At 38.9% G+C, this 72,089-nt stretch overlaps 1 protein-coding gene across 5 annotated transcripts; it reads left to right on the top strand.

Moving 5' to 3' along the window:
- The first annotated feature begins 1,129 nt into the window (after window positions 1-1,129).
- pcgf5 (polycomb group ring finger 5) lies at window positions 1,130-41,847 on the top strand. Of its 5 annotated transcripts, XM_031905859.1 has the most exons (11): window positions 1,135-1,211; window positions 16,477-16,719; window positions 23,994-24,267; window positions 26,192-26,288; window positions 26,713-26,768; window positions 26,861-26,920; window positions 28,880-29,019; window positions 31,151-31,249; window positions 32,460-32,549; window positions 36,184-36,264; window positions 38,765-41,847. In XM_031905859.1, exons 3-11 carry the CDS (start codon window positions 24,156-24,158, stop codon window positions 38,810-38,812), a joined length of 783 nt encoding a protein of 260 aa, XP_031761719.1. In that variant the 5' UTR covers window positions 1,135-1,211; window positions 16,477-16,719; window positions 23,994-24,155; the 3' UTR covers window positions 38,813-41,847. The 5 variants fall into 5 exon arrangements, with proteins under 5 accessions (XP_031761720.1, XP_031761719.1, XP_004915947.1 ...); XM_031905860.1 differs by lacking the exon at window positions 16,477-16,719 and having other exon boundaries at window positions 1,130-1,211; XM_018095838.2 differs by lacking the exon at window positions 1,135-1,211 and having other exon boundaries at window positions 16,383-16,719.
- The last annotated feature ends 30,242 nt before the right edge of the window (window positions 41,848-72,089 follow it).

Below are 72,089 nucleotides of genomic sequence, written 5' to 3' on the forward strand. Positions count from 1 at the left end.
CTGACGACAGTCTCTCAAAGATCCTCCTTTCCTTTTCCCTTAACATGCTCAGCACTAGGCAAGCAGGCTAAAGAATAAAATACAAGCATCGGCGCGCTCACTTCTGAGCGTCGACGTGTGCGTGATGACGTCATTGCGCACTGAAGCCAGAAGGGCAGCACAGGTCCCGTCGCCGATTGGTGTAAAAGTAAGGTTTTGTTTTTTTTAATTGCAGGGGCGGCAATCAAGGAGCCAAGAAGAGAAGAAAGAAGATGGCAGCGCCGTGGGACTTAGATTCTAAAGGTGCGGACAGAGGACCAACTGGACCAGCGGATTTTTTTTAATAGCGTTTCATTAGCTTTCAGGTAAGTGAATAAAACGGCAACTTAAAAAAAAAAAAAAGTGTCGCTTTTAGTAATCATTGAAGACGTTTCAGTTGAACTGAAGAAGCTGCTCGGATGAGTAGTGAAATGTCTTCAATGATTACTTAAAAAGTCCAGTTGCTTTAGATTTATTTATACTAGATATATCTCACTTTTTGTTCAGGAGCTCTGAACGAAAGCCATTACATGGTTGCTAGGCTTCAAATTACCTTAGCAACCAAGGAGTGGTTTGAGTGAGAGACAGTTATATTTATAGGAGAGGACCTGGATAGAAAAATAAGTAATAAAAAGTAACAATAACAATAAAAATTGTAGCCTCACAGAGAATTAGCTTTTTGGTTGCCGGGGTCAGTGACTCCAAGTTGGAAAGAGGCAAAAGAGGAAGGCAAGTTATTGAAATTATAAAAAATAATGAAGAACAATTAAAAAGTTGCTTAGAATTTGCCATTCTGTAACATACTAAAAATTAACTTAAAGGTGAACCACCCTTGCATAAAAATGATCAGCTAAATAATTCTCTGTAGCAAATGAAGCAAAAAAGCAACCACCACAAATGAAATACCCCTAACATGCTTGTCTGACTGCCTGAAAATTAATATACAAATAAAGGGAAAGAAAATCCTACTTATAATTAGAGTATATTTTCCCTTTAATCTCTGCCTAGAACAGGAGCTGGGACTAATGAGGATTCGTGAATACACAGCCCCCTGTGTCTTTAATGCAGTGCACGCCCACAGAGAGAGAAGTCACACAGATCCAGCCCAGCAGCATGAATTCAGTGTATTGCATGGACTCATATGGAAGCACCGTGATTCACTGTACACTTTGGGGACTTTACTTAGGATTCCGGTAAGTTACAAGATGACTTTAACCCATGCATGTTTTTATTTTGCAGTCAGTGGGCAACCAGCCAGCCTATTCCCCCATAAAAATCACTCAGTGACACATTTATTGTAATGCCTGAGCCGAGGATAAACAAGAGCATCTCTTGCCCTCATCAGGTTTCAAAACAACTGGACTGGCACTTGCACTGAGATGATTTCCTATACTCTGAGATGCACAGGCTGCAGCAGGAATTTTCCCTCTGTGGCCCTTTAGTTGTTGCTGAACAACATCCCAGCATCTTAACTGAGTTAAAGGCTGTCAGGGGGTTGCAGGGAGTTGTAGTAAAATAACAACCAACGGGCCTCCTTTAGCTAAACGAGGCAGGAATAATGTGCAGCTAAATGTACTTCAACTTCACTGTATAGTTTAATCTTGCCCCTCCCAAGGCACAGCACCCAGCCATTGAACTTTCTTGATCTGTATTGTATTCCTTTTATTAGTAAACAGGGTGCTAAGTGTGTGATTAGATTGCTGACGCACTTCACTGTGTCGGTGGCTTCCTGGGCTTATGCCGAGTTAACAGGCTGCGTATTCAATCTCCTTGTGCTGCCTGCTCCTGCTAGATTATCCCTGCATGTTTGCCTAGGCAGGGCATTCATTAGAATCATAATAAAAAGTATTTTACAGGCTTCTTTCTCATCTGCTGCAGTGTATTTCATTAGCCTGCCTATTGTTATGTAAGATGTCAGTGCTGCAAAATGGATCTGCACTCAGGCTGAAATGGCACAGGCGAGGAGGGATGCTGAGGCTCCCAATTTACACCTGTGTGCTTGGAGGCGTAGGAGTGACGTCACAATGCACGTGTTACGTGGGAGGGCTCTCGCTGACTTGGGGCTGAGTAGTTAGTAGCTACTTCACTGTTGCTACTCGTATGATTGCTGCCTGAAGGCTAGAATTAGAATCCTGAGGGGAAAGCATGTGATTTCAGACATTGCTGAATCATAGGTTAACATTTTAGTGGTCAAAGCAAGAGCACATATTAAGATAAAATAATGAGCAGGAACTGACCTCTTTATCTTGTGTGTTTGTGTTAATAGCAACCATCACCAAAGGATTTACATTTACCCCCTATTGTAAAATATAAGGATATAATAAAGTCACCAAGGAGTTCGAAATCATATAAAAGCTTTTTTTACAGGGCATGGAACTCCAAGGTGACACAGTATAGTATAATATTTATTATAATAGACAAGTTTGACACAAATGTGACACAAATGACATCACTGCACTGGTCATAACTGATAACATAATTAAGTAACATTTATAAGGACATACTTTACAATATTCATGATTTTTGTGTATTATATATATATCTTGCTTGCTGACAGCTGACATCCTACTTGAAATTTTTGGCTAAATAATGAGTCTGGCATGAATAGATGAAACGCGCACTCCAGAAGGATCACTATTTTCTGTAAAACAGTCCTTTATTTCATATCACTGAAAAGTCTGACGCGTTTTGTGCGTAAAAACAAAAGAAAAGCATCAGACTTTTTAATGATGTGAAATAAAGGACCGTTTTACTGTAAATAGTGATCTGTGGAGTGCGCCCTTCATCTATTCTTGCCAGTCTAGTAGCACCCGGACCACCAATTCGGAACGGTGAGTGACCCCTCGTCTCAGAAATTATTGGATGTTGTTTTTAAGTGAGGGGTTCAGGGTTTAAGCACCCGAACCACTAGATGTGAGTGCCTACTAATTTACACTAAATGCTCCAGAAGATTTGGGCAAACACAGAACTGAACCCAAACTATGGTTGCCACCCCTGCCGGCTTCTTTAGCCGGGCAGGGGGCGGGCGGTGATGTCACAGGGGTGGGGAAGAGGTGGAGCCGTCATGTCATGGTGGGGGTGGGGAAGAGGTGGGACAGTGACGTCACTGCGTGGGGCTATGATTCAGTGATTGGCCAATTGCCCCGTCAATCTCAGTGAGTCCTGGAAAATTGGGCAGGAGGTTTAACGGATTGTTCACCTTTAAGTTAATTAAGGTTCCGCAATTAAAGTTATAACGTTTGACCAGTTGCAGTAACCCTTACTAGCCAATCAGCAGGTAGCATTTACTGGTCACCTGTTTAATCAAGAATCTTATTGGTCGCTATAAGTTACTGCATCTGGGCAAATTTACATGTGAGAGTTATTATGTTGTAGAATGTTCTATTCTAAACAACTTTTCCATTGGTGTTTATTTATTTAAGTTTTTAAACAATTTGTCGTCTTCTTCTGCCCTTTTTCAGCTGTCAGATGAGGTCACTGACCCAAGCAGCCAAAAAACTATTGCTCTGGGAGGCTACAATTTTACTATTACTTTCTGTTATTATCTTCCTATTCCAGCCCTCTTCTATTCATCTTCCAGTCTTTCATTCAAACCACTTCCTGTGTGCTAGGGTGAACTGGAGCCTAGCACCCAGATAGCTGCTTAAATTCTGCACTGGAGAGCTGCTCAACAAGCTAAATAATTTATAAACCACCACCATTCTTAGAATGACTACATGATAATAAAAGTTAATTTAAAGGTAAACCACCCCTTCAAGGATTGTGGATTCCAATCAGGCAGGCACTCTGGACTTGACTGTATCTAAATTTTGCAAAGAGTTCTGGGATTTGGCTGCGCCGCCAACAAAACCCTGGTGCATCCCTGTTATAAACCACAGGGATCTGTTTGTGCATAGGGGGTGTGCATATGTCGGGTAACTTATATGTTAGGCAGTTAAGTGGTGGAGTGTTGGGTAGACTGTTTGTGGTATTGATCCTTTATTTAGGGAACCCCATGTCGAGTATACTGTATTTTCTACTACTTAGCATTACCACCATTTGGCACTTCCACAGCGAATCCCCCAAACGAATATATTCTTATTGTTCATCCGTCATATCGCAATTGGCCCTCTAACCTCCCAGACACCCCTTAGCAGTTGCAGGGTTTACTACTGCATTGTTTAGCCCCCTAAATGTGCCAATTTTTTTCGTTATGATTTATAATTATTCTTAGCAGTCATCTCTCATCATTTGTTGTTTGGATATTTATTCCTCTAATGGTTTTCCTTCTTGCTAGAGTCAGGGACCCTAGCAACAAGATGGCAAATGCAACAAGAAAGCCTAAACTCTAAACTAAAAAAAAAAGAAATACTTTGGAATATTAAAATCATAATCAATCTTCAGATGGATATCTGAGTGTATTGAAATGAACATCTTATTTCTTACTGAAAATTCCAAAATGCATATACAGTGACAATATACAAGTAGATATTCTCTTGAAAAAATGTATGATTTGTAAATTATATTAAAATATACAGATAAACAGCAATTAAAAGAAAAATGAGAGAAACCAGTAAAATTATGGTTTGGAGGGATGAATGCAACTCTATCCAATTGCCCCCATTATTACAAACCCAGAGCCATATAACACAAAAACACAGGACTTTGGATTTGTTACACCTCATCACCCCACTCTGGTTGGGGGAAACAATAGTTTTTTGCCTGGTGCAGACAGATATGTGCCAAAACGTGTGTTGCACATAACAAGTGTATTGCGAGACGTGCTCAATACGCGCATGCATGCCCAGTGCTTGTGGCCCATCGCCTGGCCCAACTCAAATAACAGACTCCAACACAAACAAAATAACTGGCATTGGCACAAACCCTGCATGTAGTAAAACGGATTTCTGCTAATGTTGAAAGAGTGAACTCTACTGCATTTTCTAAGCAAAGGGTGCAACACCCCAATGGATGTATTAGACCTATCTATCAATCAAAATCTAACTCCACCTCCTGCATAATGAAGTGATAGTGAAGAGCAACCTTCATTATTTCACAGACAGTACAATATAGTTAATGGATTATACTTATTTCAGTGAGATGAAGCTTATATTAAATTTTCATTTTTGCTATAGATCCCCTTTAAATGGCTCAGTGGGCAAAGTGCACTTTTGGATGCAATCGATGTGTTGTTTTCCACAAACACCATGCTTCCCCAGAATTCATGCGCCATTGTGCCTGCAATGTGGGTGTTTAAACATATACAATTCCACTGCGTCTGACTCTTCTGATTTTTAAGCCTTTAAAGGGCTATTGTTTTCGTCTCATTCATAGTTTGATAACAGTATACTTGTACAGGTATGGGATTCGTTATCCGGAAACCCGATATCCAGAAAGCTCCGAATTCCGGAAGGCCTGTCTCCCATAGACTCCATTTTAATCAAATTATTCAGATTTTTAAAATTGATTTCCTTTTTCTCTGTAAAAATAAAACAGTACCATGTATTTGATCCCAAGATATAATTTATCCTTACAGGATGCAAAATAATCCTATTGGGTTTAATTAATGTTTTATTGATTTTTTAGTAGACTTAAGGTATGAAGATCCAAATTACGGAAAGACCCCTAATCTGGAATACCCTTTGTCCCGAGCATTCTGGATAATGGGTCCTATACCTGTACATGTATGAGATCTGTTATCCAGAAACCTGTTATCCAGAAAGCTCCAAATTATTAACCAAACAATTCTAATTTTAAAAAATAATTTCCTTTTTCTCTGTAATAATAAAACAGTACCTTGTACTTGATCCCAACTAAGATATAACTAATCAATTTTCGAAGCAAAACAATCCTATTGGGTTTATTTAATATTCAAATTATTTTTTAGTAGACTTAAGGTATGGAGATTCAAATTATGGAAAGATCCTTTATCTGAAAACCCCCAGAGCCCAAGTATTCTGAATAACATGTCCCATACCAGTATGTAATTATTTAATAATCCAGCAACAATTAATTTTTCATGTCAGATGTACTATTTCTTAGAAATGGACAATAGAACCCTTATGATTCAGATACTTTTCCCAAGCAATATTGCATGTACTATATGAGCACTTTGTGGTTTCATTGATACCATACATTGATGCATGTCTTTTATTTGCTTACAGTTTTGACTATTTACTTCCCCTTTGAAACAAGAAAGGATCTCTGTTATCTACCTTCTTCCCAAACCTAGTTTAAGTTTATGATGTTTACTAGTCTCACAGGGTGCTTTGTTCACCAGAGTGCCTTAAGTGTAGAACAGTGGCAGACAAAACGCCCCTCTCTCCGAGTAATCACTCAGAATGCTACTGAATGTAAAGACGTTTATGGAGAGGTGACCTTGGTGCTCAGGGTGGAGTGTTTTGGTGCGGAGGTCCATCTGTCAGCACTCTGTGTGTGTTCAATAGGGCACTTGTCATTCAGTAAAAGTTGGTTCAATGACAAAGAGAGAGGGTTTTGTCTATCGCTGTTCCCCATCTGAGGGCAGTGGCAGACAAATATGCCCCATATGCCAGTGTATCATAGGCTGGCAAAAGTAACATAAAGCACTTTTCAGCCCTGCTAACTTTGAAAGGGAAAGGTGCCTCTGTTTGCTTCTGTGGCTTCCACTGCCTTGAATGGGAAATGCAAGGTAGCACAGATGTGAGTACTTGTGAGTATAGTCACTACCTTGCTTCTGATATTACCCAGTCAAGTGAATGGAAGCCACTGGAGGTCAATTACAAGTGCTTTCCAGCTGGCTGAAGTAAACCATGAAGAAAAGCTCCTCTTGTTACATGTTTCAAAACATTTTCTCTAGCCTTTGCAGGTTTTTTCTTGTTGTTATTGACTTACCTAAGGGAGGAGTTTCTTACTTTTACTGTCAACCTGTCGCAAAGGTAAATATAATGAATTTATTCAGTAGAATGGTTGGGTGGGGGGAAGTCATGACTGGTGAGGACATTGTCTGATGTCAGGAGTCAATAGTAGTAACAAGAAAGGTACAAATACTACCCTTTGTTTGGTCCTAACGTACTGTATTTTAAATTATTAACATGAGGTGTGGAATCTGGAATTTGACATCTCATAATAATGACAACTAATTTATAGTAAACTGGCCTTTCAAAAAATGTTATGCCCTTCGCAAAAATCCACTGACCACTTTGCATGTCCTTCTAATCTGGCCCAAATATTTAGTATAGTGAATAACTGGCCCACTGGAAACAGATAGCACTGGTCTATCTCATAAAAGGATGTATTACCCTTTAAATAATACTGACTCTACTGTATTTATAAATTAGTATTTTGAGAAAGTTCAAACGTTCAACTTTGTATTTTAAAAAGAATTTTTAAAATAATTGTGATACTGACAACTAAGTGATACAACACTGTAAATTGCTTACACATAAAAGAAAATATTCTGAAGTGACAGAAAATCGTTGACCCGAGGATGTACTTTGTGCCCTTTCCCATAATAGTCATAGCTCAGTTCCAAAGCTAAAAAGAACTAAAACCAATTTCTTGTGTTCCAGAAAGAAATCACAGTGGAAAAGTTGCAGAACTGAATGTCTGGCTTCTACTGTATTGTTTCATAAACCCTTTCAAGAGACAAAAAGATAACAGGCAGTTAAGGGTCATGGAACAGACAGAAGACAAACAGACTATTAATTAAAGACAAATGGCAACAATAAGGGCTCTGGCACACGGGGAGACTAATCTCCCCAAAATGCCATCCCACTGGCGAAAATGTAAATCGTAGTTGCCTTGAGAGGAAACTTCCACAGTTTCAGGAAATCGCGCTGCCGCGTATGCCATCCCACCGGTGATTTACATTTTCGCCGGTGGGATGGCATTTTGGGGAGATTGGTCACCCACGAACAATCTCGACTAATCTCCCCGTGTACCAGAGCCCTAATATAAAGAAAATGTGATATTGAAAACCATATAAATTAGTTCAAAGGAGGGGTCAAGAAAGAAAGTACACAAACAGTAATAGAGAACCAACAACAGAGCCTAAGGGCTCTGGCACACGGGGAGATTAGTCGCCCGTGACAAATCTACCTTGTCACGGGCAACTAATCTCCCCGAGTTGCCATGACCCGCCATCCCACCGGCGAACATGTAAGTCGCCGGCGGGATGGCACACACGGCGGCGCGATTTCCCGAAATCACCGAAAAAGCCTCGCGAGTCTTTTGTCGTGGGCGACTAATCTCCCCGTGTGCCAGAGCCCTAAAAGGGGACATGTGTGAAAATAAATACAGTGGACCTGAGAGGATCTATAGGGAGCTCCAATAAAGGGGCCATTTTTACAAATAGTATTAATTTTTAGACCAAAGTGAAACCAGCACCATTTATTATTCATAATTGCCTACAAGATTAAAGATTTTTTTAGTTTATCCTATATGTCTCCTTTAAGGTACAACAACAGATTCTCTACTGCAGGGGCAACAAAATAGCGAATGGGGAATTAGGAAGAAAACTAACACAGGTCAGTTTCCCAATAGCCAAAATAAAAGAGACACTGGAGTAGATGGTGAGCAGATCAGGGAGTAGAAGTAAGAAGTGGTTGGTGAGTCATGCTAGAACAGTTTTGGTGAAATGTTAAATATTTTGGGTACGTAAACTGCAATCGCAATTTAACCATTTTAATTTACTAGCCACTCTAGGTCCCTCAAGATAACAGGGAGTAGACAATAAGACATTACTTACCAAAGCTACCAAGTGAGGGGTTTCTGTACAGGGGGCATTTACCAACTGAGGGGGGCTGGGGGATTCCATTCTAGATGGAAAGAGTGACTAGATGGGATAGAGCTTTGTTTAAAGAAGGTGTGGAACTGTTAAGAAAAAGATAACCGAGGTTGCAGGGAGATTCACAAGAGGAAGTTATCAATCTTGAATCTTCCTCTTCATTCACAGGGAAGAAGGAGCAAAGGAGGAACTAAACATTGTTCAGCAAGAGTGGTTGATGGCAAGGAAGATGATGTTAAGCACTATCGATATCTTTTATTATTATTATTAACTTTTATTTATAAAGCGCCAACATATTCCGCAGCGCTGTACAATAATCTTGAGCGATAAACAAAGTAGACAATGGGTGTGGTGGAAAAGGGGAAGCAAAATTTATATTTTATATTTGATAGTAGGGCATATAATATAACAATTAAATGTTTTCAACAATATAAAAAGCTTGCCAGGTTTTAGGTTTAACACTGATATGCCTAAACCCGAGGTAGTAATAATATAATTATAAATATGCCCCATAATGTTACACAAAGTTTGACAGATGTCACAAAAGCATATACATCTATGCAAAGGTTGCCACCTGGCCAGTATTTGACAAGACCAGCTGGTAAATCATCAGCAAGGTGCAAGGCTGGAATTATAAAGTGAAATTTATTTTGTAATACCCTATTAATCCCTCCCTTCCCTGACCCACTCTGTTGCCAGATTACCCCTTATAAGGACATGCCCCCCTATGCCCCACCTATTTCCCTGCCCAGTTCAACCATCTCCACACATAATGATGTAATTGCCCCACCCCTGGTGACATCATTGCCCATCCCCCGACCCAAAGGCCAGTATCATTTAACAAAAAAAGTTGTCAAGCCTATTTTTTTCACATAGCCCTGTTAAACATAAGCAGAGCAAAGAGCTGATCCAATTCTGGAATGTGTCATTGTCATTGTGGGGTATTATAGGGTGCAATTTCTATGCCATTGTTAATTGTTAAAGGGTTTGACAGGTACTCCTTTTAAAAAGATTAGCATGTAAAAAGGAAGGAAAAAAGGAATAAAGACGTTAAGGATATACTGTAGGTGGTTAGATATAGAAACTACCTTTCAGTTGTTAAAATGATTAGACAACTAATCAAAAAGTCTTCCTTGTTAAGAACTTAAGATAATACTCATACAATAATTTCTTTATTACAGTTATACAATTCTTCAGCACAAATATATGCAGTGATATTTAGTTTAGACCAGAAACCCCAAATTGTGAAAATGATTGATATTGAGACCTTGAATTCTCTCAATATTTGTAATTTTCTTTAAACATACATTTATCTTGACAGCCCCCAGACTAAAATATTGTATTTAAAAAAAAAATCCTTCCATATAGCAGTGTCAGATTTATTCCACTCCAAAAGAGTGTGGGTGATGTAAGTGAAATGATTAGAAAATAAATGTCTGCTGGGAACACTGAATGAGAATTTGTTCAGACAGAAGTTTCCCAGGAGCAACAGTACAAAGTACTTGGCATAAAGGGTCACTGAATGAAGCTTTTTGTTCTTTTAAGAGCTAGGTAGCTCACACAAGGGTGTAGTGTATTCCAATTAAATAAATTCAATGTGGACATTCATAGAACTCCTTTGTTTCCACTTCTGCTTTTTATTCATCTCTTTATTTTGCATTTGGATAAACATATAAGGGGTTATTTTTGTCATGAAGGAGGGTTTTTGTTTTGTTAACAAAAATGCACTTATAAAAATAAAGTGGAGGTTAGCAAGAGAAACAATACATTGGAAATACTAACTCATTTATTCTTTTTCATTAAAGCCTGTAAAATAGTGGACATTTGGATTTTTTTTTTTAATTTGGCTGAATACTGTAATGAATACAAAACCTATACCGCATACACATATTAAAAATCAAATTACAAAATTGCATTATCTGAAAAAAAGCTCCATAGACTTTTAAAGTTACATGATTTTAAGGGGCTGATGTATTAATCTTTGAAGGACGTGATAGACAGGGAGATTAGTCGCTGCAACAAATCTCCCTTGTTACGGGCAACTAATCTCCCCGATATGCCCTCCCACCGGCTTGAATGTAAATCGCCGGTGGGATGGCATATGCGGTGCCATGATTTTCCAAAATCGAGGAAGTTGCCTTGATAGGGAATATTGGGGAGATTAGTTGTCGCGGGCGACTTATCTCCCCGTCTACCACGGCCCTGAGCAAGGGGACTAAGCAAATCATGTAAAAAAAAAAGCAGTCAGCACAATTTTTTACATTCTCAAAGTGATCCCAGTTTTTAAAAAAATGAAAATCTCATTACATATAACCTTTAACCTTTAAAAAAAAACTGATTGACCAAAAAAGCCTGGAAAGATAAGTGCTAATTTATTAAAATGATCCCCCTCTCAGCCAACTGATTCTGAATAATTCAGAAATGGTATATCATTTTTAACTAATTCTATATAGAAAGAGTTTTATTTCCAAAAGAGCTTTTATTATTTTCGTTCCCTGTATTGATTACAACCTATCATGTCCTCTGGGAAAATCTATAAACACAGCTGATTCTATGTACACAAAATGGAAAAAAATATGGATACACTTTCTCATTATTGAAACTTTATGCCACACCTATCATTGCCAGAAATAGGTTACAAAAATGTTAGGCACCTCAGTCCACCAGTGATTGTAATCGCTTACCATTTTCCCCCAGGTTGGTGCTCCTGTTAGGAGAAAACCAGCCCGGGGTAGCTGTGAGATCAATTACAATCACTGAGGGATACCCAAAGAATAACAAAATTACTTTTCTGAGAACTTTTGCAGTTTACAGTTATTTTTTTTTAATTTCATGAAGAGTGTAACAGGATTGTGCTGTGCTTTTACACATTCTGTTCTGCTGTTAAATAGTAGAGTAGAGGAATTTTAAATTGTTACTGTATATGTCCCCTTCCAAAAGTGAGCCCTTTGTCTCAATGAAAGTACAAATAATCTATGTCTGCTAAGAAATGATATACAGGTATGGGATTTGTTATCCAGAAAGCCATTAGCCAGAAAGTTTCAAATTACAGGAGGACCATCTGCCATAGACTCTATTATAAACAAATAATTCTAATTTTTGAGAATGATTTTCTTTTTCTCTGTAGTAATAAAACAGTATATTGTATTTAAAGTGGTTGTTTGAATTTGATTCAACTTTTATTATCATGTAGAGAGTAATATTCTAAGACAATTTGCTATTGGTCTCTTATTTCGTTAATTGTGTTTTTTTATTTATTTCATGTTTTGTTCAACTTGGAATTTCAGCAGTTATCTGGTTGCTAGGGTTCAAATTACATTAGCAACCAGGGAATGGTTTGAATGAGAGACTGGTATACTAATAGGAGAGGACCTGAATAGTAAAATAAGCAATAAAAAGTAACAATACTAACATTGTAGCCTCCCCACAACAGATTTTTGGCTGGGGTCACTGATCACCATTTGAAAGTTGGTAAGAGTCAGAAGAGGAGTGGCAAATAATTAAAAAACTAAAGTATAAAAGGAAGACCAATTGAAAAGTTGCTTAGAATTGGACATTCTTAAACATATGAAAAGTTAACTTAAAGGCAAACCACCCCTTCAATCCTTATTGGAAGCAAAACGATCCTACTGGGTTTAATTATTGTTCAAATGATTTTTCAGTAGGCCTACTGTATGGAGATCCAAATTACGGAAACACCCCCTTATTTGGGAAACCCCAGGTCTCAAGCATTCTGGATAACAGATCCCATACCTGGTATATCAAAAATATATGCATTTTTGATAAAAGCATCAAAAAAAGATCAAATGTCAGACCAATTCATCCTGTATTTATAATAAAATCTAATTTCACACTAGCACAACAAATAAGCGCAGTAGGAAAATAATAAGACTGCAATTGTTTAACCAATGTAGACATCTGAAGGTAATGCCATGTTGGCTTGTCACATTTTCTTTAGACAGATCCAATGAAGGGGTGATTTCAGTGCCAATGCTCCATTCACAGGCCACTAAAAATAGAATTGCTACATCGTGGTACCACAGCCTCTAGGCAATAAAGGCTGTAGAAAAAAATACCCTGAATATAACTGCTTTTACGGGATACAAGAAGGGAACATGGCAATGTACTCAATGCATTACTCAAGCTAAAAACTAGATTGGCTTTATAAGGCTGCATGTGTAGCAATACACATAGTGGGACTTGTATTACTGGAGAAGGTCTAGTGTATCGTAAAACCTCTCTTACTAGCTCCACTAACTTCATCAGAACTTGCGTGTGTTAGTCTGATGATACTATATTTATGTAAGGTTTTCTTACTGAGAGCGTGGACAATACAAATACATAGGGAAATATTTTTGTGGCAGCAGCTTCTCAAAGTGCATCCTACCCCAACAGTTTAGCTACATGATATAACAGCATGCAAGCACATATTTGCGGCACTTCTGTAACAGATCTTTTCCCTGGTTTACACCAAGGGGCCAAATTGTTATGGAAGTTGCGGAAATTAATGAAAAAGTCACAGAAAATACGCACAGTTCTAAAAGTTAGAAAAAATACAATTTTTTTCTATTTGTCACCAAACGTACATTGATAAATGGGCCCCTATTTATTGGAATCTCAGTTCTCAATTATATCTGTTTCGTGCACTCAACAAGGCTGTAAATGCATCTCCAAGCTAATCACTGCCTCTGTAAAGAGCAGGATCTAAATTGAGATAACTGTAGAAGGATAAAATGTATTCCCCACCCATATATAAAACAAGGAACAAATGCTGCACTAACCTACAGCAACCAAAAGGTGACTACTAAATTCTACTTGCTGACTGGTTGATATGTGTGACTAGACCTACAGCAATCTATGCACCTTGTGTTATGTAAACCCCCACTGTAGCTAAGCTCACTGAAACCAGCCGATGGAGGCAATCATCTTTATTTTGTTTACTACCAAGTAATTAGCAGACTTCATTGCATTAAATAGAAATGCTGGGCATGTACTACTGTGTGTCTAAACTTACACGTCAACCCAACGTCCTTTTCTATTCTCTACCCTGGTGGCTCTGATTCTGAAACAATGTAACACAAGATTGAAAGACATGTCTTGCTGGAGGAAACTGTCTTTGGCAACATTGTTTAAAAAGTAATAACCAGGAGTTACCGAATGCTGCTTTGAATAGAATGTAAATTTACAAACAAGTTTTAAAGCAACAACAGTTTTAATAAATTAGCATTGAAAAAGCCTGGGGTTAAAGAAAATTTGTGGAACACATTCTGCTTAACTTGAACTAAAGCAGTTGAAGTGCTTCAGGTTGTTCAACTACATTTACAAATGTTATTGTCCCCATATTGCCATAATATCCTTCTATCCCACAGCTGTCACAGAGGGTATTAACCTAACCCAGTGGTTCTCAACCTTCCTAATGCTGTGACCCTTTAATACAGTTCCTCATGTTGTGGTGACCCTCAACCATAAAATTACTCCTAAGACAATCAGAAATATGTGTTTTCCGATGGTCTTAGGCAACCCCTATGAAAGGTTGTTCGACCCCCAGGTTGAGAACCGCTGACCTAACCAGTACTACAGTCCCCTCCCAGTGCTATTATCCCATCTGCTACTATAAGCACCATCTCTCCCTACTATACCTGCTATCCCACAGCCACAGTCCCTTCCCAGAGGCTATTATCCCACTGCTACTATAAGCACCATCTCTCCCTACTATACCTGCTATCCCACAGCCACAGTCCCTTCCCAGAGGCTATTATCCCCCCACTGCTACTTTAGGCACCATCTCTCCCTACTATACCTGCTATCCCACAGCCACAGTCCCTTCCCAGAGGCTATTTTCCCCCCACTGCTACTATAGGCACCATCTCTTCCTACTATACCTGCTATCCCACAGCCACAGTCCCTTCCCAGAGGCTATTATCCCACTGCTACTATAGGCACCATCTCTCCCTACTATACCTGCTATCCCACAGCCACAGTCCCTTCCCAGAGGCTATTATCCCACTGCTACTATAGGCACCATCTCTCCCTACTATACCTGCTATCCCACAGCCACAGTCCCTTCCCAGAGGCTATTATCCCCCCACTGCTACTATAGGCACCATCTCTCCCTACTATACCTGCTATCCCACAGCCCCAGTCCCTTCCCAGAGGGTATTATCCCCCCACTGCTACTATAGGCACCATCTCTCCCTACTATACCTGCTCTCCCACAGTCCCTTCCCAGAGGCTATTATCCCCCCGCTGCTACTATAGGCACCATCTCTCCCTACTATACCTGCTATCCCACAGTCCCTTCCCAGAGGCTATTATCCCCACTGCTACTATAGGCACCATCTCTATCTACTATACCTGCTATCCCACAGTCACAGTTCCTTCCCAGAGGCTATTATCCCCACTGCTACTATAGGCACCATCTCTCCCTACTATACCCGCTATCCCATAGCCACAGTCCCTTCCCAGAGGCTATTATCCCCACACTGCTACTATAGGCACCATCTCTCCCTACTATACCTGCTATCCCACAGCCACAGTCCCTTCCCAGAGGCTATTATCCCTCTGCTACTATAGGCACCATCTCTCCCTACTAAACCTGCTATCCCACAGCCACAGTCCCTTCCCAGAGACTATTATCCCCACTGCTACTATAGGCACCATCTCTCCCTACTATACCTGCTATCCCACAGCCACAGCCCCTTCCCAGAGGCTATTATCCCCCCACTGCTACTATAGGCACCATCTCTCCCTACTATACCTGCAATCCCACAGCCACAGTCCCTTCCCAGAGGCTATTATCCCCCCACTGCTACTATAGGCACCATCTCTCCCTACTATACCTGCAATCCCACAGCCCCAGTCCCTTCCCAGAGGCTATTATCCCACTGCTACTATAGGCACCATCTCTCCCTACTATACCTGCTATCCCACAGCCACAGTCCCTTCCCAGAGGCTATTATCCTACAGCTACTATAGGTACCATCTCTCCCTACTATACCTGCTATCCCACACCCACAGTCCCTTCCCAGAGGCTATTATCCTACAGCTACTATAGGCACCATCTCTCCCTACTATACCTGCTATCCCACAGCCACAGTCCCTTCCCAGAGGCTATTATCATACAGCTACTATAGGCACCATCTCTCCCTACTATACCTGCTATCCCACAGCCACAGTCCCTTCCCAGAGGCTATTATCCCCCCACTGCTACTATAGGCACCATCTCTCCCTACTATACCTGCTATCCCACACCCACAGTCCCTTCCCAGAGGCTATTATCCTACAGCTACTATAGGCACCATCTCTCCCTACTATACCTGCTATCCTATAGAATCAGTCCCTTTTTGTCCTACTGCCTGACAATACTAAGGTTATGATATTGGCTGTCAATGTAAAGTATTAAGAGGATAACAGATACCAAATGCATGGGAATGGGGTATATATCCCTGAGCAGGGTAGCTTCCCTAGGAATGGCAGCGGTTGCTAAGCTGTTCCACTAGTTACTACAATAATGCTGCGCTGCTGAGTGAAGAAGTTGATGATCTCGGATGACTGTCACGCTTCCTTCATACAAGGAAGTAGTTGGCTGTGTAGTTGGGTGGAGCAATGTATGATAGTGTGTGGGGCAGCGCGGCGGGCATGATGCAGAGAGAGGGGCAGCTGAGGGAGTACCCGGGCAGTAGCCGGCACTGAATCTCTTCCTTGTGTGACAGGAGAGCGCGGCAATAGAGAGACGCCTGCGTGTGACTGCTGGGAAGCGCCAGTGTCCGCCCTCCCCGCCCACCAGCCTCCTCCTTTCTGGGAAGCTGCGAGGAACCAAAACCTCCTGTGCCCTGGGTCTGACAGGTGACAGCGTGAGCCAACCAGCGCGGCGAACCCATTGCTGCCACAGGCACCGAGCCGAGAGGGGGCGTGAGACGGAGCCGCGGCGGGAGAAGGGGTTAAGGTCCGTGCGTGTGAGTAACGGGCAGGGCCGAGGGGATGGGGGGTCGCTGGGGTCTGAAGACAAGTTGGGTTTGGAGGTGGGATATTAACTTTCCTGCCCTGTTTATACCGGAACCCCCCCACCAATTGCTTCAGGCTAGTCCTGTCCCCCAAACTCGCCAATGTGACCAGATGCCCTCAAGCTGTTACTGAATGAGGAACTTCCAACAGCGCGCCCCTGTCAGTACTCAGGGGATGGTGGGAGTGGCTAAACATTAGCTGGAGGGCCGCAGGCTGGACATGATCTGGGTATGTGGGTTCATGCAGAGCTAGCAGAAAGCTGCAGCCGGAGTCCCGGTGAAGATTTGCTCCTGAGTAGTTAGGGAGGGGGCGGGGCTACAAGTGACAGGCAGGTAATGGTGCGCAGTATATGTACATACATAGCGCTGCGACCTGCTCCCCAGTAGCATTGCATTAGCCCACATGCATAGGGGCTGGCAACACCAAACCCGAATATAAAGCTGAGCTGAGCTTTTTAAAGGGGAACTTCACCTTTCCATTAAGTTTTAGTATGTTATTGCTGAACCTATTCTAAGCAACATTTCAGTTGGTCTTCATTATTTATGTCTGTGGGTTTTGAACTAGTATTTTTATTCTCTCTGTTTCAAGCCTGCACCAAGTAAATGTTTACTTCTTGGGATCTGTAGCCCCATCAACCAAAAAATCTGATCAACTGCAATGGTTCCATTTGTTATATTTCTTTTTAATTGCTTTTTGTTTCCACTCACTTTTATTGAGTTCCTGTTACAATTTCCAGATTACTGCCTGGTTGCTAGAGTAAATAAGCCCTAGCAATCAGATAGTTACAATAATAATAAAAAATAATTCAAAAGCCATAAAAATAATTGTAAATTGTCTTTGTATACTGATGTCTACATCGCATGAAAAGCTCATTTTAAAGGTGTAGTTCACCTTTGTTATCTTTTACTATGTTATAGAAGAACCTATTCTTAACATAACTTTTTTAATAGTTAATTATAATTATTTGACTTCCTCGTCTGCCATTTTCCATCTGTCAAATGGGGGTCACTGACCCCAGTACCCAAAAGGCTATTGCTCTGTGAGGCTACAGTTTTATTGTTATTGTTACTTTTTATTACTTAATTATCTGTTATTATTTATTATCTTTCTATTCAGGCCCTCTCCTATTCATATTCCACTAATTATAAACTGCTGCTTGGTTTCTAGTGTAATAAGAGCCCTAGCAACCTGATAGCAGCTGAAATTCCAAATCAGAGAGTTGCTGAACGAAAAAGCTAAAAAAAAGACCAATTGCAAACCAATTGCAAACTGTCTCAGAATATCACTGTCTACATCATACTAAAAGCTAATTTAGAGGGAAACTACCTCTTTAAGGTGAACAACACCATTGACTATGTACTCTGTACTAACAGTATCAAGGTGGCTTTTTGACTGCTGCCACTGAAATAAAAATGCCCCTTGTGCCTAAGACGGGCAGAATAATTAAAGAGATACTGACAACAGAAATGAAACAATTTTTACATCTATCATAACATTGTCTTTGCATGAGCTTTATAATTTTGCCATAAAAGTATTTGCTGATGCTTTTCCATTCCTTATCTGATCCCCCATGTTCTTCTATGAGGGGGCTGCCATATTTGTACAGCAGCAGGCCGTTAGCATTAGAAGCTATAACTGACAGGCTGAGAAGGGACAGTCAGGCTGGCAAAACAGTCAGGTTTAGGAACTTCAAGCAACAATTACATACAAAACCAGCCCTAACAGTGAAAAAATATCAACATGACCTATAGGTAACTTTTTATGTAGATTCATAATTTGAAATGTCCTTTTTTCGTGTCAGTATCACTTTAAGGATGAGGATGTTGGAAGTCTCCTTGTAGTTCCATGACCTGTATTAAAGCACTCGGCCTTTGGGCTCATGCTCTTATATGGTCATGGAACTCCTCCACGACCTATTATAGGCTTATATTTTACATTTATTTAACTCTATAAATATATATATTTATGTGTTTCTATAAATGATCACTAAGATCATTGGTTGATTACCACCTTATTCTGTCCCTCCAAAGCTCTTAGAGCTCCTAAATAGAAACTACATCTTGCAAATTCTACCTCCCCCTATCCAAGCTATACTAGTAGGGTTTCTACCTAGTTGATATTTTACTGACCTGGCTGGTAAAAATGGTACCTGATGCTGATGTTTTTAATAGGGAAGAAAGAGAAAAATATAGGAAGCCTGGTATTTTTAGAAAAGGTGGCAACCTTATATATAAGACAGCCTTTTATTGTTATCCAACTAATCAATCCCCAGCCAATCAGACAGATGCTATGCAATTTGTCCATCCATGGTGATGTTAAAATACCATCCTTTAATGCTAGCCGAAATCTGGCTACATACATATTGAGTTTATGACCATCAGTCTGTGTAGGAAACAAATTAAAACACTGGAATAAAAGCCATGTAAAGCTCACTGCACAGCATGTGGGCCCCAGAGCTTCAGCAAGGGTTGGAAAACAAGCACTTTCAGAGATGGGCTGGCACTCACCAAATCCACTTGGGCCACTTGGTAAAAGTAAAAAAGAGCCACTTAATCATGCCCATTAGTCTGTGTGGCCAATCAGGCTTTAGTATGACTGTACTAAAGAGCACTGAGGACTATGAGATGAGTTGCAATCTGGCTTTCTGCAAGTATGGAGTCATTAGTCCCAAATCTGTAGCTACTGGGGCAAATCATATAGCATAGACTGCTGCTGTGCATTATGGCTCCTAAACCTGGCAGCCTGTTAGCACACAACAACCAAATACAGTAAAGTACAGAAATTCCCAGACTTCCAACCCAGAGAAGTGTCTTAATGGCCAAGCCTGACCCAAACTTCTTGGTGACTTTATAATATGTATAGCAGGGCTACATTAGCATATAATGATCCACAGTTATGTCACTTTAAGGGTGAAGACACACAGAGCTACTAGTAGCAGTTACTTTTTCATGGCTACTAAACTCCAGAAAATACCCTGCCATAGGCAATACTGAGAATTGCTTCTTCTAATACACATGTAGAGACAGTTATCAGTAAATGATCAGCATTGTCTATTTTAGTAGCCACGACAAGTAGCTGCTACTAGTAGCTCTGTGTGTCTTCACCCTAAGGGGTACATTTTCCCTTATCTTTTGCTAAACAGGGAACCTAAACCTACTTGGGTCTCGTGAGATAGATGACTATATTACCAATGAGCAGAAAATCCCCCTAAATAATGGACTCTTGCAAGAAGTAAACATAGAGTCATTTTATTTTCCCTGGTTGCCCTGTTTATATTGTCTACTTACTCCAGCAAACCCAGCAGCAGTTTGAAAGTCAAAATAAAATATGAATAGCAGAGACTAAAGCCTCAAAGTCACTCTGGTTGCCAGTTAGTGACCTTGACAGTCAGAAGGCTTTATTAATTCTGCCTTTTCTTGCCTGCATTTAAAAATACTATCTGGCAGCTAAACTCTATAAATTAGTTATTTTTTTCAAGCCTGATGACTGCAAAATAATGCAAATAATGTAAATAATTAAAGGGGAATTCCACCCAACACAACTTAATCTTTTTGAATAGTAAATATAATTTCAAGCAACTTTGCAATATACATCAATTAAAAATATGCAGCCTTTTCATGATTTTTAATGTAATAATATGGTTAGGAACAGTTCCCTAAGCCTGGCCCCCTGTTCCCCTGCTGATCTGGCTTATTACTTTGAGACTCATAATGTAAAAGTAGTTGTCTGTCCTCAGTGCCTGCATCACTCACAATCCCACAATTCCCTGCACATGTGATGTCAATAAGGAAAGGACCATCGCAGTGCAATGCATTGTGGGTTATGTAGTTCCAGAATGCTGTTAACTTCAAGCTCCCCGATATCACCCACCCGTAGGTGGGGATATCGGGGGAAGATCCGCTCGCTTCGCGATCTCGCCAAGCGAGCGGATCTTACCGTGTATGGGGACCTTTAGCTGTAGAGAAGTTACAATTTGTAACATAAGTGTTTTAGCCCCTGCCAGGATTTTACATGATGCAGGAAGAGAACTGTTTTGCAGCTGGATTCCAGCAAATAAAATGGTATTTATTACATTTTTTTAAAGGAACAGATTACAGCGATAGGCATATTTGTGGTTATTGTGTTGTGTGGGGCTCAACAAATTTTGGTTCAGAAGTAACCAAAAATGAGGAATGTTCAGTAATGTCAGGTTTCAGAGGGCACCTGGTCCCAAATTCTATGGAAAACAGCTTTAGGTTCTGTCATATAGGAAAACTGGGATGGAGGAAGGGGGAATGTAAACCTTGTTTGGGCATACCAGTGATTTTATTTAGATAAGATCCACAATTGAAAGGTCAGTTCATCAGTATCATACAAAAATTGTTTTCCCCATCAGAGGTGTAGGCTAATTGAACCTGCATTCCAGTTGGGGTAACAAAAGCATTTTCTCAAGATATTCCCCCCCTTATGTTGAGACACACAATTGAGTGTCCACGCTTGCTCATTATGCGCATGTGTGTGACACAGAATCAGACGGCGTGTCCCTAATCCCATGTTACATGTATGTGCATAATGAGCGAGTACTTGCTCATCATTCAATTCTATGTGTTCCCTCCCAGGGCAGGGGTGCTTAGTGCCAAGGGGAGGTTCCCAACCAGAGTGTGGGCTTTATTAGTGGGGAAAACCATTTTTGTGTGATAGGTGCCTTTTAACATATATTATTGCTAGTGGGAAAGCATTTGGAGGCAGTGGGGGTTTATTGCGGGCGACTAATCTCCTTGTGTGCCATGAGACTTATTTGTTCTGAGAGACTGCAAATTACCTAATACAAACAGGACTTCCATAACACAATGCCACAACTTGGAGCTTTATGGATTATGGGTTTCTGTATAATAGATCTTATACAGTGTTGCACTGGGTCTTAAAGTGCCCAGCAGAGAACCTGACATTCAAAGCCTTTGGTGAGACTGAGAAAGGGACTTGCCTGGGCCCATTGGGAGATCCCCTGCAACTCAGGCAGGCCAAGCCTGATCCCATGTTTGTATAGAAAGTCTAGAACTAGATTACTACGTATGCAAACAAGCTTGGAGTGCTACTGAGTGACGATAGGAATAGATGATGATAGAGTGAGGGCTCTCATTCTGTGTGGCTTTCCCTATGACATCATAGGATTCCCCTGCTCTTGTTTGGCTTCTTTAGATAAGTACTAAGTTACTAAGTATCAGTAGTAAATATTTGCCCATGTTTATGGAAAACATGAGTGCATTTATTGTAATGGGGTTTCTTGTAGAAGGCAGGTCTATAAACCTTGCAACCACATCCCCCTGCTTTGATGTGCTATCATTTGTACAGTGGCGTGTTTCTTTCTAAATATACCCGCATTACTGATTCAGTACACGTGTGAGTCTCAAAGAGTTGAAAACAAATGCAAAAATCTCCCCGGTGGCGTTTATTTTTAGCAACAGCGTATGCTTTGTAATCTGAACGACAGTGAGCCAGGAACCATGGTTATTCTGTCATTTGGATCTGTTAAAGAAGCTGCAGTCCCTTTTATCAGCCTGAATTTCTTCCAACATTGGCTTAGTATGTGTGGCAGATGGACCACTATACTTGACCATCATTTTTAGTATGTTGTAAAAGGTGTTTGCAGTAAAATCATTTATTGTATTTACCACAAGCACCACAAGTACAGAGAGATTAGTATGGAGAATAAGAAGTCTTGTAACATTCAGAGATCCAAATGCTGTAATACATTTTGTGTCCTGTGTGGCATGCATATTATGGGGCAGCTCCTGCATATTCGGCCCTAAGGCCAGGGGCACATGGAGTTAATCTTAAGTTTTCCTCCACCTGTATTTTTTACCCAGGTGTAGGAAAGCGGATCCACTGTCATGTGCCCCTATTGACAGGCAAAGCATCAGTTTTTTAGCTACGCAAAATGAATATCGGCATAGAAATGTGTAGGTATGCATCACACAGGCCAACGTTGTGCCTGTCAATGGAGCTACAGAAGGGGACACATTGGATCTGCTTTACAGTAGGGAATCATTTACATCTACCAGTGAGCACAATTACAATGTATTACCCTATAATACAGCATTCATTCACAGAGTTTCAGCATTGTTGTGGTTGCCATCATGCAGTTGCAACCGATGCATCAAAATTAATGCACTTTGGTTTGCACTTTGCCATAAAGCAATGTAATTGCTCTGAAAGTTCTCAAAGTACAGTTGCTCTCATTTCTGGTGTCCATCATGAGAGGGACATGTGGGTCAGATTCTTAAGACACAAGTGGACTTGAAGCAGGGTGCAAAGGGAACCCTGGAGCTACCACATGTGAGCAACATGTTGCTCCCCAACCCCTTGGATGTTGCTCCCAGTGGCCTCAAAGCAGGGGCTTATTTTTAAATTCCTGACTTGAAGGCAAGTTTTGGTTGAATAAAAAACAGTTGTACTGCTGAACAGAGCCTCATTTTGTCTGCCAGTCCCCATATGAGCTACCAAATAGCCAACAACGAATCCAAACCCGCACTCCCTCAGCCCTCCAACGGAAACTCACCGCTCGGTGCACCAAATAGCCCATCACAGCCCTTGTTTGGCACCCTCATGAATATTTTTCATGCTTGTGTTGCTCCCCAGCTCTTTTTACATTTGACTGTGGCTCAGGGGTAAAAAAGGTTGGGGATCCCTGACATAGTGTATATGTGGCTATAGTTCCAGGGTCCCCCTGCGTCAATAGGAGTAGCAGTGCTTGATTCAGAAATGGGAGGCAGGAAGGAATGAGTGGCACAAGCGCAAATATAATGAATGGGATTTTATACACAACTGAGTTTGGGGAAAATTACAGTATTGCAACTGAGCTTGCAGTCATAAATGGCATGCTATTCTACAGAACTAGTTAACTGTGGGTCAGTGATCCCGACAGGCCGGTACTTTAAATCAAGTACAATACTTGCTCATTGATGCAGTCCTTGGTCTGAGGGCTTGTATTCCTGTCAGTGTGATCCAATTGTTTTGCCCTAGGGCCAAACAATTGGAATAGCCCGATACTGTCCACCTTAGGTGGCATATCAAGGGAAAGATCAGCAAGGTCGCCAAATGAGCAGATCAGGTTGTACCAGCTTAGGTTTGCACCTTTTTTACATTAAGAAAATCCTTGCTTTCTGCACATTTCAGATGATCTAAAATGCTCTAGCTTTTTTTGTGTTAATTAATTGCTATATCCTTTTTTGCTCTGTGACTCCAGAATGAATATGAGCAGAGAGTTCACCAAGTACAAGTGGAGGACAATCACTACGTTGAGAAAAATGTGAGAATCCAAGAGATATAATACTGGTCTGGGAAATCAACATCCAGCAACCGGTTGCTGCCCGCATCCAGTGTTTGTCTATCGTCAGGCATCCTGTCAATGGCAACCCAAAGGAGGCGCTTTGTAAAAGAATTTAATCCTCATATCACATGCTACATCTGCAAAGGTTATCTTATTAAGCCAACCACAGTTACAGAGTGCCTGCATACATGTAAGTAGATGCCAACAAATCACAAAATCTAAACAAGCCTGTTATGAAACCATCAGTGTGCTGACGCTTGCTGGGAGGCAGACAGAGGAAGGGATCCAAGTTTTCTAGGTATTCAGATTGCTAGACTGAGTCAGCTTCTTTGAACCTTGTCTGCCTTTAAAATCTTTCCTGTCAGAGGTTCTTGAGGACTTCTCTGACTTTTCCGAAATGCCTCAGGTATGCAAGTCACAGTGAGAAGCCGAGTTACCAGATCTCAAACGTTGTTCCTTTACAAATCCTATCTAATAGCAATCCACTTGTTTGTGAGATGCCTCTTGGTCATAAAGCAGAAATTTTGGGCAAAGTCTTTTCTAAAAGAAAGAAGTGTTCTTTTCATTGGAGTATGAAAAAATCCTGTGAAAAAAATCAAAATAAATACATGAAAACTTTGAAATCCTCGAAAAAACTCCAAGACCTCTTAAACCACAAATTAAATAGTGTTGCAATTAGCCTGGGGCAGCTCAGCTCCCATTACTTCTACATGTCCATGATAGCTTTTAGATGGTATGGTTTTGTATTGTTTCTGGTGTTTTTTACACTTAATATATTATGATTTTTTTTGTTTTCAAGTAATTAGTATAATCCACAATTTTTAGTTAAAAAAATTACAATCCATGAAAATAAAAAAAAAGTCAATGTTAGTAAATGGGCCCCTTAGTGTCTCCGTCTCCATTGGCTATTCCTCTTGGTGTTTACTCTTGGTGGCTTTTTGCCACTGCTGGTAACTGGCCGCTCACTGCCAACTGAGGCAAGGTTCTCATCTTGCCTGATGGCAGGAGCGGCCCTGATAACAGGGTTAGGAGTAGATGATTGTCTCTTTGCAGTCTCCATATATGATAACTTTTTGTCAGCCTCTGATAATAAAGGAGGCTTTATAGAGTGTGAGGGCTGTGTTAAAGATGGAGTTGCAGTCCTCCAATGTTAGACTGTTTTGTTGCTAACTGGTTTCTTGATAAAGAATTATCTGGAATGCTTATGGCCTGGGTTTTTCCAGATAAGGGGTCATTATGTAATTTGCATCATTGTACCCTAAATATGCTAAATCTTAACATTAAATAAACCCAATAGGATTGTTTTACCTCCATTCTGGATTCATGCAGCTTAGTTAACATCAAGTACAATGGATTCTTTTATGATTACAGAGAAAATGGAAATCATTTAAAAAAAAATAGAATCATTTGCTTAAAATGGGCTCTATTGGATAAGCCTAATTCTGATTTTTTTTTTTTACTACATCCCATGTGTTTGCTGTCATAATAGACTCTTTCTACTACAACTAAAGCCCGCTGTACACATAAAGCAATGACCGCTGATGGATATTCAACAATAGGCTATGTTCTTTAATATAAATTGTCTGAAATGTGTGTATGTTTATATATTCTGGGCTTCCTTAGATAGCGATCAGTATGTGGAACTTTAGTTTGTATTTGTTTTCAGGCCACCTGTAACTTGCATACCTGCATATTGGAACCCAGTCAGATTTGTGAACAAATAAAACATTATACTGTAGTCTGTATGTGTAGAATCATGACAAACTGCATGCTAGTATAATAACCACAAACACAACTTAAACTCTATATTCCATGATAAAAAAAAGCTTATAGTTCACAAAAAGTAGTGTAAAAGAGGAATTTGTATTTGGAAGTGTATTTGTTTTTATAACAGGTGAAAGGTTTCATGCAGAACCATTAGTTAAGCCATCTTTTAGTATGACCACACACACAAACACATTGATTAAATGTCTGTAACTAATTGCTACTACATACATTGCTACTACATAGACAGACAAACTAGTTTGTCTGTCTGGGGTCATGCTACAGTTTAGCTTTCAAAACAAAGATATAGTGACCAAGTTTTTATTTATTTTATTTTTTTTCTATTTTAGTTTGTAAGACTTGCATTGTTCAGCATTTTGAAGAAAGCAACGACTGTCCTAAATGTGGGAACCAAGTGCATGAGACCAACCCTTTAGAGATGTTAAGGTAAGAAGTAAATGAATTTAGGGATCACACCGAGCTCCTTTTTTTCAGGAGTTATTTTATAGGGTCTCTTACAATGAATGTTTCTTATGTTTCTAAATATATTTCTGAACTGTTCCCTTCTTTGGAACATCTCCGTAGACTGAGAGAGACATAGATGATACTGGCTTTACAGGGTCCTGGTTTGACACATCCTCTGGTCAAATTTGTTTTACATTAGATAGAGTAATTTTAGGGGGTTTTAAAATAAATGGCTTACTTATCCTTTAAGGTGCCAGCCTTTGTTGTATTTCAGTGCCATATTTTCACACGCATTTATAAATATGCCCAATAAGCTGACTGCATCACGTCAGGCAGTGGTGTTATGTATAATATAGCTGTGTGTATGCACACACACACTAACACTTTTATTTTTGTTTATTAAAAGGTTAGATAACACATTGGAAGAAATTATATTCAAGTTGGTTCCAGGACTGCGGGAAGGTAGGTGTTTAATTTTGGGACACTTAATTTTGCAGTTAATGTGATGCATTTTTGTCAGTCATTGATAAAAAGTATATCTTTTATTAAAACAGGGGAACAGAATCGAGAACTGGAATTCTGGAAGAGGAAACAACCTCATGAAAATGGAGATGGTGATTTCTGTTTTGAACTGTTAATATTTCATGAAGGTTTAGTCTCTTGCTCTTCACTTTATTTTGTAGGGAACCACTGAAACCGTCAAATCACACATTACTGTTATGTGACGGCACAAAGGGGCCAAAAGGAATATTTAGATTACTGTAAAAGTCATGTAACAACAGTTAGCACAAACAGAGCAACTGGGATAAAGGGTGGAAGTGAAGATAAAATATTTTTAAAGGAGTAGTTTGAATTAAGTTTTGGTGTGATGTATTTCAAAACAATAACAATGTAACTGATCATTTTTTAATTTTTTTGTTATTAGAGTTTAATATATATAAGAGAATAGAGAATTATTTGGTTTTGACTATTACAACAATGTAGTAGAAGTGAGCTTAATAATAGACTTGTTAGGGCAGTGACACAGGGAGATAAGTCACCACACGACAAATCTCCCTTGAGCGATTGAGAGGAAACTTCCGCGACTTCGGCAAATCACGGCGCCGCGTATGCCATCCCGCCGGCGCTTTAAATTTTAGCCAGTGGGATGGCATTTCGCGCAGATTAGTCGCTCGCGACAAGGGAGATTTGTCCTGCGTCGACTAATCTCCCCGTGTGTCACAGCCCTTAAGAAGCACATGTGAGATGTAGTCTTGGAATGAATACAATTGATTTGTGCTTTATGGTTTCAAGACGCAGAACTAGCAGTGCAAAATGGGACAGAAAATGGGGAGGCCCTTTTATTAAAATTTGGCTTTGTGTAGTTTTAGACTTTTTTATCTGCCACAACTACTGTAAACTCACAAACTAAAAAAGCATGAGTGTTCCATATTTATTAAAATCAGCATAAAAACAAAATAGACGACAAAATGGGAATTCCTCGAATCATGAACTTTACATCACTTAAATAGCACAAATAGCTCCCCCAAAAATATGAAAAAAAAACCTCAAAGTAAAAGTCCTTAGGACAGCTTCTATTGACTTCTTCGTAACCTCAAGAGCTTTTATATGGCATAATTTTGCATTTGTGGTTTTGGTGCATAATAAATGGTGTTTTTAAAGTAAAAAAAAAATCATGTTTTTTGTGCAAATAATACGAATTTTGTGAAAAAAAACCCAATACAACCTTTAATAAATCTGCCCCTTAGTTTCCCCTTCTTAAAATTTTCTAAGTAAACTGGCAGCTGCGCAAATTGTTTTGAACAGGAGTAACGTACATGATGCTCTTTTTGCCAGTAGATCAGGACCAGTTCTGTGAATAGCTGGAAGAAGATCAGTCAGATGGTTAAAAAAAGGCTTTTTTTTTTTTATTAAAGAAGGCCATAATTATACTATACTGTTAAAAAGATGGGGAAGCTTAATGTTAATTTTCAATCTTTGACTATTTGTCCCTTTTAAAGTAACTCTGCAATGTTGTTCTTGTATTTACAACCCTATTAAGTTTTGCAGGGACAAGAAATGGTGCCCTAATTATAAAAGAGATATTGAAATAAAATGTCATTAGTTCAGCTTCCTGGGATTAGAGCTTTTAGTTTTTGACATTTTGCCAGCTCTCTGGAGTTCACATTGCTTGTGTTTACTTCTATACCAAAAGGCTTGGGCAAATATAAATAGAAGATAATTATTTTTTTTTTATTTTTTGTTTTAATATTTTAGCAAATCGTTAGTTAAAAAATGTTATGCTAATAAACTTAATTGCAATTATTTAAATATTGACATTGATGTTTGCAGACTGTCCTTTCAAACAAAAGCACACAGTAAAGTATGCTTTGGAGACAATATTTTTGTATTGAAAAAAGCAATATAATTGTTTTGCAGTCAACATGGATTTATTCTTAATAAACTATCCAGAAGTACAAGGTTCCTGCATGTTTTTGTGTCAGCATGTTGACAGAAAACCTTCCACTGGCATGAAAATGTGAAGAAGTTTGAGACTTCTCTGAAATCTGTCGCTAATTTTTTTTTTCTTACAGATGGAGTGAATGTGAAAAGGCCTAGAGAAGACGAAGAGGAAAATGATGATGACAGGGACTATCACAGAAGTGATCCACAAATTGCCATTTGTCTGGACTGCTTACGTAATAACAGCCAATCTGGAGACAACATAGTGAAGGTAAAAGTACATACCTATTGGAAGTTAATAATAACCATTATATAAAGTACAAGGAAAGTGTGCACTATAATTTTTTTTGAGTTCTGACTTTAGTAAACTGTGGGCTCTCTTAGAATAAGCGGCATTGCTTTAGTGAAATAATAAAACCAATTCTTTCTTAAACTTTAGTTCACCTTTAATATATGTATATATATATCCACAGTCCAGAGTGGGGAGCACACCCATATAAATTAGCGATACCTTGGTGCCAGAGCTTAGGATTTTCAGAGTAATAGAAAATGACGGCACTCAAAGGATTTGCACCTTCGATGTGCAAATCCTTTGAGTGCCGTCATTCTCTATTACTATATACTGTATATATCCAGATATATACTGTATATCCAGATACATCACAAAACAATACATTCCTGATTCCTGTTTACAGAAATAAATACAAATCCTAGCCTTTCTGAGCCCCCTGGGCCACAGTATATTTAAATTATGTATTCAAAAGATCATGCTGCTTCACCTTCTGTAGAAGAATCATTCTGTGAAACTTTCTCTATCAATGACTGTGTGAACTAGCCCACATAGGATAGACCACAAAGTGTAAAACAAAATGCACATTCATTCAACCCTATGTGCTTTGCTGTATCACAGTATTAGGATTTCCTTTAACTTGGATATAATTTTTGGCAACTGAAGCAGCTCTAAGACTTAATCATAGTTATCTATGTATATGTTTAATTCAACTGATTGGGAAACCGATACAAACTTTTTAAATGCACATTAATATGTACACATGGGTGGTCTGTGTCATCTTATCTGATGACTTCTCTCGCTTAGTTGCTATAAGGGCAGGGGTACATGGGAAGGTTAGTCGCACCGCCACAAATCTCCGTTGTCGCGGGTGACTAATCTCCCCGCAATGTCATCCTACTGGCTAGAATGTAAATACCGGTGGGATGGGATACGCGGCGCCGCGATTTGCTGAAGTCGCCGAAGTTTCTTCTCAAGGCAGCTTCGGCACAACTAATCTCCTCGTGTGTCACGGCCCTAAACCTTCACAAAACACTTAATGGAATAGTTTATAGACATTTTGTAACTTTAGATGTATAGGATTTTTTTGTTTTATATTTATATTGTTTTATGATGAGTGCTCGTATTCTTAATTAACTGGAACTTAAAAAATATAAAAATATTTGTACCTCTTTAACATGCTATACATTCCACAGTATCTGGTGTGTAAAGAAATAGTTAATTTTAAAATTAACTTTTAATATTGTGCTGACAGGTGAATTCAAAGGCAATTTGTAATTGTAGATTTGTAAGTATAATTTTATATGCCTTCATTTTGTATATTTTTGTAATTTTTTAATTATTTACATTCTTGTTGTACAGCTCTCAGACTTGGAATTTAAACTTATTTGGGGTTTATTACCCTAGCAACTAGGGGGCAGTCTTGATGACAGAATAGAACATGAGTAGTAGAGGGCCGGAAAAGAAAAACAAGCAATAACAAAACAGCAATATTGGAGTCTGACAGTCAATTGTTTAATTTGTCCAAAAAGCTTACTGATCTTTCTCCACTTGTCGGTATGCAGTTCTGCACTGAAATCCACTTTATATGCCCCTCCATGGCACCGGATGAAGCACATCAATAAGATTTTAGGAGCATATTGGCAGATTCTCGGCCTGCATTTATCCAAAAATCTGCCACACGTAGTGGGAGTTTTAAATGATTCAAGATCCATGGAAAATAAATATTCAAAACCAATTAAAAAGTTGCTTGGAATAGATCCATCTATAACACTATATATAATACTAAAACTTCATGGAATGGCGGCCCCTCCCCCTTTAACAAGAAACAGACCAAATGTTTAACATTTTGTGTATAATGCATTTTTAATTTGTAGCGTATAATCATATGACTGTTTAACTTACAATAACTGCAGTATGTAAGCCCTTCATGACTTGTGCTAATACAATATTAGCAGAATATTATAACTAATTTCAGTGTGTTTACATTTTTTGAATCCAGATTTTTGTTGGACTAAAATGAAACAGAATCCATCCTGCTGGCATCTTTTGACACTTAATTTTTTATTACATTATTACTAACTATATTTCTAATTTTTAATATTACTTTTAGGGTCTAATGAAGAAATTCATCCGTTGTTCAACTCGTGTAACTGTTGGCACTATTAAGAAGTTTCTGAGTTTAAAATTAAAACTTCCAAGCACATATGAGGTAAGTTCTCTCAATGACGCTAAATCACTTTACTAAGTTGGTTATGACTGAAAGTGAAATTAACCACTGAAAAAAGCGTAGGTTTTATAAGACATAAAGGCTTAAATAAAATTCATTGAGAAAACATTTTGCATTATAAACCTCTGTGCACATTGTCATCTCTACACTCTTATAGGCCATAGGAACAAAACTAAGTGCATAAGTGCTCTTATTATTGGGCTGATTTATTAATGCTCAAGCCTTATGGCTCAAGCAGGCAGATACTGAAACCACTTGTAAGTTCCAGGAACTCGTGTGGTTTTAGTAACTAGTTGCTAAAGCTGGAAGGAATCAGCCCTAGGTGTCTTAATAAAAAATGTTCTGTGTGCATCACAATCTGCAGTATGCATTTGTGCCAGAACTCACGTGGGCAATTCTCAGCATGTGTTTATCCGCACACACGGAGCAGATTTCAGTGCAAAACTGTTTTAGTATACAGTTCCGAGCCAAAATCTGCTGTGTGTGTGCCTGCACCGGGCCGCCACAATAGCTCCAAGTGCAGGCACATAAAGAAGCTTCTAGGAACGTAGGGGCAGATCACCCATGTTTACCAGTAGTCCTAAGTAGAAATAGTACATCTTCTAGGGCTATGTGAATCCGTGCAAGAAACACTAATGCTGATTCTTCACTTCAGTTTCTTAGCATGTTTGACTGTAGAGGCTTGTAGTAAGGATGTTTCATAAATAATTGTAATTAAAAGGATGATTTGCCATAGTATGTACCTTGGGCCAGCTCTCAGGTTGGACAGTAGAGAGGAGAATGCTTTAAAAAACTTTATAGAAATTCAATAAGAAAAATAGCAACTCTTTCTCTTATAAACTATAGTACATGCCTCAGAATTCCCTTTCTTGAAGCCCCGGCCACTCTGGCATATACCCAGTAAGAAATGAATATGAATAGACCTTCATTAATAAAAAAGGGTCCAGTACAAAATCTATATAGGTGTCAGGTTCTCTTTCATTTACCTAAAGTTTAGAAATATTTATTTTCTCCACCCCTCTCCATTAAGTTACATGGCATACAGCAACTTGGTGCCATTAGAACACCCTATTTTAATTGGAAAAGCATTACAGCTTTTACAAAATGTTGATCAAATGATATCTGTTTAAATTTCAACAGTATTCCGTGTATTTATATAAAGAATAATGTGCCATATACTTCTTTTTGCCAGCTGGATGTACTATGCAATGGTGAAATTATGGGAAAGGACCATACGATGGAGTTCATATACATGACAAGATGGCGACTGAGGGGTGAAAATGTATGCAGTTCTTTTTTTTTTAATAGTATTATTTATATTTTCCAAGTTATCATTTCAGAGATTCATATTACAGATACCAGAATGCAGGATGTATAATGTTTTTTTGGGACCTTACCTGGCTTTTCTTACTTATTGCTTAGTTGTGTCATAAATGTGGCAAGCATTAGTGTTAAATTCATTTGAATAGTCTGAACCTACAGTGTTAACATGTCATAGTCAGCACCCAGCATCCAGTCCTTATAAAAGGTATGTGGAAGCATTAATTTATATTTTCTCCATAAATACAATAGTGACTTAATATAATGAATGTTTGGAACACAGGCCGAAGCTGGTATGATAAAGATGGTGGTGTTATAAATAGGGTGACATTTCATTTAATTGATATAATTTATTGCACGCTTCAAAATATTTTGGAACGTTCCATTCTAGTATAAAATTGTCAGCCGCAAGCCATTTTCAGTTCAATTTATGTTGAAAAAGACACTTTAGGGCTCATTTACAAGCCAGGGGCGCAGGTACATATGTCCCATAGTGATGTGGGCTGTACCTCTTTCTGATCCATAACTTGCACATACAAATGATGCGCAAGTGTCTGCGCTTCAAAACAGAGCACAGAGGCCTGTGGCTATTCACACAATGCCCTACGCAAAGGCAAAGTGCAAATAAATGGCAGATTAAAACCTTTTTTTGCACTATGCATACTGTTTGAGGCATATATATATATGCTGGCAGTATTATGTTATACTAATTAAGGCTGGTGTGAATCCTGAGAAATGTGTCAGGGAATGGGTAATGAAATGGCATAGCCAGACATCTTTTTTGGCTTCTTCATTTAGGCTTATAAATCCTGGGTGATTTTGGTAGGGACTGAAGATGCATGCAGTGCAGGAGCTTCTTGGAAATCCAGTAATAGAGCTACTAGCTGGCTTATGATTACGGCTAGTTTCCTAAAGCTTCCCATACCTGGTCTGATTTTAGCTGCAGATTCTGCCCCTGTTGACTGAGCTGGCAGCTCATTGGAGCGTTTATGGGACCAAACTAACAGCCAGCTAGACCAATATCTTACTGAGAATGATGAACAAGGCAGGTTTAAAACTCCATTGGGAGAGGATAGTATTAGACTGTTGATGGGCTCCTCTCCGGATAAGTATGCATAGGCCCCTATTATTATCTGTTGGGCTATGGATAAAAAAATCAGATCAGCTTGATTCGGCCCAGCACACAGGTAGTCAAATCAGGCAGCTATTACTAGCATTAGGGTAAATTCTGAATTTCTGTGCAACTTACTTACTTGCTGAGTATGTAACTCAAGAACAACTTAACATTGTAGTAGGATAGATTTATTTAAAACTCCAGGTCCTTGAGGAGAGAGAGAGTGGATGTCCTCTCGGTTTTGAAGCAATAATTGTCAGTTGTGATCTATAACTATAGTAACAAAAAGCAAAATGGTACTCAGGGCTACAAAGGAATAAATCCTATAAAAAAATTTTTATTGTGGAGGTGCTGCAATAAAACTTTTTTTATAGGATTTATTCCTTTGTAGCCATTTTGCTTTTTGTTGCTCCAGTAGTTTTGGGAGGGTGCCGATCCCTCCAGCAGTGTGCACCGGGCGTTCAAATTTGGAGAGCTAGGGTGTGCGGAAAAGGTCTCTATTGTGCTATAACTATAGTAAGTCATCAGGATATCAGACTAATGAAAAGCCTTTAGCTGAAACTGTCCCACTATGCACAAGAATTTGTAGGAAGCATTTGAGAAGCTGGAAACCACTATGTTCAGTTGGAAGTGTCATAATCCTCATTAAAGCCATAGCTGTTTTCAGTGAGGGAGATACAGTGTCTGTAGAGACTGAATGTAAAGCATCTGTTAGATCAATTTGTAAAGCACATTGGTCAGCATGAAGGACGTCCTTGTAGCTTTTTGATTTTGGTTTTAGAGAAGGGGCCCTAACTGATAATTCATTACCGTTTTTTTTTCTAAATTTGCTTGGCTGCCTTTTGTCAAAGTAGTTCAATTCAAGGCTCAGTTTGTGGTCCAGTATTTGTTATATGCTTTTTTAGCATTTCAGCCGTAATTCCTAAATCCCTCCCTAAATGCTTTCCAGGGGAGGCATTCTGCAGGCCTAAAATGGCAATCTTTAATTTCTGGCAAATACCAGAGGAGCTGCTGTAAGATGCCATAGACACTATTTACTGGGCCTGAGGGGAATTGTTTGGGTCTCTGTGTACTTAAAATATCAGGGCCCATTTTGAATCTCAGTCCGGACCTGGCTTCTTTTACATCTATGGGACCTGTTATCCATAATGCTCGGTGCCTGTGATTTTTCAAACGAGGGATCTTTCTGTACTTTGGATCTCCATACTATAAATCTGCTGAAAAAAATAATTCATTAAATATATTAATTAAACCAATAGGATTATTTTGCTTTTAATAAGGATTAATGGTATATTAGTTTGGATTAAGTACAGCGTACTGTTTTATTATAGGAGCTTTATAATAATGTGTTTCCGTGTAGCGCATCCCATACCTGTAGTATCTATAAGAGCAAATAGGGTGATATATGTGAACTTACCAACAGGCTGAGCTCTGTTAGGTGGAGCAGATCCACAGTTTGGGAACTACTAATCTATAGCAAGGCTTGGAAATTTTTATCTGCTTACTTGTAATTGATGGTGATCTAAATCCAAAAACGTAATTGATATAACTTATTTAGAGTAGTCCTCTGAGCAATTCATTTTAAATTCTATTGTTTGTGGTTTCTATATTAGCCATTTCAGACTGCTAATACCGGGCTTTCAGCTCCTCAGGTGTCTTCGGACTGTCAGCGACTCTGTAACTGTCTAAGCACGTCATCAATCATCAAACATCAATTAATTTTTTAGTTTGGAACCCCTTTAATATATGTAGGCACTACCATTTTGCTTTCAGTAGCAGGGTAAAGGGGTACATGTTATTAGAGCTTACAAACCATTTCCCCTCTGGCTCAAATAATTAAATATCTATAAGAATGCTTCTTACTTCGCATGATACTATTGTTTATGTCAGGAAAACTGCACATGTATGTTCTCTTTGTTTGAGCACTACAATGTTGTTTTAAACACAGCAGAGGTCATTTATGACAGTTGCACCAGGTCAGATAACTAGCAAGCTGCAACAAAGACTTGGCTCTACCTTAGAACCTAACCTTCTGATCTCTTGCACCCACGAAGCTTTCCATTTTTATTCCACATATACTATACATTTCTGAACTGGCATTTGTACATGTGCACTGGGATACTGTAGCTCCTGCCGTGCACTTTACTGCAGTAAGGTGAGGGGGCAAGATGTTGGCTCATCATTCCTGTGAATGAATAACAACAAAATAGTACATTTATCATTCATCAGCAACGGTCTAGTTCCCCTTTCAAGCAGGAAATAACATTTGTGTTGTTAAATTATTAAACTTCTATTCGATTCCATTTACGTAAGTGCCGCACTATTTACATTCTATATTATGAATTAGCTCTCTTAACAAACAATGTTTATGCTGTTGTTGGGAACAGATGTTCTTGCTCTTAAACTACTTTAATTGAATACTTTAATTTCTACATGCACTTGTGGATGTCTGTTTCTGATCAGGGCATCATCTCCTTCACAGTTTCAGTATCAGAAAAGCTCGACTTCACTGCACATGTCTCTCACCGAAACTGCACGCGGAGTTTCAGAGGCATCCACAATCGTATGTATAAATTAAACCACACTTTTTTATGTTGTGAAGTCAGTTTATATTTACTGTTTATATATCATATAGTAAACAAAGAGCTATGAATATCCTGTAAATTACATGCTTATAAATATATGTTAGTGATGGCAAGTGATAATCGGTGCATAGTGATCAATCGTAATCTGTATCACATGATTCGTTGAGACTCAATTCACAGAAAATTAAATCAGATTAAGAGACTGCAAGATTCCATTAAAGGGGTGGTTAACTTTTAGTATGTTATAGAAAGGCTAATTCAAAGCAACTTTTCAATTGGTCTTCATTATTTATAGTTTTTCAATTATTTGCCTTCTTCTGACTCTTTCCAACTTTAAAATGGAAGTCACCGACCCCAGCAGACAAAAGACTATTGCTCTGCATGGTTACAGTTTTATTATTATTATTCTTATTACTTATTTTTCTATAGATGTCCTCTCCTATTCAAATACCAGCCTTTCATTCAAACCAATACCTGGTTGCTAAGGTAATTTGAACCCTAGCAACTAGATGAAATTCCAAACGGGAGTGTTGCTGAACAAAAGTGAAATAATTAAAAAAACACAAATAATAAACAATAAAGACAAATTGGAAATTGTCTCACAATTTTACTCTCTACATCATACTAAACACAAAGGTGAACAACCCCCATTTTTTTCCAAATTTTCAACTTTTTTCAACCACCAAGGCACTTCTTTTCTCTATGTGACAATCTCATAAAATGTAATTAATAACTAAATAAGGCTGCTTATCAGTGCACCCATGCTGGTCTGTGTTCCCATAGCCTTCCCTAGTCCAAAGCTTTCTCAGGTTTCCTGCATCATTGTAACTGATGTCCCAGATACCTTTATCCATAACCCAGAGGCTGAGATTCCCTCTTAAAGGAACAGTATCACCAAAAAATGAAAGAGCTTTAAAGTAATAAAAATATAATGCACTGTTGCCCTGCACTGGTAAAACTGGTGTGTTTGCTACAGTAACATTACTATAATTTATATAATAAGCTGCTGTGTAGCCCTGGGGGCAGCCATTCAAGCTGGAAAAAAGGAGAAAAGGCACAGGTTACATAGCAGATAACAGACAAGTTCTGTAGAATACAATAGTGTTTTATCTGTTATCTGCTATGTGCCTGTGCCTTTTCTCCTTTGAATGGCTGCCTCCATGGCTACATAGCAGTTTATTTATATAAATTATAGTAGACTTTCTAAAGTAAACACACTTTTACCAGTGCAGGGCAGCAGCACATTATATTTTAGTTACTTTTATACACTTTCATTTTTTGGTGTTACTGTTCCTTTAAACACAAGGGTTTCCCTGAATTCTTCCCCTACAAAAAGCTGCTGATAGTCTTCCTGTCTGGCACCAGATTGTGTCTAACTATAAGGCCGCCTCATACACCTACTGGAAATGTAGTTGGGTCAGGGCCAAGCACGTTATATTTAGTTTGGACTTCTCCTTTTCTAATGGATTCATATTTTTTGGTCAATGGGAGTTAGTGATGGGCTTTATCTTTTAAAGGAGACATTTTATATAAAGTTCATATTCAGTTATAATATTCATCCTCCCTCAAAATGTGAAATGATGCAGAAAGAAAGATGTTTTGAAAGCATTTTACCTCCTAAAACTGTCGTTATATGAGAGCTGCATACACAACCTCTCTAATCAGAAGCCAGAGTGAAATGAAAGCTGGGAGTATCTCTTCAGTCTCCCACAGGAAGTGGTTACAGCACTGACTGACGGGTTTAACCCAACAGTAGTAAAGCCTGGGGGGGGAGAGGAACAGGACTGCCTGTGACATTGCAAAGCCCCGCCCACCCTATGCATATTCACTGCACTTTAAGTAGCTCTGGTGAAGTCTATCAGGCCCAGGGGCCCCAGCCACTTGCTGAAGAGTCTAAACCCGAAGCTGGCAAAAGGTCTGGGTAGAGCACGGTATTCAAGCAGTTATGGCCATATTTGAACCCATTAAAATAAAAGCACTTCTATTTTACATTATTTTACATGTTTTAGTGCATTGTAAAAACTTATGGTATATATATCCACTTTAAGGTATGCAACATAACTTTGTGGAAAAAACAGGAAAATAAATAAATAAGGTGAACCTCCTTTTTAATTAAAATTGAAGTTATGCTATAAATTTGGTTTCAGCATTAATATTGCTTTCAATATGTACATGGCTTGTGCTTTTATCTTTAAATGTTTCACATTCCATTGGTATGCTGTTGGTTACTAACGCAGGTAGTATAATAAACACCGAATAGTGCGGCACGTACCTGTGTCACAGAGGTCTGTGTGGCGTTAGAGCAGTTGGTAGGTATCTGGATAGCAAAGGCAGGCATTTATATACTGTTATTCATAAACTATTTTTCAGACATGTGTGTTTAAATCTTAAATACTTCTATACAAATGTATGGAATGATGTGCTTATTATTTCATGTAACTTATTATTTGACCCTTCATTTTTTCAAATTTCTCTTAGTCTTACCCCATGGTATTACAGTATCGACCAAGAATTGACTTTGGTTAAGACACACAAGGGTCTGGACCACAGTAAGAAGATTTCTGCACTATATGTTTACTCATCGACAGATTGCACAATGAATGGATGTGCCTGGACTATGGACAAATACAAAGCCTTCTTTACAGCGTGAGAAGATGGATATGTTATTTCTATCAGAAATGTGATCCAGTTTGTGTTCCAAGTAGCCAAGTGCCAGTCCACAACCATCTACAGATACTATGTTTTTTTTTATTGTCGTCTAGAAGGTTCAGCCATGCATATGGAAGTGGATGGGATGCGTACAGACATTAGATTTTTTGGCGGCATACAATATTGCTATACTAGTGTATAAGTGTATTGCCTTAGATGAGACGTGCTGCAATAACTACACAAAGCTTGTCATATTAAAACACAAGGAGGATTGTAGTAAAAGTGTTGAAAGGGACACAGAATGTTTAACTAATTATCCCTCATAGAAGGATAAAATAGGGGCTGGACAGAGGCAAACATTTCCCTTTTTTTGCTCCAGGGTTTTTTGTATGTTTTTTTGTGATTTCCTTCATTAATTGTGAAGTAATTGTTTTATCTAAGGCTGATTCAGTGCCTCATGGGCACGACAGGCAAAGTATTTGCCTCAGATTTAGCTAAAAAGAGGTATATGAGCATAGAAGACAGACATTTGGGGTTAGAAACTGACACCAACAGCACTGCTTAGCAGCCAGGACATGTCCCATGACTCAGATCAGTATGGCAAATACTTAGGGGGCAATGGCAAACACAACATTTGCACCAGATCTAGTAACACAAATACTATGCCAATGTATGATTTCAAACACCAAACCCATGAATGATACCTGCTGTGTGGTTACTAGGGGCTTGAGGCTTTCCACTGAGCAATAATAAAGAAAAATCTGCACAGGTTAAGGAACTCACACTGGGTTTTGGGGGGAAAAAACTTGTTTGTTGAGGTATTTTTCCCCGAGCAGGCTCTCTAAAATAGGAAAAATTGTTAGGCACCTATAAGCCAGCAAACTTTTTCAAACTTTTTTTTTTTTTTGAGTATGCTCAGGGAAAAATACCTCAACTAACAAGGTTTTTTTCCCCCAGAACCATTCATGAGTTCTTTAACTCACAGGGGGTTTTGATTAGGTTTGAGCTTATTTACAGCCAGATGGATTTCCTTTTATGAAAAATAAGTTGGTCTTAAAGTTGCCATAAACCTTAAGATCTGCTTGTTTGGCAAGGTCACCAGACAGGCACATCTTTGCCTAACATGGTCACCTCATGCTGGTTGAAGTCAGGGGGGTTTGCTTATTTGGCCCTAGATACAAATGATTGGGTTATAACTAGTGATTGGCGTAATTCTTCGGCAGACATTGATTTGCAGCAAATTTCTGCATTTCGCCATTGGTGGATTTTTTGACACGGGACAGATTCGCTCATCACTAGTTATAATAGGCAGCAGTGCAGGCCTTCAGGAGAGGAGCACATCAACAAGCAGGTGCAGTTCTCGTCATAACAAGATTTTTAAACCTCTCCGATAGATAGTCTGCTTTTCAGCCAGATATCTATCACATTGCCCATAGTAGACGGGCAGATAAGCTGGCAACTTGGTCTAATGGGCCAAACCGTCATCTTAAATCTGTCCATGTATGGTTAGCTTCAGCAGTACAATTACCTAAAGTTAAGAAGGAATATATTTAAATATTGGTCAGGGAATCTACTTAAGGTCTTAGACAGCTCCAGTTTGTTTTATTTAAAATGTAGGGGCAATGTAATAAAAGTGGCAACATTTTTACCAGTGCAACTTTCAACCAATCAGCTTCTAGCATTGACTGGGCGGTTGTTTTAAATCAAATATCTGGTTGCAGTGGATTACTAGACCCGGTGCAAACTTTACAACTTTTTGTACATTACCTAAGTAGTGGCGGTTCTGTCTGTGACATAACTGTATAGCACTGTTTTAAATACTGACATAATGCAGGTAAGAAAAAAAGCAAATACTATTTATTTAGAGCACATTTTATCTTTTTATCTTCCCACATTAAAAACTAAGATGTCTTCCACCCTTGATTAAAAGCATTGTGCATATGTTTGGCCTCAATTATAGGATTTTGATAATGCTCCAAACTGCAAAAAACGTGCATGAAAATACCTTTTCTGTAGATTCTATATATTTGGCAGCCTGCATGGAAGTTATGTAATTGAATGTTTTGTGAAAGTTGTTATTCTTTATGCATTTACATTTTTTTCTGTGAATATTTTGCCCAAAATATTGCATAGACAATAGGAAGGTTAGATTATTAACCATTCCTCTTATTCTAGTGAAGTGTGTGCCTCGCTGTTTATATCTGTTTCAGAAGTGTGTGTGCGGTTGTGAGTATTCACTCAGCGTCTCAGTCCTCCAAATGTTTATGAAGTGTTGCTGATATATTTTCTTCACTGTATTTACAAAACTATATATATATATACTTGCCAATTGTGATTCTGTAGACTATGTTTAAGATGCCTTTGAAACATAACCAAAATGATCTAATTTTATATGATCCGCTAGGTAAAGAATAGACTTCTTGCACTACCAGACTTGGAAAAGGGACCTGATATATTAAAGTATATTTTTATAGTTTATTTTCAGTTCAGATATATTTTTAACTGAAAAAAAAAGAGATACGCTTGGTAATTCTGAGTGCAATCAGTTGCTGTAAATTGAAATTTTTATAAAAAAAAAAAAAAAACGACTTATCTGAATTCAGTATATTTTTATCAAACCTTCCTTTGTGGATCGAAAATATCTACAGCCTGAGTTTTAGAGCATGATATTTGCTGATGTATAATTATTTAAGCCTGGATTCATGTTATCGTGTGCTCTTGTTATGATATCTCTGTTTTATAAAGAAGAAAGAAAAATGAAGCAGGGTGTTAACATGCAGTGCTGGTGTTTTTGCAAGCTGCTTTGTACGCTAGTTTATCTTCTGCTTCTTTTTTCATTGTTGATATGCAGTATCTGTAAATATGTGCGAGTTTCTGCATAGTTGTGATAAAGTGTTTTCCAGTCACAAGTACTTATGACGGTAGCCATGTTATTCTTCACATAAATCTTTGGGTAGAAACCATGTGACTTTTAAATAGAGCCATATATTTTGTTGATAGTAAGCTAAAGAATGGGATAGAGACAGTTTGAGTCATTTACATTTTAGGATACCCCTTGAGAAGTACTTGTGCCCTGGGGAAAGCTGCATCCTGCTGCTTGCAGCAGATAAAAAAAATATGGCGAGGAGTCAGGAGGTACAGATGAGCCCTCTTGGCATAGGGCCGGTGGTTAGGGCAGGGCTGTTCCTCTTGACTCTCCATGTCTTTTTTGTCATTCTGACCTGAGACGACTTCTTCTTCTTCCTTCTTGGATAAAGCAATGCCAAACGCAGTCAGCACTCTATCTAAAGGGTTAGCCGAAACAGAGTGCAGTGGCCTGCAGCCATTCTGCAGGCAGAATCTATGAGTTTAATTCTAAGTTCAAAGCATTTAGAGAGCACTTAACAGAAGTTTTTTTTATAATAAAATATATTAATTTAGTTAATTTATATTTTTACAATCAAAGATTTCAGACTATGAGGGCTTATTGTTGTAAGAAGCAGCCAGCTGTAGTCCCGCTTCCAATCTCAGCCTATTTGGCTTTCAGACAAGACCCCTTTTTTCCGCTACATTGGCACCCTCTAAGTAGCATGTTTTAAGGGACGTAGTAATAGAGACAGAACGCCCAGTGGCTGCATTGAAGGAAAACTAATAGAGGGCCTGGTGGTCTTAAATTATGCACAGTTTTACTGTATGGGACCCTCAATAGAATCTACGCCACAAGTACCATTGTGCCAGTGCCGCAGATTCTACACTACTGGAAATGATTAAACAATTTTTTAGAAAACAAATATTTGGTTGTTGTTGTTATTAATATTAAATGTATGAAGTCCTACATAGATCACATGTGTGAAGTCCTACATAGATCACATGTGTGAAGTCCTACATAGATCAAATGTGTACAACATTTCTGCCCATGAATCCTACCTCCACATTCTCATTTTTGCCTGCTGGGGCTAAATATGCAACATTGTACGCAGCATGCTGTGGTGGAAAAATGTCATTTTAAATTGTGTTTTGCCTTATTTTACCCATCATTATACCTATGCCCCATTGTATTCCAGGGTCCCTAAGAGTAATGGCACGTGAAGTGATTGTGAGCAATTTGCATCCCTATAATTGCCCTCTATGAGAACTACTTGAGTGTGTGCCATAGACCTTTCTGTTTGCTTTTGGCTGTCTGTGACCTGAGATAACTAAGTAGGTGGCCAGACAGCCGGCAATAAGAGGGAAACCAAAGTAAATTGTAAATCTAGGCAAAATCTGGAGGCAATGAAACCTTTGTGGAACCTATAGAATCAATTTGCAAGAAATACACATATTAACAGTGCTGTACCCACCTTCAGGTGAAAAATACAGATTTGGCACCCTTTCACTTTGCAACTGTAAATACAAAAGTTAGGTTTATGGCTAAAACAAATTGAAAAACAGGGAAGGTTTGTAAATTGGAAGAGAAGCTGGTCTTTGTGCTGGGGCAATGAATGACAACCAGCATTCTTCCTCCACATCTGATGCTGTTTTTATGTTTTTGGGGTAGTTTTGATGTTGACTTCAACATCAAATGTCATTTCTGTTTTATACAGAGCTATTCAGACCAAATCTCAGATAAATACACTAAAATACAATAATCAACAAGAAAAGTATAAGTTCCCTTCTTAAAGCTATAAACTAAACTAATCCAGGAGAACTGCCATATTTATAATAATAAAACCCTTTCCACAGCATAGGATAAAACCTTCTTTTTTCTGGTTGTAATCAGTTCCTATTGCTGTCAGTTAAGACCTGTTAGTGAATAAGTTGCTAGAAAGATGCACGAACCAGTAACCCCCAAAACTGTATTATTCATTTTGTTTAAAATACACATTTTCCATAATTTAAACATGAATATATTTTGTGAGGAAATAGAATTCCAATTTTTGAACTGTCACAATAACTATCAGCCATTTTTTTCACTGCTGTCTAAAAGTGGCCAGACACGATAAGATGAAAGAAATTAAAAAATCACTTAAATTTTGCCTAGGACAACTCCTATTAACTTTTAACATTTGAGTTTTTCATTTTTGCTCTTATAAATTTTAAACGCTTGAGTGCCAGAAACCTTGAATCACGATAAAAAACGTGAAATGAAACTTTGATAAATCTGCCCCTTAATTGTGAAGAGTATTTTTAGTGTTAAATTTCAGGAACTTTTCAGATACAAATTGTGATAGCATTTTAGAAAAACAACATTTTGGGTATAGCCTGGAATAGTAACTTCCACTTCAGAGCTGGTGAAAACCCAAAAAATTATTCAAAATTTATTAAATGATTTTTTTTTCTCTGTAATAATAAAACAGTACCTTGTACTTGATCCCAACTAAGATATAATTACCCCTTATTGGGGGCAGAACAGCCCTATTGGGTTTATTTAATGGTTAAATGATTCCCTTTTCTCTGTAATAATAAAACAGTACCTGTACTTGATCCCAACTAAGATATAATTACCCCTTATTGGAGCCAAAACAATCCTATTGGGTTTATTTCATGGTTAAATGATTCCCTTTTCTCTGTAATAATAAAACAGTACCTGTACTTGATCCCAACTAAGATATAATTACCCCTTATTGGGGGCAGAACAGCCCTATTGGGTTTATTTAATGGTTAAATGATTCCCTTTTCTCTGTAATAATAAAACAGTACCTGTACTTGATCCCAACTAAGATATAATTACCCCTTATTGGGGGCAGAACAGCCCTATTGGGTTTATTTAATGGTTAAATGATTCCCTTTTCTCTGTAATAATAAAACAGTACCTGTACTTGATCCCAACTAAGATATAATTACCCTTATTGGAGCCAAAACAATCCTATTGGGTTTATTTCATGGTTAAATGATTCCCTTTTCTCTGTAATAATAAAACAGTACCTGTACTTGATCCCAACTAAGATATAATTACCCCTTATTGGGGGCAGAACAGCCCTATTGGGTTTATTTAATGGTTAAATGATTCCCTTTTCTCTGTAATAATAAAACAGTACCTGTACTTGATCCCAACTAAGATATAATTACCCCTTATTGGGGGCAGAACAGCCCTATTGGGTTTATTTAATGGTTAAATGATTCCCTTTTCTCTGTAATAATAAAACAGTACCTGTACTTGATCCCAACTAAGCTACAGTGAATCATTATTGGGGGCAAAACAATCCTATTGGATTTAATTCAAGTTTAAATGATTTTTTAGTAGACTTAAGAAATTACAGAAAGACTATCCGGAATTATCCGGTAAACCCCAAACATTCTAGATAACAGGTTCCTTACCTGTATTAATAAATGGGGAAGGGTATTTGCGAAATTAAATTCCACTTTTATGTGTATCTGCAAAATGAGAGAACTCAGCCTTTGCTCCTGTATGTAATTGCTTTAAGGGCAGTTTCATTGCCTGGCAATACTGGCCACTCTAAGCATGATGCCTTTCTTCAGTGTTTTTTTCCCTTCATGTTTTTTTCTGGCAATGCAGTGGTTGCAAGAGGGTGAGACACTTGGCACAGGTGTACTGCACCTACTGCAATTGCCCTCAATTTGGCAAAATGACCACATTTGCACATGCATGCCATTACAAATCAAACTCAATAGCACGCAGGATGCGACCCCTGCAGGGGCCCCTGCCACGCACCCGTATCCCCCCCGACATCCTCCCACTGGGTATTTTCCCGCTGTCCCGGCAGCCCAGTCCGACCCTAATAGCACGGAAGTCTGCCTGGGTCATTTCCAGTATTTGGGGTGCAAGTGATGTCTGTGTCCAATTCTTCAGACACAAGTGTGCTGCGTCTATTGATGCTGTGTGCAAAGGGAACCTTGTAGCTCCTGCATGGTCAGGAGTTGGTAGCTCCAGGGTTCCGCCGCCCGATTTGAGACCGGAGGCAGAAGGACTGAGTGGTGCTGAGCGCAACTATATGGAAGTGCAAGGAGAGCCTTTTCTATCTGTTAATGAAAGTGGTTTTACGGGCTACTGATTTGCGGGAACCACAGCTTGGGGACATAAATTAAACCTAATATGTTGCAAGAACACATATTTTAGTTGAAGAAGAAGACTGTACATATAAACAGTTAAGCAGGCATAGGATCTGTTATCTGGAAACCTATTATCCAGAAAGCTCCAAATTACACAAAAGCCTTCTCCCACAGACTCCATTTTAATCAAATAATTCAGATTTTTAAATGGTACAGGTATAGGACCCATTATCCAGAATGCTCGGGACCAAGGGTATTCCGGATAAGGGGTCTTTCTGTAATTTGGATCTCCATATCTTAAGTCTACTAAAAGATCAATAAAACATTAATTAAACCCAATAGAATTGTTTTGCATCCAATAAGGATTATTTATATCTTAGTTGAGATCAGTTACAGGGTACTGTTTTATTTCTACAGAGAAAAAGGCTTTCCGTAATTCGGAGTTTTCTGGATAACGGGTTTCCGGATAAGGGATCCCATACCTGTATTTCCTTTTTCTCTGTAATAATAAAACAGTACCTTGTACTTGATCCCAACTAAGATATAATTAATCCTTATTGAAGGCAAAACAATCCTATTGGTATAGGTGTATAAGGTGTGGAGATCCAAATTAGGCAAAGATCCATTATCCGTAAAACCCCTGGTCCCAATCATTCTGGATAACAGGTCCCATACCTGTTTATAATATTGCTTGCAGTCATCCATTTTTTAATAAAAAATGTGTGAAATTTATTTACAGATAAAACATTGCAACGTTTCTCCTGTGAGCTGTCCTGAATGCGTTCCAATATACTGATTATCCATCCAAATTCTGAATACTCTAAAAATACTTTTGTCAGGTAATGTAGTATCTACAACTGTATGGCTTATTTGTATATCTGTATTAAATAAATATGTAACCTGTTGTTTTAATTGTATTATTTAACTAGCGGTTTAGTGCATATATTCCTTTTGTGTTTATTTAGGATAGTGCCAATTTATAGATCCCAAAATGGGGGGTGGGGCTTACCTGAAAGTGGGAGAGGTTTGTGGTAGTTTAGGGGTGTGTCTGCCTATTGCTGGGTATGGTTTTACAGTTCTGAAACGTTGGGAAGTATAGCTGTTTGGTTGCTAATTTCTATATTCATGTGGGAGATTCCTGTGCTGTGCTTCATTTAACTGGTTTTGCTATTAGTTTTTCTGTAGCCCTAGGTTTCTCTAAAACAGAAAGCTAACCTAATGAATCTGTCATATTATGGGCTTCTGGGCTAATGTCATACCTGCATTAAACGTCTTTGCTGTGCCTGTAATCTTACAATTGTAAAGAATAATGCTGTGATTACCTTGTTCATTCTATGAAAATTTATATTTTTTAGTAGAAAAAGATGAAAATACTGAATATACAGTATATAGTTAAATCGTTTGGAAGAATCGCTGCTTTGATAATCCAATGAATCTGTATACAGTTTTTTAATGATTTACTTTATTGTTAATATTTGATATTTATGCAGTGTATCCACATTTCAGCTGGGTACGTGCGTGTGTGTGTGTGTGTGTGTGTGTGTGTGTGTGTGTGTGTGTGTGTGTGTGTGTGTGTGTGTGTGTGTGTGTGTGTGTGTGCAGCTGCACGTGATCATCTTAAAGGGGACCAGTCACCCAGACATAAAAAGCTGTATAATAAAAATCCAAATTCCTGTTTCGTTTTTTTTTTACAAATCCCAGCAGTCAATTATATATTGGCTGCCCTGCCCTTTCCATTCAGCACTTTGATTTTGGCATGCTACAAAGCTTTCCTTACTAACAAAATGGTACCTTCCTGCTTGCAGTAGTTGTGTAATTCCAAGACTACAGGAAACAAGATTAAAATAATTTATATAGTTTAAGTGAAGTTTCTTACGCTTGGCTAACCCGATAGATAAGAATTTGGAATTAGTTCTTAGGGCAGTGGCACACGGGGAGATTAGTTGCCTGCGATAAATCTTGGCTATTGCGGGCGACTAATCTTCCCAACATGCCATTCCACCAGCAAGAATGGAAATCGCCATTGGGAAGGCACGCACGTCACTTTGGTTTTCTGAAGTCGCCTGAAGTTCTGAAGTTTCAGGCGAAGTGATGCGTATACCATCCCAACAGCAATTTACATTCTTACTGGTGGGATGGCATGTTTGGGAGATTAGTCGCTCGCAATAGTGAAGATTTATCGCAGGCGACTAATGTCCCTGTGTGCCACTGCCCTTAGGGTAACAGGTCCCCTTTAAAGCATAGGTTAGTTTTAAAAGGGCAACCATATGGGAGTTTTAACCTTATAAGCAAGCATTTTGCAGGTAAAACTTAGTCCCTTTGCTCAGTACTAATCTTAAATGACTTATATAGGTCAGTCAGTGTAGGACTGGCCAGAAGGGATGACTTTGACGTAGTTGGCCAGCTTGAAGTATATTGCAATGTACGGACAAACAATCCCTCTTTTTGGGGTGGGGAGGGAAGGCATTTCTTAGTAGCTGAATGCACAGAAATGTCCTAATGTCCTATTTCTACATATTGATAATGGGTGAGTGCAGAGGATTTTTTGTTGTTGTCTATATGTATTTTGTGGTCACAGCCTCATTGCACCCCCGCCTAATGGTTTACAATTTAGTGGTTGAGCACAACTTTCCTTTTTTCTTGTGTTATAGGTTAGTTTTGCAACAATGGAACCAAATTTTTTGTATTATTCGCTGTGAAAAGCAGTATATTGAGGGTTTTATGTGACAATATTTAATATAACTTATTCGTCTAGGATCTCGTTTCAAGTGTACTATTGGAAAAGGTAAAGCTGTCACAGAATTTTCACTTGTCAGTATAAATGGCTGTAAATTTGAAGTTTGTAGTTTGCATGCATTGTTAGGACTGGTTACTAAAATTATCTCTGGCGTGTAAGTGATATAAACAATTTTCAGTAGCAGTTATATTAAAATAATGAAAAAAATTGAAAATTGTATCAAATAATTATTAAGAAGTTTAATTTTAAAGGACCGCAGAGTGCGTTAAGGGAGCGCCGGTACTGGCTCTGTGTGTGTGTATGCTGTTTGCAGATTTAAATGTGATTATGTATCAGAGGGAAAATGGCCACCGAGTGAAAGCTGCTATTTGCTTTAGGAACATGTGATGGTGCTGGCAAACGGAGGGGATATATGCAGTAATAATGATGCCATTTGGGTGGGGGAGACGTGCCCAACTGATATAAATTGTAGGCAAATAAAGGTTTTACATGTCCTTTAAGCATTAAAAATATAAATGAATGAAAATGAACACGCACCTTTGCTGAAAGACTTTCAGCAAAGGACTAAACCCAGGTCTGGATTGGGATTCAAAATAGGCCCTGCCATTTCACGTACACAGAGGTCCAAACAGCACAATAAATAGTGACAGACTGTGTAGCAGCCCCTCTGGCATTTGCCAGAATCCACAGATTGCCAGTCCGGGCCTGACTGAACCAACTGTACTGGGAAATCTTTGTACATGGTTAGAAAGTGTTTCAGGTTAAAACAAGTAAAATTAGAAAATCCAAACTAACTTCTCGATGAAGATAAAAATGGAAAGAAATGTCTTTCCTGTCTCAAAAAAAAAAGCATTAGTACTTGGACTAGTACCTGTGTGTGCTGTACTAAAGATATTAAAGGGAATCTAAAAACCGTTGCTCAACCACAACTTACTCACCACCACTCATCAGCCATTAAAATGCTAAATATTATTCCAGTAAGAATTCCCCTGATCTGTGTGACCCGGTCTCCATGGCGTTTGTACCTGCAATTGATTTTAAAAGCTTTTCTGACACCGAACAAATCAGTCCTTTATCCCCCATGTCAGATTCCAGTGTAATATAATGAAGCCACAATAATCTCTGTATGTAAGATAACAGCAAGGTGCCCAACAGGGTGCTGGGAATCAGCAATCTCATTGGTCAATTCTCTTGCACTCCCTTTTTGGTCAGTAAAATGCTCACTGGTGAGTTGTGTTTTATCTGTAATTATGTTTATGGAGAACTAGAGGGTACAGTGGGGCAGTTTTCTGCATGGTTACTAAGACCTAAAAAAGATTTAAGATTTTTTTAAATGTAACGTAATGTAAAGTGCCTTCAGTCAATTTTTAAATAAGTTCCCCACTAAGTAAGTTTGATACTGAATAACAGCATCCAAAGTATATTTTTTAAACTTTTGAAAGCATCTGCCGATACAACCACTTGAGGTAAAGGAATCTACAACTTCACCCTTTCTGCGCCTTAAGGCAGTAATCAAAATGGGCATGCAGCTGCTTTAATTTAAAGAAATCCCTCACAATTGCACCAGATGCAACACAGTTGCTTCAGACACAACACCTCCTTGCAACTGCAACTGTACTAGAATTCTGGAAAAAAAAAACCTGCATTTTAGGGAAAATGACGATTGCGTTTGAAATTGCACTTTTTTACCTAATGAGTACATGCACATTTGTGCAACCAAAGGACCCATAGAAACATGTTAATAATTCAAATATAATATTTGCAAGAGAGATGGAAAAAAGGTGGTAACAGAAGCATGAAAACATTGGGATTCTTCTTCCGGAGCAGCTTTTGGAAAAACAGTATTGTAGCTCAGATTTGTAGGCTGCTGTTTTTTTCAAACCATAGACATTTTCCATTTTCCAAACTTTAAAACACTCCATAAACACCCATTTTCCATTTGGGAAAACATATTCAATGTATCTTGAGTAATCAGACAGTGATGTATCATAATCAGCAATCTGTTTCTATTTTCCTTTTGTTTCAAATGTGCCTAGATTGTACCTACATTTTTCCTGCATCAATTACATTTTATTATGTGACACTGTAACATTTATAGGACTCCTTATTATCTTTAGCTCTGTTACTACAATGCTTGGTCATGTGACTTTTAACAGACTCTTTACAATGTTTATCTCCAGTACAACAATGCTTGGTCATGTGACATGATACAGACATTGTGACATCACAATACCAAAGAAGGGTTACACAGATCACAGGCACAGTGTGATCAGTCTATACTCAGACTCGGTGACTGGCAGAGGTGAGTACAAGTTGTGGTCAAATATGTTTAATTTATTAGAAAGTTCCTATATAAATGAGCAAGAATATGTAAACTAACCTAAATTGTATTAACAAAGATCATTCTAAAAAATGTGTATAAACAGTATAAAAATATATATAAACCTCAATTAATAAATAATAATAAGCACTTTCAATGTGAAAGAAAGTCTGTATTAACACATATCAGAATTAGTCGCTGCAGCTAAAATTACTTGATGTTTCCCAAACATGACTTTTTGTTGCAGTGTCTTGTTTTAATATACTTCAGTATAGCAATCCATATACATTTTGTATTTGTATCCATGGCAGTTGTCCGATACATTTCACTAATTTCACTGGTTACACTAGAGATATTTATATTTGTGTGCCTAATATATTTGCATTTGTATGTATTGCAGTTAAAAATCATAAAGAGTCTTATAATTATTACAAAACTGAAATTCCAGTTTTAGATTTCAATACTGTAACATTTATATGACTCGTTATGATGTTTATCTTCAATACAACAATGCTTGGTCATGTGACATGATACAGGCATTGTGACATCACAATACCCAAGAAGGGTTACACACATCACAGGCACAGTGTGATCAGTCTGCATTCAGACTTGGTGACTGGCAGAGGTGAGTACAAGTTGGGGTCAATATGTTTACTTTATATGAACAGTTTGCAAATCTGTATACACCAGCAGAGATTAATAAAAGTGTTAGAAAAGTCATTTTTAAGATCTTATTGTTGAACTGATTTCAATTTGAATTGAAAGCTGTATTAAAGCATATCAGAATTAGACATAGTGGTCCCCAAATGCCACATTTTTGTTTTGAGAAGTCTCGTTTAACTATGGTAAAACAAAGATTGTAGTGTAACAGTCCTTTCACATTATATATTTGTATTTGTATGAAATAGAGTTAATGATTATAAAGTCTTATAATTATTACAATGATAAAATCTGCTTGAAAAGCTGAACTTTATATTCAGATTGTATTACTCTTATGATTATTAACTCCAGTTCCTAAATACTTTGTCTTGTGACATCATCGTGCTTATTGTTTTTTACATAAACATATTTTAATAATCCATCCTTTTCCCCCTTTAGACTTTGGTTATACCATGGCCTCTGCTAGGCGCTTTTTCTGTTTCAGAAAACTCTTTAAACCTTTTTTTCAACTATGTAACATTCAAAATAGAAGCAAAAATATATCTAATCATAACAATGAAGCTAAGACAAGAAAGGTTTCTGGATTTTTTTCAAAACTTTGTTTTTGTAAGAAAACAAAAACATTAGAAGAAGAACCACAAACCTGCGCTGATAATGTAGAACTAAACACTGCTGTAAGCACGTGTATAACAGAGGAAGTGAGAAACGAGCTCCCCGTCCCCTGCAAAGCAGAGCAAGAAAGAAGCACAGACTTCAGTGCCTGTGCAGATGAGGAACAGGTATGTGAGCTCTCCACCCTCTGCTTAATAGAGGAAAGCCCCAAAGAGGCGGCAATTGTGGAACTAGAAGAAACCACAGAATCCGAATGCAAAGATGAAAAGGAACAGAATCTCTCAACCAAGAGCCTAGAGGAAGAGAGATCTGAGACCTGCAAGGAAAATCAAGATGATTCCACCACTTGCAAAAAGGAGGAACAGAAAACTGAACCTGATTCCCCTCTTTGCAAAATAGAGGAACATCAAAGCAAAAAGAAGAAAAAGACCAGAAAGGTGGCAAGGAAAGGAAAGAAGAATAACAAACAGACCATCAAGGTTGAATTAGAAGAAAACCCCTCCACTATCTGCCTAAAGGAGGAAAATAGCAAAAAGATGGCCAGAAAAGAGAGAAAAGCTAAGAAACGCCTTATCAAGGCAGAAATAGAGAAACGACCAGAATGGGACTCTGTGGGCTTATACAAACCCCTATATGCCTGCAGGAGTGAGCCATTCACTTACAAAACTGAGGAATGCAAACCAGAACCGGATTTCACTCCTTGGATGAATATGGAGCATGAAATCACACCCTTCTCACATGAGAGAAGGGACAAAAAGGAGGCAAGGAAAGGAAGAAAGTACAACAGACAGACTATCAAGGCCGAGGAAAAGAATAAGAGAGAAAAGATAACAGATGAATACAAATCACGCACAAGATTCTATGCTGATGAAGAGAATGAATTCTCTGATGATTCAGAGTATATTGGAGTTCCAGGCCAGCCCTTCCCTGACGGGACTGATGCCTGGATCCCTGAACTGAACCTGACACAAGAGCATAAAATGGCCCTGCGAGGCAGGGAATGTCTGGACGACAGAATCATTGATGCAGCTCAGTCCTTGCTGAAAATCCAGTTTGAGGCAGAGGGGCTTCAAAGCTGCCTCCTTTCTCAAATTGGATTTCATGCAGTTAAAGGACCATCAGTACAGATTCATTATGACAGTGTAAAGAGACATTGGTTGACAAGCTGCTTTAAAATGGATCATGTGGAGATTGCAGACAGTGCTGTGACTAAACACCATTGCACCTTACTGAGGAAGCAAATAAATGACTGCTATAGTGAACTAGTGAATGATCCTGAAGGAACTATGGAAACACTTGATGTTGATGAACAAGAAAACAATCATGACTGTGGGGTTTATGCTATTGCTAATGCATTTGAGTTCCTGTCTGGCGGAACCCCCATCTGCAAGTATGAGAGCAAGAAAATGAGAAGACATCTCATTGGTTGCTTTGAGACAAGGAAGTTTACTGAATTTCCTAAAAAAGTAGATGCCTGTGTGGTTGAATTAGAACCCAAACTAAACATTACATGGCTGGATAGAAAATGAGCTGAAACTTAATGAATCAGCTTCTGAATTTGCCAAAAGATAAGTTACTTCTACTAATTCAAAAAAGGAAGGCAATATCATAGGAAAGGCCAGCCAAACGATATATTCTCCCAGTTTGGGAGATAAACTGTTGGGAGGGAGAGGAGGCTGACATATAAAGGCTGGTGAACAGACTGACTTTCCTAAACATTTAGCAAATGGTACAATAAAAATGAGAATATATGTATTACTAATAAATGTATAACTTTTGTCTTTACTAAGGAAGTGTAATGTGTCTTTTTTTCTCACATAGTAGTAGTCCCATTTTGCTTTATGGCTGAGATTAACTATTTTCTACCATTTTGAGGTTCTGCTTGTGTTTTTAATAATTCCCAGCAGTAAGAAAGATAGGAAAGGGTTATTTTAGCACTCTGCTCTAAGAATGCTAGCAATAATGCAACAAACAGAAAGCACACATGCCCACACAGAGTTAGTCCTGAATGTGTGTTTGTAGAAGTTGCCACACTGGTTGCTGTGATGTAGAAAATGATTCCCATAGACTTGACTTAATTGGAATCTAGCGGGCAATTTTGAAAAACAGTGCAGATATTAGTCAGTTACATTTGAACATCGAATCTCTCACGTGGGTTACCAGTGTTTAATCATCTAAAAGAAAAGTTCAAGGGCTCTGGCTGCTGGGGCCTTGATATTAGGTTATCTGGGGGCCCTTGGTGAACTAGTCAAAATTACTGTACAACTGAAAATTGCTTAGAATTATATTTCCTTCATGCAATTTATGAAAATGTTTGTGCTATTTCAATATTGCAACCTATTGAGATTATTGTGCAGTTTGCTTGTCAATATTATTTGGTAATAAAGCTTAATATAGTGCTGTTTAGATGTCCAGTCAAATGCATGAAGGATTCTTGTTGGAGTGGCGGTCTGAGCACTGCTGTTCTGCCCTAGTACAAAGTGACAGTTAAAACACCCCCGTATGCCATAGGCACATAGATTTTAATTATATCATATAATCTCCATTTGTTACTGTATTTACATAGCTGCCGATAATACTTGTAACTGAAAATCTTAGCGTATGGTATTATTGGTTTGGGTGGCAAGCTATGCTCTGTGCTGCCTGGGCAGGTGTATGGGGCAGGCTGGATGAGTTAGGAGAGAATGTTGAATTATATTGGAACTGGCTAATACAGCAGGAATTCAGCAAATGAACAAAGCTGTTAGACTTCCGTAGGCAAGACTTGCGCCTCTGCCCTTTAACAAAGGTTACCTTGGTGGCAATAGCCTTCCATTACTTCCCCAAACACAACAGTATATACAGAAAACGTGCATACACTCAAGGAGACCCATGTCTGCACTTTATCTTCAATGCTACTAGCAAAACTATATCTAGAATCTGCTGATATTCACCAATTTCCAAAGATTCAGGCAGGATAGCATAAATGGTTGGGTATAATTGCTTTCAGAGATGGATGTGTCCACCTTGTTGTATTATCCAATATCTTAAGGATAAAATAGTATTAATATAGGCCACCCAATGGTGTAACTGCCTGGTGTACAGAGTGTGTGACTGCACCAGGGCTCCCTGCCAAGAGGTTGCAAGGCCCTCTGGGACTTCTAGGAGCACACAATGTAAAGATCTCAATTTGGAAGGTGATGCAAAGGGGAGAAAGTCATGTGAAGAATTGGCACTGGGGTCCTTTGGTCTATAGTCACCCAAAGAGCAATGAAATTATTATGGTGAATAAGTGTATCAAATACAATTTAATAGCAAGCTACATGTGCTGTGTAGGGATACTTCTAAAAGCAGCACTAGGCTAGATTTGTATGTAGGTTCTTATTGTATACTGTACATGTATTTATTCTATGGCACAGGGGTTGTTTGATTGCTGCAACTGAGCAGTGGTTTTCAAAAGTAACAGAGGTAGAAAACTGCACTCAGATAATATTGGCACATGAAATATCCATTAGCCTTAATGGGAGATATATGGGTTCCAGTGCACACCACCACTCTCTAGCGTTGCTATAGAAAAATCACTGGGTAATAACTTTCAGGGAAATGACAAGCTTTGTGGTTGTAGGAAAAACCGTGCCAAAATCTGGCACAACATGGTACACGGACTGTGTGGGTCAGTTGGAAAAAGATGTCCCTTATTGTGCCCCTCATGTGGTCAGTTGCCCCTACCCAAGTGTATCTCTATAAGTGTCAGTGTTGACTTTGAGACCATTTGTGTGCATTGCAAACTGTATTATCAATAAAACAATTTGCACTGTTTTATAAGTGACACTTCTATTGTCAGTAAGTTCCAGTTCAATGTCACTACAGCGTTAGTACAGCGTTAGTAACATGGACATTATCCGGAAACCCCTTATCCAGAAAGTTCTGAATTACGGAAAGGCCATCTTCCATAGACTCCATTATAAGCAAATTATTCTAATTTTTAAAAATGATTTTGTTTTTCTCTGTAATTATAAAACAGAACAGATCCCAAATAAGATATAATTAATCCTTATTGGAGGTAAAACTTAAGTTATGGAGATCCAAATTACAGAAAGATCCCTTATCCGGAATACCCAAGGTCCCGAGCATTCTGGGTAACAGGTCCAATACCTGTAGTTACTAGTATATACGGTATGTTATTTAGTACCCCATTCAATATCTAAACATACCTAGTGGGAAACTAACTTAAAGGACATGGAAAGGTTAAGTCACTTGGGGGTGCCAAAATGTTAGGCACCCCCAAGTGACTTTAATCGCTTACCTTGTACCCCGGGCTGGTGCCCCTGTTAGGGGAAAACCGCACCAGCCCGGGGTACCTGTAGCGCTTCCTCCTTCCTGCTTCGTTTTGCTGGGACCCCACGACCGGCGCCTGCGCAGTAGAGCGAAAAGCCGACTTCTCTGTTAAAGTTCCGCTATTCACTCTACTGCGCATGTGCACACGGAAGCCGGAAGGAGGAAGCGCTACAGGTACCCCGGGCTGGTGCTGTTCTCTCCCAACAGGGGCACCAGCCCGGGGTACAAGGTAAGTGATTAAAGTCACTTGGGGGTGCCTAACATTTTGGCACCCCCAAGTGACTTTGCCTTTCCTTGTCCTTTAAGACCTCAGTGAAAGCCCAATGATCAAACCCAAGCTTTCCAAAATATGGAATTTAGATATTTAAAAACTTTGAGAATTTTAGGTTTTAGTTTCCAGTTATATACGAGATTGAGTCTGTTCATCAAACAGAGATTAACTGGTGGTACAGAAATGTGATTCTTTACTTCTTGTGGCATCTTTTGTCTTAGGGTGGTAACCCCAATATCAAGGTTGCACCTGCATCCTTCTCATAAGGAACAATATCTCTGACATTCTGTGGTTACAGGGCAAATTATACCAACAAGTTGATTTTACTATTGGTCTCTGGTATATAATTATTGCATCTAAAACAAAACACAGAACATCATGTTACTGAGATAGCTTACATAACAACCCAATTTGACAGTTGCTGAAACTAAAAATAATATTTATTGCTATAAAGAAGAAGCAAATACTTTATTCCAACTATACATGGCAGTATTAAAGGACATGTAAACCCCACACACAAAAATTTAATCAGTGAACAGCCTCTTTGATATCTTTCAATACCGGCTACACAGGTTGTCCAGGGGTTAATAATAAGGCTGCAACATCTCCTTAATCACTTAGATTTCCTTCTCCTGTAACCCACTCAGCCCCCTCCCTCAGGAATTTGCTTTGGCTGTTGGCTTGTGGGCATGCTCAGTTGTTCTAAGCTCAGATTACTAAACCCGCCCCCCAGTCTAGCAGCCAGTGAAGAGATGGCATTGCTGGTTCCCATAGAAACTCAGCTCTAGCTGTCTGCTTCAATTTTTTTCTGCCAACCAACTCTACTGCGCTCAGCTCAAACAAAGCAGAACTTTTATCAAACAGTTGTGCCTGTGTGAGTCTGTATTCTTGATGAAATGTATGCTGAATAAGGGTCTGTGCAGGGCCGCTGCTGGCCAAATGGGTGCCCTAAGCAGAAATTTACTTTTGTACCCCCTCCCCCAAATATTACTGAAGTGCCCCCAATAGAAAGTGCACCCATACACAGTGCCCCAATTGCCCCCATAAACAGTGCCCCCAATTGACCCAAAGACAGTACCCTCATCGACAGTAGCCCCCACACACAGTGCCCCCAATAGAAAGTGCCCCCATACACAGTGCCCCAATTGCCCCCATAAGTGCCCCCAATTTTCCCATAGACAGTACCCCCCATAGACAGTAGCCCCCACACACAGTGCCCCCAATAGAAAGTGAACCAATACACAGTGCCCCAATTGCCCCCATAAACACTGCTCCCAAGTGCCCCCAATAGAAAGTGCCCCCATACACAGTGCCCCAATTGCCCCATAAACATTGCCCCCAATAGAAAGTGCCCCAATTGCCCCCATAAACAGTGCCCCCATACACAGTGTCTCAAATGCCCCCATAAACAGTGCCCCCAATTGCCCCCATAAACAGTACCCCCCATAGACAGTAGCCCCCACACACAGTGCCCCCAATAGAAAGTGCCCCCATACACAGTGCCCCAATTGCCCCCATAAACAGTGCCCCCAATAGAAAGTGCCCCAATAGAAGTACCCCCAATTGCCCCCATAAACAGTGCCCCCATACACAGTGTCTCAAATGCCCCCATAAACAGTGCCCCCAATTGCCCCCATAAACAGTACCCCCCATAGACAGTACCCCCCACACACAGTGCCCCCAATTGCCCCCATAGAAAGTACCCCCAACAGACCAAGTCTTCGTCAGCAGCTCCTTCTCTCTTATGTCGCGGCAAAAGGCCCTTTTATAAGGTTGCGCCTCGTCGCTGACGTGTGACGTCATACGCACGGGCGCAATCTTATAAAAGGGCCTGTCGCTGCCGCATAAGAGAGAAGGAGCTGCTGACGAAGACTTGGTATGTTGCTGCGCAGAGTGCGTACTCTGCGTATAGGGAGCGGCGGTACTGCTTCCATGACTCACTCTGTCTGCAGCCACCAATCGGGTCTAAAACCACAAATCTGAATATTATTGTTTTATTACATTATTAAAAAATATGTCTAGCAGATCCATGTTGTGTACCATTAGCAAAAACTTCCTTTTGTATGGGGGTTGCATAGGCAAGCTTGCCCATGAGAGAGCTTTGAGACTGAGATCTGAGCATCCTATATCCTTCAGTAAGTCAGAAAAAACTTCATATTGACAGTGTCTGCAATGGTTCTCAGGATCTGCTTTTGTCTGGATGAAACAATGGATCATTTCTGGGACTAATTCAATAGTCATCATCTAAAAAGAAAGTTTAGAATTGATTAAATTTAGAATTTATTAAATGATTTTTTTTTTCTCTGTAATAATAAAACAGTACCTTGTACTTGATCCCAACTAAGATATAATTACCCCTTATTGGGGGCAGAACAGCCCTATTGGGTTTATTTAATGGTTAAATGATTCCCTTTTTCTCTGTAATAATAAAACAGTACCTGTACTTGATCCCAACTAAGATATAATTACCCCTTATTGGGGGCAGAACAGCCCTATTGGGTTTATTTAATGGTTAAATGATTCCCTTTTGTGTGTAATAATAAAACAGTACCTGTACTTGATCCCAACTAAGCTACAGTGAATCATTATTGGGGGCAAAACAATCCTATTGGATTTAATTCAAGTTTAAATGATTTTTTAGTAGACTTAAGAAATTACAGAAAGACTATCCGGAATTATCCGGTAAACCCCAGGTACCAAACATTCTAGATAACAGGTTCCTTACCTGTATTAATAAATGGGGAAGGGTATTTGCGAAATTAAATTCCACTTTTATGTGTATCTGCAAAATGAGAGAACTCAGCCTTTGCTCCTGTATGTAATTGCTTTAAGGGCAGTTTCATTGCCTGGCAATACTGGCCACTCTAAGCATGATGCCTTTCTTCAGTGTTTTTTTCCCTTCATGTTTTTTTCTGGCAATGCAGTGGTTGCAAGAGGGTGAGACACTTGGCACAGGTGTACTGCACCTACTGCAATTGCCCTCAATTTGGCAAAATGACCACATTTGCACATGCATGCCATTACAAATCAAACTCAATAGCACGCAGGATGCGACCCCTGCAGGGGCCCCTGCCACGCACCCGTATCCCCCCCGACATCCTCCCACTGGGTATTTTCCCGCTGTCCCGGCAGCCCAGTCCGACCCTAATAGCACGGAAGTCTGCCTGGCGTCATTTCCAGTATTTGGGGTGCAAGTGATGTCTGTGTCCAATTCTTCAGACACAAGTGTGCTGCGTCTATTGATGCTGTGTGCAAAGGGAACCTTGTAGCTCCTGCATGGTCAGGAGTTGGTAGCTCCAGGGTTCCCCTGCAAAAAGAGGCACCGCTCGATTTGAGACCAGAGGCAGAAGGACTGAGTGGTGCTGAGCGCAACTATATGGAAGTGCAAGGAGAGCCTTTTCTATCTGTTAATGAAAGTGGTATTACGGGCTACTGATTTGCGGAACCAGAGCTTGGGGACATAAATTAAACCTAATATGTTGCAAGAACACATATTTTAGTTGAAGAAGAAGACTGTACAAATAAACAGTTATGCAGGCATAGGATCTGTTATCTAGAAACCTATTATCCAGAAAGCTCCAAATTACACAAAAGCCTTCTCCCACAGACTCCATTTTAATCAAATAATTCAGATTTTTATATGGTATTTCCTTTTTCTCTGTAATAATAAAACTGTACCTTGTACTTGATCCCAACAAAGATATAATTAATCCGTATTGAAGGCAAAACAATCCTATTGGTATAGGTGTATAAGGTGTGGAGATCCAAATTATGCAAAGATCCATTATCCGGAAAACCCCTGGTCCCAATCATTCTGGATAACAGGTCCCATACCTGTTTATAATATTGCTTGCAGTCATCCCTTTTTTAATAAAAAAATGCGTGAAATTTATTTACAGCTAAAACATTGCAACGTTTCTCCTGTGAGCTGTCCTGAATGCGTTCCAATATACTGATTATCCATCTAAATTCTGAATACTCTAAAAATACTTTTGTCAGGTAATGACATTATTTTTATAGTTTCATTTTTATTCCCTGTACGTAGTATCTACAACTGTATGGCTTATTTGTATATCTGTATTAAATAAATATGTAACCTGTTGTTTTAATTGTATTATTTAACTAGCGGTTTAGTGCATATATTCCTTTTGTGTTTATTTAGGATAGTGCCAATTTATAGATCCCAAAATGGGGGGTGGGGCTTACCTGAAAGTGGGAGAGGTTTGTGGTAGTTTAGGGGTGTGTCTGCCTATTGCTGGGTATGGTTTTACAGTTCTGAAACGTTGGGAAGTATAGCTGTTTGGTTGCTAATTTCTATATTCATGTGGGAGGGTTCTGTGCTGTGCTTCATTTAACTGATTTTGCTATTAGTTTTTCTGTAGCCCTAGGTTTCTCTAAAACAGAAAGCTAACCTAATGAATCTGTCATATTATGGGCTTCTGGGCTAATGTCATACCTGCATTAAACGTCTTTGCTGTGCCTGTAATCTTACAATTGTAAAGAATAATGCTGTGATTACCTTGTTCATTCTATAAAAATTTATATTTTTTAGTAGAAAAAGATGAAAATACTGAATATACAGTATATAGTTAAATCGTTTGGAAGAATCGCTGCTTTGATAATCAAATGAATCTGTATACAGTTTTTAATGATTTACTTTATTGTTAATATTTGATATTTATGCAGTGTATCCACATTTCAGCTGGGTACGTGTGTGTGTGTGTGTGTGTGTGTGTGTGTGTGTGTGTGTGTGTGTGTGTGTGTGTGTGTGTGTGTGTGTGTGTGTGTGTGTGTGTGTGTGTGTGTGTGTGTGTGCAGCTGCACGTGATCATCTTAAAGGGGACCAGTCACCCAGACATAAAAAGCTGTATAATAAAAATACAAATTCCTTTTTTGTTTTTCTTTTACAAATCCCAGCAGTCAATTATATATTGGCTGTGCTGCCCTTTCCATTCAGAACTTTGATTTTGGCATGCTACAAAGCTTTCCTTACTAACAAAATGGTACCTTCCTGCTTGCAGTAGTTGTGTAATTCCAAGACTACAGGAAACAAGATTAAAATAATTTATATAGTTTAAGTGAAGTTTCTTACGCTTGGCTAACCCGATAGATAAGAATTTGGAATTAGTTCTTAGGGCAGTGGCACACGGGGAGATTAGTCGCCTGCGATAAATCTTGGCTATTGCGGGCGACTAATCTTCCCAACATGCCATTCCACCAGCAAGAATGGAAATCGCCATTGGGAAGGCACGCACGTCACTTTGGTTTTCTGAAGTCGCCTGAAGTTCTGAAGTTTCAGGCGAAGTGATGCGTATACCATCCCAACAGCAATTTACATTCTTACTGGTGGGATGGCATGTTTGGGAGATTAGTCGCTCGCAATAGTGAAGATTTATCGCAGGCGACTAATGTCCCTGTGTGCCACTGCCCTTAGGGTAACAGGTCCCCTTTAAAGCATAGGTTAGTTTTAAAAGGGCAACCATATGGGAGTTTTAACCTTATAAGCAAGCATTTTGCAGGTAAAACTTAGTCCCTTTGCTCAGTACTAATCTTAAATGACTTATATAGGTCAGTCAGTGTAGGACTGGCCAGAAGGGATGACTTTGACGTAGTTGGCCAGCTTGAAGTATATTGCAATGTACGGACAAACAATCCCTCTTTTTGGGGTGGGGAGGGAAGGCATTTCTTAGTAGCTGAATGCACAGAAATGTCCTAATGTCCTATTTCTACATATTGATAATGGGTGAGTGCAGAGGATTTCTTGTTGTTGTCTATATGTATTTTGTGGTCACAGCCTCATTGCACCCCCGCCTAATGGTTTACAATTTAGTGGTTGAGCACAACTTTCCCTTTTTCTTGTGTTATAGGTTAGTTTTGCAACAATGGAACCACATTTTTTGTATTATTCGCTGTGAAAAGCAGTATATTGAGGGTTTTATGTGACAATATTTAATATAACTTATTCGTCTAGGATCTCGTTTCAAGTGTACTATTGGAAAAGGTAAAGCTGTCACAGAATTTTCACTTGTCAGTATAAATGGCTGTAAATTTGAAGTTTGTAGTTTGCATGCATTGTTAGGACTGGTTACTAAAATTATCTCTGGCGTGTAAGTGATATAAACAATTTTCAGTAGCAGTTATATTAAAATAATGAAAAAAAATTGAAAATTGTATCAAATAATTATTAAGAAGTTTAATTTTAAAGGACCGCAGAGTGCGTTAAGGGAGCGCCGGTACTGGCTCTGTGTGTGTGTATGCTGTTTGCAGATTTAAATGTGATTATGTATCAGAGGGAAAATGGCCACCGAGTGAAAGCTGCTATTTGCTTTAGGAACATGTGATGGTGCTGGCAAACGGAGGGGATATATGCAGTAATAATGATGCCATTTGGGTGGGGGAGACGTGCCCAACTGATATAAATTGTAGGCAAATAAAGGTTTTACATGTCCTTTAAGCATTAAAAATATAAATGAATGAAAATGAACACGCACCTTTGCTGAAAGACTTTCAGCAAAGGACTAAACCCAGGTCTGGATTGGGATTCAAAATAGGCCCTGCCATTTCACGTACACAGAGGTCCAAACAGCACAATAAATAGTGACAGACTGTGTAGCAGCCCCTCTGGCATTTGCCAGAATCCACAGATTGCCAGTCCGGGCCTGACTGAACCAACTGTACTGGGAAATCTTTGTACATGGTTAGAAAGTGTTTCAGGTTAAAACAAGTAAAATTAGAAAATCCAAACTAACTTCTCGATGAAGATAAAAATGGAAAGAAATGTCTTTCCTGTCTCAAAAAAAAAAGCATTAGTACTTGGACTAGTACCTGTGTGTGCTGTACTAAAGATATTAAAGGGAATCTAAAAACCGTTGCTCAACCACAACTTACTCACCACCACTCATCAGCCATTAAAATGCTAAATATTATTCCAGTAAGAATTCCCCTGATCTGTGTGACCCGGTCTCCATGGCGTTTGTACCTGCAATTGATTTTAAAAGCTTTTCTGACACCGAACAAATCAGTCCTTTATCCCCCATGTCAGATTCCAGTGTAATATAATGAAGCCACAATAATCTCTGTATGTAAGATAACAGCAAGGTGCCCAACAGGGTGCTGGGAATCAGCAATCTCATTGGTCAATTCTCTTGCACTCCCTTTTTGGTCAGTAAAATGCTCACTGGTGAGTTGTGTTTTATCTGTAATTATGTTTATGGAGAACTAGAGGGTACAGTGGGGCAGTTTTCTGCATGGTTACTAAGACCTAAAAAAGATTTAAGATTTTTTTAAATGTAACGTAATGTAAAGTGCCTTCAGTCAATTTTTAAATAAGTTCCCCACTAAGTAAGTTTGATACTGAATAACAGCATCCAAAGTATATTTTTTAAACTTTTGAAAGCATCTGCCGATACAACCACTTGAGGTAAAGGAATCTACAACTTCACCCTTTCTGCGCCTTAAGGCAGTAATCAAAATGGGCATGCAGCTGCTTTAATTTAAAGAAATCCCTCACAATTGCACCAGATGCAACACAGTTGCTTCAGACACAACACCTCCTTGCAACTGCAACTGTACTAGAATTCTGGAAAAAAAAAACCTGCATTTTAGGGAAAATGACGATTGCGTTTGAAATTGCACTTTTTTACCTAATGAGTACATGCACATTTGTGCAACCAAAGGACCCATAGAAACATGTTAATAATTCAAATATAATATTTGCAAGAGAGGTGGAAAAAAGGTGGTAACAGAAGCATGAAAACATTGGGATTCTTCTTCCAGGGCAGCTTTTGGAAAAACAGTATTGTAGCTCAGATTTGTAGGTTGCTGTTTTTTTCAAACCATAGACATTTTACATTTTCCAAACTTTAAAACACTCCATAAACACCCATTTTCCATTTGGGAAAACATATTCAATGTATCTTGAGTAATCAGACAGTGATGTATCATAATCAGCAATCTGTTTCTATTTTCCTTTTGTTTCAAATGTGCCTAGATTGTACCTACATTTTTCCTGCATCAATTACATTTTATTATGTGACACTGTAACATTTATAGGACTCCTTATTATCTTTAGCTCTGTTACTACAATGCTTGGTCATGTGACTTTTAACAGACTCTTTACAATGTTTATCTCCAGTACAACAATGCTTGGTCATGTGACATGATACAGACATTGTGACATCACAATACCAAAGAAGGGTTACACACATCACAGGCACAGTGTGATCAGTCTATACTCAGACTCGGTGACTGGCAGAGGTGAGTACAAGTTGTGGTCAAATATGTTTAATTTATTAGAAAGTTCCTATATAAATGAGCAAGAATATGTAAACTAACCTAAATTGTATTAACAAAGATCATTCTAAAAAATGTGTATAAACAGTATAAAAATATATATAAACCTCAATTAATAAATAATAATAAGCACTTTCAATGTGAAAGAAAGTCTGTATTAACACATATCAGAATTAGTCGCTGCAGCTAAAATTACTTGATGTTTCCCAAACATGACTTTTTGTTGCAGTGTCTTGTTTTAATATACTTCAGTATAGCAATCCATATACATTTTGTATTTCTATCCATGGCAGTTGTCCGATACATTTCACTAATTTCACTGGTTACACTAGAGATATTTATATTTGTGTGCCTAATATATTTGCATTTGTATGTATTGCAGTTAAAAATCATAAAGAGTCTTATAATTATTACGATTACAAAACTGAAATTCCAGTTTTAGATTTCAATACTGTAACATTTATATGACTCGTTATGATGTTTATCTTCAATACAACAATGCTTGGTCATGTGACATGATACAGGCATTGTGACATCACAATACCCAAGAAGGGTTACACACATCACAGGCACAGTGGGATCAGTCTGCATTCAGACTTGGTGACTGGCAGAGGTGAGTACAAGTTGGGGTCAATATGTTTACTTTATATGAACAGTTTGCAAATCTGTATACACCAGCAGAGATTAATAAAAGTGTTAGAAAAGTCATTTTTAAGATCTTATTGTTGAACTGATTTCAATTTGAATTGAAAGCTGTATTAAAGCATATCAGAATTAGACATAGTGGTCCCCAAATGCCACAATTTTGTTGTTGAGAAGTCTCGTTTAACTATGGTAAAACAAAGATTGTAGTGTAACAGTCCTTTCACATTATATATTTGTATTTGTATGAAATAGAGTTAATGATTATAAAGTCTTATAATTATTACAATGATAAAATCTGCTTGAAAAGCTGAACTTTATATTCAGATTGTATTACTCTTATGATTATTAACTCCAGTTCCTAAATACTTTGTCTTGTGACATCATCGTGCTTATTGTTTTTTACATAAACATATTTTAATAATCCATCCTTTTCCCCCTTTAGACTTTGGTTATACCATGGCCTCTGCTAGGCGCTTTTTCTGTTTCAGAAAACTCTTTAAACCTTTTTTTCAACTATGTAACATTCAAAATAGAAGCAAAAATATATCTAATCATAACAATGAAGCTAAGACAAGAAAGGTTTCTGGATTTTTTTCAAAACTTTGTTTTTGTAAGAAAACAAAAACATTAGAAGAAGAACCACAAACCTGCGCTGATAATGTGGAACTAAACACTGCTGTAAGCACGTGTATAACAGAGGAAGTGAGAAACGAGCTCCCCGTCCCCTGCAAAGCAGAGCAAGAAAGAAGCACAGACTTCAGTGCCTGCGCAGATGAGGAACAGGTATGTGAGCTCTCCACCCTCTGCTTAATAGAGGAAAGCCCCAAAGAGGCGGCAATTGTGGAACTAGAAGAAACCACAGAATCCGAATGCAAAGATGAAGAGGAACAGAATCTCTCAACCAAGAGCCTAGAGGAAGAGAGATCTGAGACCTGCAATGAAAATCAAGATGATTCCACCACTTGCAAAAAGGAGGAACAGAAAACTGAACCTGATTCCCCTCTTTGCAAAATAGAGGAACATCAAAGCAAAAAGAAGAAAAAGACCAGAAAGGTGGCAAGGAAAGGAAAGAAGAATAACAAACAGACCATCAAGGTTGAATTAGAAGAAAACCCCTCCACTATCTGCCTAAAGGAGGAAAATAGCAAAAAGATGGCCAGAAAAGAGAGAAAAGCTAAGAAACGCCTTATCAAGGCAGAAATAGAGAAACGACCAGAATGGGACTCTGTGGGCTTATACAAACCCCTATATGCCTGCAGGAGTGAGCCATTCACTTACAAAACTGAGGAATGCAAACCAGAACCGGATTTCACTCCTTGGATGAATATGGAGCATGAAATCACACCCTTCTCACATGAGAGAAGGGACAAAAAGGAGGCAAGGAAAGGAAGAAAGTACAACAGACAGACTATCAAGGCCGAGGAAAAGAATAAGAGAGAAAAGATAACGGATGAATACAAATCACGCACAAGATTCTATGCTGATGAAGAGAATGAATTCTCTGATGATTCAGAGTATATTGGAGTTCCAGGCCAGCCCTTCCCTGACGGGACTGATGCCTGGATCCCTGAACTGAACCTGACACAAGAGCATAAAATGGCCCTGCGAGGCAGGGAATGTCTGGACGACAGAATCATTGATGCAGCTCAGTCCTTGCTGAAAATCCAGTTTGAGGCAGAGGGGCTTCAAAGCTGCCTCCTTTCTCAAATTGGATTTCATGCAGTTAAAGGACCATCAGTACAGATTCATTATGACAGTGTAAAGAGACATTGGTTGACAAGCTGCTTTAAAATGGATCATGTGGAGATTGCAGACAGTGCTGTGACTAAACACCATTGCACCTTACTGAGGAAGCAAATAAATGACTGCTATAGTGAACTAGTGAATGATCCTGAAGGAACTATGGAAACACTTGATGTTGATGAACAAGAAAACAATCATGACTGTGGGGTTTATGCTATTGCTAATGCATTTGAGTTCCTGTCTGGCGGAACCCCCATCTGCAAGTATGAGAGCAAGAAAATGAGAAGACATCTCATTGGTTGCTTTGAGACAAGGAAGTTTACTGAATTTCCTAAAAAAGTAGATGCCTGTGTGGTTGAATTAGAACCCAAACTAAACATTACATGGCTGGATAGAAAATGAGCTGAAACTTAATGAATCAGCTTCTGAATTTGCCAAAAGATAAGTTACTTCTACTAATTGAAAAAAGGAAGGCAATATCATAGGAAAGGCCAGCCAAACGATATATTCTCCCAGTTTGGGAGATAAACTGTTGGGAGGGAGAGGAGGCTGACATATAAAGGCTGGTGAACAGACTGACTTTCCTAAACATTTAGCAAATGGTACAATAAAAATGAGAATATATGTATTACTAATAAATGTATAACTTTTGTCTTTACTAAGGAAGTGTAATGTGTCTTTTTTTTCTCACATAGTAGTAGTCCCATTTTGCTTTATGGCTGAGATTAACTATTTTCTACCATTTTGAGGTTCTGCTTGTGTTTTTAATAATTCCCAGCAGTAAGAAAGATAGGAAAGGGTTATTTTAGCACTCTGCTCTAAGAATGCTAGCAATAATGCAACAAACAGAAAGCACACATGCCCACACAGAGTTAGTCCTGAATGTGTGTTTGTAGAAGTTGTCACACTGGTTGCTGTGATGTAGAAAATGATTCCCATAGACTTGACTTAATTGGAATCTAGCGGGCAATTTTGAAAAACAGTGCAGATATTAGTCAGTTACATTTGAACATCGAATCTCTCACGTGGGTTACCAGTGTTTAATCATCTAAAAGAAAAGTTCAAGGGCTCTGGCTGCTGGGGCCTTGATATTAGGTTATCTGGGGGCCCTTGGTGAACTAGTCAAAATTACTGTACAACTGAAAATTGCTTAGAATTATATTTCCTTCATGCAATTTATGAAAATGTTTGTGCTATTTCAATATTGCAACCTATTGAGATTATTGTGCAGTTTGCTTGTCAATATTATTTGGTAATAAAGCTTAATATAGTGCTGTTTAGATGTCCAGTCAAATGCATGAAGGATTCTTGTTGGAGTGGCGGTCTGAGCACTGCAGTTCTGCCCTAGTACATAGTGACAGTTAAAACACCCCCGTATGCCATAGGCACATAGATTTTAATTAGTGGGGCTTGCGAAGCAAAGCATCACTACTGTTATCTCACAGGCTTATTATTATTCTTCTTCCGTACAAAAGTTCGGCACAGAACTTGTCCCGCACCGTTTGTCGTAGACCCATGAGTGAGGTGTCAAATCATGCGGCCTATTCGGGAATGGGGTGCTATGTCTTTTCTAAGGGGTTGGCGGTTAATTGCCCCTGCAGACTTAACATTGAGGCCAACTTTGACGGATTGTAGCGCAGAGAGGGAATTTTTTATATACATGAAATTTACCACATTTGAAGAGGTTTGCAACCTGTGTCAGAAGATACCCTGCACAAGGGTATAAGTTTTACCCCCGGGGCAAGAGAGGTCCCCAAATTTGCCCCATTGACTTATAATGGGGATTTTGGCAAATAACTAGTTTGTCGTAGACCCATGAATGAGGTGTCAAACCGTGCGGCCTATTCGGGAATGGGATGCAATGACTTTTCTGAGGGGTTGGAGGTTAATTGCCCCAGCAGGGGGCAATTAACCACCGTTTGTCGTAGACCCATGAATGAGGTGTCAAACTGTGCGGCTTATTCGGGATTGGGGTGCTATGCCTTTTCTGAGGGGTTGGAGGTTAATTGCCCCAGCAGGGGGCAATTAACCACCGTTTGTCGTAGACCCATGAATGAGGTGTCAAACTGTGCGGCTTATTCGGGAATGGGGTGCTATGCCTTTTCTGAGGGGTTGGAGGTTAATTGCCCCAGCAGGGGGCAATTAACCTCCGTTTGTCGTAGACCCATGAATGAGGTGTCAAACCGTGCGGCTTAATCGGGAATGGGGTGCTATGCCTTTTCTGAGGGGTGGGCAGTTAATTGCCCCAGCAGGGGGCAATTAACCACCGTTTGTCATAGACCCATGAATGAGGTGTCAAACCATGCAACTTATTCGGGATTGGGGTGCTATGCCTTTTCTGAGGGGTTGGAGGTTAATTGCCCCAGCAGGGGGCAATTAACCACCGTTTGTCATAGACCCATGAATGAGGTGTCAAACCATGCAACTTATTCGGGATTGGGGTGCTATGCCTTTTCTGAGGGGTTGGAGGTTAATTGCCCCAGCAGGGGGCAATTAACCACCGTTTGTCGTAGACCCATGAATGAGGTGTCAAACCGTGCGGCTTATTCGGGAATGGGGTGCTATGACTTTTCTGAGGGGTGGGCGGTTAAATGCCCCAGCAGGGGCAATTGTCACAGTGAACTGAAGGAAACATTGTAATATTGGGGCACGAGTTTTGCCACGGCAAACACCACTCACATTTTCTTCAGGAAATGTACCTCTCTAGTTATATCATATAATCTCCATTTGTTACTGTATTTACATAGCTGCCGATAATACTTGTAACTGAAAATCTTAGCGTATGGTATTATTGGTTTGGGTGGCAAGCTATGCTCTGTGCTGCCTGGGCAGGTGTATGGGGTCTCAGCAGGCTGGATGAGTTAGGAGAGAATGTTGAATTATATTGGAACTGGCTAATACAGCAGGAATTCAGCAAATGAACAAAGCTGTCAGACTTCCGTAGGCAAGACTTGCGCCTCTGCCCTTTAACAAAGGTTACCTTGGTGGCAATAGCCTTCCATTACTTCCCCAAACACAACAGTATATACAGAAAACGTGTATACAGTCAAGGAGACCCATGTCTGCACTTTATCTTCAATGCTACTAGCAAAACTATATCTAGAATCTGCTGATATTCACCAATTTCCAAAGATTCAGGCAGGATAGCATAAATGGTTGGGTATAATTGCTTTCAGAGATGGATGTGTCCACCTTGTTGTATTATCCAATATCTTAAGGATAAAATAGTATTAATATAGGCCACCCAATGGTGTAACTGCCTGGTGTACAGAGTGTGTGACTGCACCAGGGCTCCCTGCCAAGAGGTTGCAAGGCCCCCTGGGATTTCTAGGAGCACACAATGTGAAGATCTTAATTTGGAAGGTGATGCAAAGGGGAGAAAGTCATGTGAAGAATTGGCACTGGGGTCCTTTGGTCTATAGTCACCCAAAGAGCAATGAAATTATTATGGTGAATAAGTGTATCAAATACAATTTAATAGCAAGCTACATGTGCTGTGTAGGGATACTTCTAAAAGCAGCACTAGGCTAGATTTGTATGTAGGTTCTTATTGTATACATGTATTTATTCTATGGCACAGGGGTTGTTTGATTTCTGCAACTGAGCAGTGGTTTTCAAAAGTAACAGAGGTAGAAAACTGCACTCAGATAATAGAGCTCATATAAACAGGGTTCAATAATAATTAATATGCAAGGAATAATTACATATGAAAAGATACAAGGCCCGTTAACTCCTTGTGGTAACAGCAACAGTTTGGCACATATCAGAGTATAACTACATAAAAATAGTGCAGCTTTAACAGATCTGTCTCCTCCTGTGGGTTACAAGGTATATTGGCACATGAAATATCCATTAGCCTTAATGGGAGATATATGGGTTCCAGTGCACACCACCACTCTCTAGCGTTGCTATAGAAAAATCACTGGGTAATAACTTTCAGGGAAATGACAAGCTTTGTGGTTGTAGGAAAAACCGTGCCAAAATCTGGCACAACATGATACACGGACTGTGTGGGTCAGTTGGAAAAAGATGTCCCTTATTGTGCCCCTCATGTGGTCAGTTGCCCCTACCCAAGTGTATCTCTATAAGTGTCAGTGTTGACTTTGAGACCATTTGTGTGCATTGCAAACTGTATTATCAATAAAACAATTTGCACTGTTTTATAAGTGACACTTCTATTGTCAGTAAGTTCCAGTTCAATGTCACTACAGCATTAGTACAGCGTTAGTAACATGGACATTATCCGGAAACCCCTTATCCAGAAAGTTCTGAATTACGGAAAGGCCATCTCCCATAGACTCCATTATAAGCAAATTATTCTAATTTTTAAAAATGATTTTGTTTTTCTCTGTAATTATAAAACAGAACAGATCCCAAATAAGATATAATTAATCCTTATTGGAGGTAAAACAATCCTATTGAGTTTATTCAATATTTAAATGATTTTTAGCAGACTTAAGTTATGGAGATCCAAATTACGGAAAGATCCCTTATCCGGAATACCCAAGGTCCCGAGCATTCTGGGTAACAGGTCCAATACCTGTAGTTACTAGTATATACGGTATGTTATTTAGTACCCCATTCAATA

This window comes from Xenopus tropicalis, chromosome 7 (assembly GCF_000004195.4).
Source record: "Xenopus tropicalis strain Nigerian chromosome 7, UCB_Xtro_10.0, whole genome shotgun sequence".
Taxonomy (NCBI): Eukaryota; Metazoa; Chordata; class Amphibia; order Anura; family Pipidae; genus Xenopus; species Xenopus tropicalis.

Bases quoted from the DNA above. Each gene is read 5' to 3' on its own strand.
- pcgf5 (XM_031905860.1), top strand. From the start codon at position 24,156: ATGGCAACCCAAAGGAGGCGCTTTGTAAAAGAATTTAATCCTCATATC. The intron at 29,020-31,150 runs GTAAAAGTACAT...TATTACTTTTAG, and splicing joins CTGGAGACAACATAGTGAAG to GGTCTAATGAAGAAATTCAT. The intron at 32,550-36,183 runs GTATGCAGTTCT...TCTCCTTCACAG, and splicing joins GGCGACTGAGGGGTGAAAAT to TTTCAGTATCAGAAAAGCTC.